We start from the raw sequence: 72,089 nt of genomic DNA, 5'->3' as shown, positions 1-72,089 counted from the left end.
GGCTCAGCTGCTCCCTGTCTCATTTGCATGTTTAATTGATCAAACCGCCGCCCTCGTTTGAATGTTTAATTGGACAAGCTGCCAAGGCAGGCTGCGCCGCCCATCTGGCAAGGTTGCGCGTTTGCACTCCCCGTCTCGTCGGCCTCCTTCCTCCGCTTTGCCGAGGCCCTCTCACGATGCGCTCGCTCCTCGTTTTGGCATCGGAGGATTAAAACTGCAAAAAATGTAGCACCCATCTTCCCCAGGCCTCTGCTGAAAACAGTGGGGGGGGGGGGGGGCGGGTGCCTGGTGATTATTTACAACTTGACAACGGTGGCAAAAATAAATAAAAAAAATCCCGTGGCAAGTGTGCCGAGACGTGTCAGCTATCAAGAGGCCCAGTGCGACAGAATGATGCCACGCAGAGCCACGTTGTTAAACGCTTCCAACGAACCACTCCCTCCAACGTGTTTTCAGGGGGTTGTGCTGGGAGGTTTTTCCAGCGACACGAAGTCAATTCGGTTCGCCTAGACGCGGCATCGTTGGATCGCCGAACTGTGAGGGATGGCTTCGTCAGGAGGAAGTTCCTCCTGAATCACGCAGCGAAACGTCGGACATCGTGCCATTCATACAGCGTGTGTGTGGTGCAACCAACCAGAAAACGCAGCACAGGCCAAGACAATCGAGGCAGGCGTTGATGTACCACTTTACAGCCGCGCAGAGATCGCTTTACTCGCTGCGTTGTGTTGAACTTGTGGGTGGAACGCGGTGCTCTCAGTTTGTTATGCACCCTGCCTTGCGGGGAACCAAATTGGATGACAATTGGGAATAGGCCTCTGCCATAATTTATGCAGTTGCCATCAATGTGTGGATGCCAAGCGTACAAGGGTCTACACGACTGCCTGCCATGGGCGGTACGATTTAAGCGAGCAAACCCTCAAATGCTTCATTGTGTGCAGTGACTTTGCGTTTTGGCTTTCAAAATGTAACGCTAAAAAAAATTACTCGATGTGATAACGACATTCTCAGTAGCAGACATTTGAGACAGAACTTCAGTTTGGTTATGTGCTTTATTCCATGCTTTTTCGAACTTTGCCCGCAAAGCAAAAAAAACAAAGCCGTTGTTATAGCTAAATCAAATAACAACGTTAATGGGGTTACAATATTCGTAAAGCGAAAAGATGCCTTGGCTGAGGTTGGAAATATAGATTCATTAATTAAATAAACGTCATTCATATCCACAACCGTGATCATAGAGAGAAGTATTGAAATAAACAATGGGGAAGGTGCATGCTGGGAGTCGGACAAAGTTAGGCACATCGTATTGAATGTTTAAAAACACGAGCACGCTTTGCCAGGACACAATGCTAGAAGGGTTGATTACTGATGGTCAAGACTCACAGCGGAATGACAGCCCAAGGAAAGAATACAGCCAAGAGGAAGACCACCATGGAGGTGGAGCAATGCGATCAGCTGATGTGCAGAAGCGAGGAAGATTATTCGATTGCCATATTGAGAGATGGAAACAACTTAGAGGCCCTTCATCCAGCAGTGGATATATCACGGCTGACTAAGCTCTTCATGACGATGCTAAGATTGCTGAGTGGTGATATATTTGTGTATGGCAGTAATACGTAGTCTTGTGCAGTGTCTGTAAATATTCATGACACAATTTTTAAGTGTATTTTAGGGGTGTTTAAAATTTCAATGAGTAAATCAACAGACATCGGAGTGAATGACCATACATTCTGCAATTCCAGGAGATGTGTAGCCGAATTTACGTCTTCCTTTTTAATGCCAGTACATGTTAAACGATTACTTCCGCTCATACTTTGCCAAACACGCCAGCAAATCATAAAATGAAGTGTGGCCATTTCTTACGAAAACCATTTCAAGACACATATCACTTTTGTGTGCTCAAGTACATAATCTAATTCAACTGTCAACAGCTGTGCATTGTAAGTGCCAATAATTTAAATGGCGCGGTGGCACTGGCCAAAGCACAACAATTAGACGAACAAACGTAACTATTGTAGGCACTTTGTTGGCAGGTGGCAGTAATATTATTCATGTCATGCAAATTCTACTTTGAAGCTCACACAATGTGCTTTAAAATGATAATAAAAAAGCTCTCCTAAATGTAATTAATATAGAAAACCTAGGGCCAATTTAAGCTAGTTTGAATTAAAGAAGGTCACCGTCGCAGAACTCAATGATATAGTTGTGGTATCCATTGGGTAGGTCGGTAGATATTGAGTAGCTTGGGAGGCATCAACCTACGCGTGACATGAACGTATGCATGTTGAACTTCTTTCACACCGTACGTAGCTAACCATGTTAATCGGAGGTGCGGGGGAAGGACAACAAAGCAGTACTATGTGAGTTTTAAATCTAGATTAAAAAGTGCACAGCTCCGGTGCCTTCCTAATATCGGATGGAAGAGTGTTCCAGACGGACGCAGAAGCTCATTTAAAAGCGCGCGATGCGGTGACCGCCTTTGTCCGATGGCCAACCAAAATCCGCTGCTGCTCCTTAACGAAATCAGCGAGCTATTGTGGTTTATTTGTGGCGTGTACTCTCTTTGGCTATGGGCCTCTGGCTGTGCGCACTGCCTGATGTTCACAGCAGCACGGCGTTCGGCACTGGGCAGCACAATCATTATTGCTTTGACCTCTCGTGTGCACACCGCTGCGTTTGCGTTTGTTTATTTACATTTTTTCAACCACTGTCTGCTCCATTTCCCTGGTCTGGATTGTCCTCACAGTATTTTCTCTTTTTTAACTGTCTGCGTGTACGCTATCGTAACACGGATGCACTCCTTACAGCATTTCTGTCTACTTGTTTTCCAGTAAAGCTTTACTATTCAAATCCTGTTCATCGTTCTATTTTGATCTTTTGTCGTATGTCCTCACTCTGACTCATTAAGTGGCCAAATTTGGTGCGTTATATCAACAAAGCACTTCATCATTACTCGACTCAATGTCAGAGCACTGAGTTTGTTCGAAGGGGAACCCGAGTTGTAATCCAGGCAGTCGCCTTTAATTAAACGGGGTTTTCAAGTGTCGTGAGTTGATGGTCTCCGCTCGCACCCCAACGACTGTACAATACTATGGCATTTGAAAATTTGTTCCGTGTTATATTTGGCAAAATGCCAGTTTTGAGAATAAAATATCAGTTTGACTGACATTTCGTGGGACATTGCACTGCCCCTGTTAGATACAAATGGGTTATTGGTTTTATGACATGACACAAAACTCAATCAAGACCACGAAACAACAACAAAAAACGTGCGTGTATCTATTTGCACCAGGACAGTCCACACTCCGCGCAGCTGCGGTGAGAGGTGTACGGAGCAGTGCTAACAGAAAGTGTGGTGAGCGGAGCATTTTTGCTTCTTGATGGATTTACAGCTGCTCTGTTGAGGCCCTCGGCATGGGCTGCAGACTGCTCAACAGTTGGAGCTCATCCCGACATCTGTAGCCATTCCAGATGAAATGCGGTGGAAATCCACTTAGGGGAGGGACGATGCATCGATTCGGGCATTAATATCAACGATCAAATTTTTACGGTATTACACACATCGAATGGCTTTGTTTAGAATGCATGTTTTTTTTTATTCAAACATGTACGTAGTAGGTACATATACACAAATATAGGTACGTATAATAATTTGGGTATGTATAATAATTTAGGTATGTATAATAATTTAGGTATGCAATCGGTTGACGTGATTCCTCCCGCCACCAGCGGCTGTTTGAATACACCACAATGTTAAACACACGAAAAATGTGTTTCGTGAAATGAATCGTTCATGCCAGGAATTGCGACAGTTCGCCAAATTGGGAAGGTGAGATCTTTCACACCCCTAATGTCCGCTGTTTAAACCATGTCAGGGAGCTTTCTGGTACAGCTTAACAAATTCGTGGATTCTAATTTGGTTACTGTGTTTTCTTTAGTATTCCAATGGCCATCAGTAATGGTGTTGCTTGATTTTAGTCGGGTTTATTTTTTGTATTTTATTTAACAGCAATGGTGTGAGACATTTTACAGAGGAACGAGAGCTTCAATGGGGGGAGGGGGGCATTTACAGTTATTGCTAGATAAACATTACACAAAAACCTGGTCTTCAATTATATAAATGTCTTCAAATGAAAGGGCAAAAGATGCTGAATGTACAACCTAGAACAAATAATAACACTTTCTTTAAAAATAGAACAACGGAATGCGAATTCCTATAATCCACAAAGAGTTTACTAACCAAATGGAAAGCATTAAAAATAAATATATTCAATGATAGCATGAAGATTAAAAAAAAACAGACATACCTTTGGACTGTAGTTTATTGCCTTGCGTGTGCCTCATCACAATAATGGTTCATGGGGAAATGCAACGTGGGTTTAGAGGCACGCTCGTGTCAGCGTGATATCGGTGTAACACGTTGCTGACCACTACTTCAACATGATGTACATTTTTCCGCTCGGCCCTTAGGGGCATCCCCCCCCTCCCCCCCCCCCGTGAAATATTGCAGTTTTGATGTTTTATGAAAGCGATACTGTAATGGTCAAGCAGTTTTTGATTTGCTTCGTTTTTTAAGCTGTCAAATCTGCTCCAAGGGTTTTTTTCCAGAGCTTAGTGCCCGTTTTGCTAGAAAATAAATAAATATATATAAAAGAACGAAAACCTTCTCATGCGATTTCTCAGTGTAGAAAAATGTTTCAGAATGCGTGAATACAAGTAACTTGTCACCAATAACTTTGGCTGTTGCGGGCCAAGTAAAACAAAATAATACTCGCCACTTTTCAAGCGAATTCCATTCTCTATCCTGTTTACGTCCACAGCTGCTTTAGTCAATCCATCCCTGGTTTAAGGCCCTCTGGATGCCTTTCCATCATAGGGACTGGTTTGACCATACTTCGCCGCACTCTGTCAGTGTGAGCCATGACCACGCTGGTCGGCGCGAACCGTGGCCGGTTAAAATATTACGAAGCATCGATTAAAGCCGGGTTCGCTGGATTCAAAGTGCAGTGAGCGGGATCACCGCCCTGCCACCGCACCGTCGTCTACAATTATGGAATCATATTCAAACTTCGATTTAAAGCTTTCGTGACTGCGGGGATTCATCTTCTTGGTTCTTTCGGTAAAGTCACGTAGAAGGGAAATAATAAAAGAATAAAATAATAGAGTGAGAATGATTTTATTACAGTATGTTTAATTTTTATTATTTTATCATTTCCCTTCTACGTGACTTTACCGAAAGAACCAAGAAGACATATTCAAACTATTGCTGTTTACAGCTGCAAGCATTACATGTGTACCTTGTGTTTAAAAAAATGCTTTCGAAAATATGTTAAATGGCGTGTGTTTATAAACGCATAAACACAATTTTGAGCACGCGTTGTCCTGCGTTGAAACACACAATGTATACATGCAGAGTACATCAAACCTCTCTCCTGTTTGTTTACGTAACATGTTACATTCGGCGTAAACATGAAGATATCACGTTTCCAGCCATTAGTATAAACTCTTACGGTGCCTAACAATGAATGCCCTCCCGGCGGCTCTAGAATCTGGTTAATAATACACGCTTTCACTTGAACCTGCCGAACAAACTCTCGATTTCAATCCTCATTCATACACATTAACGCTGACACCAATCCCCCCCACCCCCCCCCCAACCTCGAGCCCCAACCCCGACCGAAGCTGACATTAATAATGGTCAGGAAACAACATGAAGTGCTGCCAATCACAGCTATCTGCCTGGGATGAGCCCGCTCGAGTTAAAGGGGTCAGCCGGGGGCGTGTGTCGTGATATAATTGTTTTCCCGAAAGTCCCATAGTGCTTCCCGTAAAGCGGTCACGTATTAAGGATTCACGCGGGCGGGCTGGAGGGTCATTTGTGTTTGCGGAAACTGATTGACATCACTTACGAGCAGCTCAAAAGCACCACTGGGTCGATTATATTTCATGAATTTCCCATTGAGTGCATTTTAGTGGCTCCAGGAACGCCACTGACAATGCTTATAAAATGTTTACCAGCGAGGTAAAGTAGGTGATACTAACTTAAAATGGCATTAAGCGAGATTGTATGTTTTTTTTTTGGGAGTGATCTGATTCCTACGGAACAGCTCGGAACAATGATGTGTATAACTGGTCCGGAGTCCTCTCCGCAACCAGCCCTCCATAATACATGAAGGTAAACAACTGCCTCGCTCCAACGCTCTTAAAAGCTTTCAAATAAACCCAATTAGAGGTTTGTCTGAATTATTTAATGATGAGTAGGTAGGCGGGCAGCCGCGGAAAGTATACTTGGCCGAAAGAAGGCCGTAAAAATCGGCGGGTTTCGGTCAATGGCGATGCAAAATTAATGAGAGTGGATGGGAAGGGGGGCCGTTAAAAACTGATAGGTCAGGCTGGTGAATTATAAATCGCTATTGATTCTCGCTGCGCCGCTGACACGCACAGGTGATGTGGCCGTGCCGCGGGAAAAGTGCACTTTAGGGGGGGTCCGGCCGACGTCCCGGCCCTGAAATATACATGAGTCGGACGCATTTACAACACGTCGCGGTAGACCAGTTCTTCCAATAACACATTTAGCTATCACCGCGCCAAATGACTGGGTCAGATAGACGTGCATAAGAGTCAAGCTAAGGGAGAGCGCGTGCCCAAGTGTGCACGCGCCCACTCGCCCACTCGCCCGTGCGTGTATGGATCGCGTGCGCCCGTCTGAGCGACGGCGTGGAATGGGCGAGCACAGTGATTGTGGTGGTCGCAGGCATTGGGGGGGGGAGGGCCTTCTTCCATTGGGATTTGACGGAGATTGCAGGAGACCACACAGTTGGATTGCAGGCAGATGATCTCTCCCTTAGGTGTTTTGAACCCGGGCACTGAATCTCCCCGTGTCTCACCAGCCGAAATTTAAAATTAAGCGTAAGCAATTCACAACTTGTTGTCGTAACTCTCCAGCCTGTGACACGGTTACAAGGAATGTCACCTGATACCGTCCGAACTTAATAGCTAAGGAGGTATGAGCCTGGGTAATGCTTCTATGTGTGACCACCATGTAGTCAAACAGGTGTATTGGGCCATAGAGGACAATGTGGGTAAATTCATTGTTGTCCTGTACTCCCCCCCCCCCCCAAATTCACGAACCCAAACTGGCCAGCGTGGTGAAGTATGGTCAGAAAACCATCCACGGCCCGCACAAGGTGAGGGAAGGACCTGATCCAAAAGGGGATTGACGAATGGGCTGTACATGTCCGTGCATTCATCACCGGGCAGCTTGCAAGTCGGATCTGCGGTGTGAGTATTGCGGTCTGCAGCACATCGTGTTAAGAGTCATGTGGTCTGCCATGCAACGGCTGGCCCTCCTGTCATCACGCTCACACCACAATTATTCATGCGTTCATGCTCTTTACTTCAAAGCAAGTGAGAGCCCATAGAGACGAAAAGACTCCTTTTTCAAGTGTCACACCGAGTGTCCCGTACCTTGGGAGACCCGAGGTGAAAACAATTCAGCAGACGTGTGATAAAAGGACCGACAGCAAACCACGTTCAAAAAAGCTTAAATAATACAAAGAACATGAATCGGTTACAACAATTACACACTAACATTTTTGCTGCATTTTTATTGGACGGAGTGGTGGCCCAGTGGGTCGGATATGACATTATGAACCCGGAAACGTGAGTTTGATTTTCAGTCACGGCTAACATCGGTAGCAAAGTGATGCCTTCACTGACTGGCGCTGACCGGCCTGGTGAAGTATAGCCCAACAGCCCCCATGACCGACAGAATGTGTCTTTCATCCAGCAGAAAAATGGCAATTGGGCTTTAAACTACTATTACATTTTAAACTAGGAATAAGGCCTAGTTCAAATAGACTTACATTCATTTTGAGCAAGCAATGGGTTGGTAGAATTTCATATTGCAATCTGACTGGCGTGGTTTTTGATTGTACGAGGATTGCAGGAATGTGTCATATTCGAGCAGCACCAAGTTAGAGAGGACAGCTTCTAGATGTAGTAGTTATACTTGAGAGGCAACGTGATGATATTGAGGTACGTCTTGAATTTGAAAGGTTTAATTGTGGAATTAAACTTGGTGGTCAATCTCTTAATAGACGTCTTGCAGAGAAACTTATATCTATGCAATAAACAACGTAATCTCAAATCTTGCATAGACTGTCTCTCATTAAAATTATTTGTTCCACCGATGATGATGATGATGATCAATTAGTCGTTATTTGAAAAAGGGTCCTTCCCAATACATTGTCGCAAAGCACTTCACAAATAGAGGCAAAACGGCAATAAATAAATAAGCAATGAAAACAGTCAATAATTTCGCAGCGAAATGATTATGAAAGAGAAGTGGATTTCCGGGTTTTGAGAGCAAATGATTCACAAATGACTGCAATTATCTGCTGCTGCACCGTTAGTGAAGCACACACACACACGTGTTTATTTATCCGTCTGCACATTTACGTACAAGTGCATACGCGAATGTATTATTTTTTTCATATGTTGACATTTTCGTATAATGAATGCCCGACCAAAATTTTGCTTTTGGGAATTGGGTTGCGGTGTTTAACAGAAACAGGTTGTCGATTTATAAACAGGAAAAAAGTATTTTCCTGTAATGTGCAACAGGTCGGGGCGCAGTGATAGGAGTGACCTATGGAGGTTGTACCTTTCTCCGGGCAAGAGAAACCTCTAGAGGGGGTGTCATGTGATTGATTCCCCTGGAGTGAAAATACTGCTCAGAGTGAATATACATTTTATTGCCTCGTCTGCAACACGGCCCATGCTTATTGTCAACTGTCAGTATCTATGGCGGCATTCGCTGTCTGTGAAATTCAACCACACGGTGATGCAAACAAAGTTACGCTTTTGCCAGTACGTGATAGATTAGACAATTAAATGCAATTGAACGTAGTGTGCACCATTGCAAAAGCGTGCTGATGCAGAAATACTGCGAATTCGTTCAGATTAATGTACGCAAATAATAATTGCTTTAATTTACGTACAAGTGTATATATGTGTTTAATTTGCCGAGGCGCAGGCAGATGCGTACATCGCACACCAAACGTTATTATACGTTGAGCTGAGTTTAATTATAGCATGATTAGGGCAATTAATAATACACATATTAATCTGTCTCAATAGCACTGTCACATTGGAAAATTTGGTGACAGGGTGTTGAACTGAGACATTTCTTACTCGGAAGGGAGTATGCACTCTGGGGAACCACCTCTCTGGCAGTTTCACTGAAGACTCCCATTTCATCATATTCTAACGTTTATCCCGAGCGGATATTGTTCATGATGTGGCAAAATGTGCTCAGTGGTGGAGTGGTGGTGCAGCGCTTAGCATGCTGCGCTATGAAGCAGGTGACCCGTGTTCGATTCCTATGCCACAGATAACACCAGAAGCTTGTCTACCCAACCTCCTAGGGGGTGCTGAATTGACTCAGGCCAGCTTATAATTAAACCAAACTGGAAGGCACAGAAGAGGCTGGATTTTCATATCGTGGCAATCACCATCCCTTTCACCAACCCGCACTGACATTTTAGGCGAAGTATGGTCAAACAACCTCCATGACTGGCATGACACGAGGAGGCCTTCATCCATTGGTGTACTTAGAATGGCTGTAATCTATTTATTTTATGTATAAGGTGCTCAACAAGGTACGGACCAATTTATGCCACTGCTGCTACAGAACTGTTTGCATAAACCCTTTCCAACAAAGCCAGACAGCCCATATACATTTAGAGTTTTCCATCAGAATGTGTCCATGTTGATCCAGCTTAACAGAGTCTAACATGACTGTTTTTTTCAAGGTGCCAAATGATCTGGATCTTTTAACTCCCATAAATACAGTTTCAGGTTTTGTTTTGCGCGTGAGAAAAGACGATCAACATTCGCTTACGTTTGCTGACGCAAGAGAAGCGTTGTTGAATCGCAAGGCTCACTTTAAGGAAGGCTTTGCTTGGGGCGATGTTTTGGGATATCTTTGCTTCTTCAGAACAACAAGAGAACACAGCTGAGAATCCATACACGGGGGATTAACGTGAGCATTCAAGACTTCTATGTGCTTGCATCTTACATCGTTTTTTTTTCATTTGCTCACCGACTTAACGGTATCTTCAAATAAAACACTGTCAGATCAGCTCTAAAGTGAGAAGATGACTTTCCGTGGATAGCAGGTGGACTTGTCTTACGGTGTTACTGCTGCGTGGGTTTTCACGGTTGCTGCTGTAGAGTGCCGTTCGGCTTGTATTGCGTGTTCAACTCAGTTCCCCTTCCTGAACTCAGACGCGAAGAAGTTCCCAGCAGCGTTGAGCGAAACTTCAGACATCACGCCCGACAACACAGAGTGCAACCCAAACACATAGATCCCCCGTATATACTGTAGCCTTCACAGACTCATGGGGCAAAGTGCCATTAGCGAGCACCGACAAAGGCCGGCCCGGCACACGAGGGAGCGGGTGACCAAGCACCACGCCCGGCCGCCTTTGTCTCCCTAAGTGGCGATGCTTACTACACATGGCAACCGGTACTCATTTAAGGCTGAGTCGACCTAGGGGAGGCCGAGGACCGGTTGGAATATTCGCCACTTTTCTTGGTCGTGAGCGGGTATTGAACTCGGGTCGCTGGGTTCGCAGCGCTCCCCCAGAGTGCAACCCAAACACATACACACACACACGCCGCAGAGCCGTCTATGGCTCCGAGTTTTGATTGAGCTATGGCAGCAGGCACAGGAAGCGTTACGATCACTGACCCCAGCGTAATGATATCTTTTTAAGACAATATAGAGCTCCATTCCTCGACACCTCTAGCGATTGCCCTGTTGATCGTAGAGTAGCAGTTGTAGCCAACTTGGTTAATTGCTAATAATAGTAAAAACAAATCTTACCCCCCAGAACCCCAGCGCCATGTGGCAAAGCCAAAAAGCGTGTAAATAATCATGTCTTGCACGATGCAGGCAGCTGAGGGAGGCCACTGGAGAGAGACTGTTGCATATTTTCCAGCCTTGACTCTGGCCGGCTACGCTGCGCATACTTATAGGATTTGGATGAGCGTGAGAAGGCAAAGGCGAGTGGTTGCACTGTTTCAAAGGTGCACAGGCGTTGTGCTGGGGTTTTACTCGTCAACGACAAATGACTTTGACATTCTGACATCACGCCCATAATCCAACAACGTGGAATCGAGCCGGTGGATCATATGGAGTTTTGGTCCCTGTTGAAAAGCAGCGTGGCAAGTTGGGTTTTTACTTATCACAGCTGCTGACCGCCGGCCCGAAGGCCTATAATAAACACTACGTGGCCAGCAAGAGAGAAGATGCACGAATGCAGGTTAGAATACCTGGTAACACGAGTGGCAAAGGGTCAGGATAAAAAATATGTATTTTATTTTTGCTTTTTGTTCATATAGAAACACTCTGGTTTAGTTATGAAGACAGCCCTAAGACATGATGATTTCCTGACAGCTATGCTCAAAACGTCTCAACGATTTTTTTGTTTGTTTAATGCTGAATCGGATAAATGCACGACGCATTTTCTCTTTTGCTTCCACTGACGATAACATTTTGAGCCAACATGGCCATTCTATAAAACACACGCGGCTACAAAAAAAATCGGCGACAATCCCATTGAAGTAGCTTCGATTACGGGAGTCCTGCAATCGTATCCCAATAGCATTTAAGTTTTTTTTCTTTTCAGACCCACTCGACCGCAGAAACCTTTTTGTCATCGGACAGCTCAAATGCAAAACATCACTCATTTTCGACTCCGCAAAGCATAAGTAGACAATCGCACACACACACACACAAAATAACCTTTCTCTGCCTCGCATAAAATTGCAAACGACACACCGTGACATGCCGAACGGGGTGAGGTAGCCAGTCTGTCAACCGAATCTTGACTTTCCCCCAAAGGGCCCTTTTGACATTCTGGGTTCTCTGACGCATGGTGGCTTCTACAGGCTGCCCTTCCTGTCACGGAGCGGGGGGTGGGGGGGGGCTCCACTGCTTGACTGCCCCCTGACCCTGCCCCCTGCCCCATGTTTAGAGGTGCACGTCGGCCTTCGCTGAAGAGAATCATTTGCTCTCCCGTTTGAAAATGTCACAGGAGTCAAAATCTAAATACAGTACGTTTGGCACCTCATAATTCTGTGCAACCTTTTTAGTTTGTTTATTTCACGCATGTGCTCTAGGAAGCTCTCCAGTGCCAAGTCGCGTTGGTTTGCAACTCTTCGTATGCGGTGCTCATTTTGAAGAAATCTCTTTGCATGCTGTGTGTGTCTTTGTCTCCCGAGTGGGAGACAAAGGCGGCCGGGTGTGGTGTTTGCCCCCCCTCTCCCTGGTGTGCCATACCAGCCTTCATAGGTTTCTCATAAACAGCACTTGCACCAAGTCTTTTAAGGCTAAATGGGGGATATTCGTCTTTGTGTGTAGAGGAGCAGTGGCATAGTGGTTAGTGCACTGCCCAATGAACCCAGCGATCTCAGTTCGATACCCGACCACGGCTAACATAATTGGCGAGTGATATTTGAATCTGTCCTGGGCCTCTCCTAACTCAACTCAGCCTTACATGAGCACCTAGTATGGTGTCTAAACATCAGCACTGGAAAGACAAAGGTGGCCAGGCGTGGTGCTGGTCACACGACCCCCTAGCGTGCATTGTCAGCCACCACAGGCACTCGTGACTAGCACAAGCCGCAACAGTCTACATCGGCTATATTGGGAGATCTTTATTGTTTGTTTGGGTGTGTGCTTTCACTTAAACATTTCCACCCTCACCTATATTCTCCTTTGTGTTGTAACACTTAGATTTGTGGCCTGCTGTGGTGCTATCCATTTTATGTCACTGGGGGCATTCAGGAAATCCACTAATTCACCGACTGATTGTGCCTAATTGCCCTCAAGTTAAGCAGCCAAAATTCGCCCCCTTTCCCACCGCTCCAAAAACAACAGAATGTCCCACCAAGTAACGGCCAATATAACCCGTCTAACCCCTGCCAGCGTGCTTCGCGTTGGCGAGTACTGCCCCGCGCAACGTGGTCACATCTGCAGCAGGAAAGGCAGAATGTTGCGATGAACTCTTCCCTGGCCAGCAGCCTACTACCGCCTTCCCCGGAGCCATTGATAGGAGTTGGCCCCAGAAAAAAGAAGAGACAATATAACTGAACATTCGGCTTTTTGACCCATGAACACGTCCGCCACCTCGTTTAGCCTCGGAATGCACGCGTGTGTTGTCAGTCGATGAAAAATTATACACGAGTATGCAAATCACAATTTCATATTATATTTATCGGTCTAATGTGTCAATGAAGTATGTAAACATAACTCCGTGTCTCCACATACAAATACAATGACTTTCGTAAGTGGCCAGTTGGCCTTCCAGACCAAAATTTGTCTCACAGTATTTGTTCAAGCTTGCAAACTCTGGTCTGGTTTCGACCTTCTGGATCTCATCAGCAGATTCAGGTTTGTTGAACAAACGCTGCTGGGTTGCCAGATGTTATTTGCAAAATAAATACATCTCAACGACGGGGCCTTGTTCAGTGCAAAAAAAAACACTGTTGTATTCAAACTCATTATATCTGTTTTCTGTGAAGCAAGTCGGGTAAAAGTGTATTAAAAGCAAAACTCCGTTCTATCTCAGTACAGGGCGTTTCAATATTAATACTTAAACGAGCATATTCGTGACCCCAATCGTAAGTAGGTCATTGGAGAGGTAGTGGGTTATTTTTGCTTGTGTTGTTGGTGGCGAGGGAGACGGAATAGGGGCAGCAGTGTGGGTTGGCACAGATGTCAACGCGTGCCCCCCTCGGGATCAGGGACCTCCCTGTCAAAATGCCCGAGGCTTGGCATAGCCCACAAATATGTGGGGGGGGGGGCAATTGCAGTAAACCAAAAAAAAACCTCACGGGCTGATGTTTACCTTTGGAACCCCCCTGGCACTGTGATTCAAATCGGTTCCTTCTTCTTTACAGTCTTGACTCTTTACTCAATACTCAGGATATTGCAATGTTGTCACGGTTAGCACACCGGAATTTCAATCCAGAGGTTGCCAGTTCATTGAGATCTCCCAGCAAAGCAGTTGAAGCAAGAGGCAAATGTCTTAAATCCCCCTTCCTGCCTCAACTCTCCAAATTCTGTCCATCCACCAGTATAAATGGATACACCACAGTTAGTTTGTTTCTTTCTATGGTGAACTACTTCGCACAGTACGTAGGCAACTGTGGTAATCGGAGGTGTGGGGGAATGTTCAACAAACTAAGCACAAAAAGCAATTTTAAAGAAATTAGTTTTATAGCTCGGACAAGTCGCATGCGGTGGGATAAACTTTGTGTGGACACTCTCCCACTTCTGTCCAGATGACCGATCGGCAGGTTAACCGTTGTCCAAAATACCATCCAGAGTTGGCAAAAATACCATATCCACAGTTAACCAAAATGCCATCCGCAGTTGTCCAAAATTCCATCCAGTTAACCAAAATGCCATCCACAGTTGTCCAAAATGCCATCCAAAGTTGGCCAAAATGCCATTCGCAGTTGTCCAAAATTCCATCCAAAGTTGGCCAAAATGCCATCCGCAGTTGTCCAAAATGCCATCCAAAGTTGGCCAAAATGCCATCCACAGTTGTCCAAAATTCCATCCACAGTTGTCCAAAATGCCATCCAAAGTTGGCCAAAATGCCATCCACAGTTGTCCAAAATTCCATCCAAAGTTGGCCAAAATGCCATCCACAGTTGGCCAAAATGCCATCCACAGTTGTCCAAAATTCCATCCACAGTTGTCCAAAATGCCATCCGCAGTTTTCCAAAATTCCATCCAAAGTTGGCCAAAATGCCATCCACAGTTGTCCAAAATTCCATCCAAAGTTGGCCAAAATACCATCCACAGTTGTCGAAAATGCCATCCACAGTTGTCCAAAATGCCATCCGCAGTTGTCCAAAATTCCATCCAAAGTTGGCCAAAATGCCATCCACAGTTGTCCAAAATTCCATCCAAAGTTGGCCAAAATGCCATCCACAGTTGTCGAAAATGCCATCCAAAGTTGTCCAAAATGCCATCCGTAGTTGTCCAAAATTCCATCCAGTTAACCAAAATGCCATCCACAGTTGTCCAAAATGCCATCCAAAGTTGTCCAAAATTCCATCCACAGTTAACCAAAATTCCATCCACAGTTAACCAAAATGCCATCCACAGTTGTCGAAAATGCCATCCAAAGTTGTCCAAAATGCCATCCGCAGTTGTCCAAAATTCCATCCACAGTTAACCAAAATGCCATCCACAGTTGTCGAAAATGCCATCCAAAGTTGTCCAAAATGCCATCCGCAGTTGTCCAAAATTCCATCCAGTTAACCAAAATGCCATCCGCAGTTGTCCAAAATTCAATCCAGTTAACCAAAATGCCATCCACAGTTAACCAAAATTCCATCCACAGTTGTCCAAAATGCCATCCGCAGTTGTCCAAAATTCCATCTACAGCTCTGTCGAGTGGAGAGCCCCTTCCACCAGCAGCGGCGCGGATCAGACAATTGCAGACCTGCGCTTTTTCACCTTTTACCTCATCTGCTCTAAATGTTCCCCCACCCAGCCGGCAAGGAAGGGGCGTGCCCTGCCTGCAGCTTTGCCCCCCGCCATGCTCGGGGTAAACGAATCCGCGTGTAAATACTGCATTGGAACCCCATCGCCCGCGCATGCCACCGCAGTGGCGGAGGCGGCGGCGACGCGGGCAGCGAGCGAGTGGGCGCGTTGCCGCGCACGCGAGCAACTGCCAATAAGCATACGGCGTTGTAAAGCTAACCCGCCGGAGCTCTTTAGAGACCCCCGTATTTATTGCTAATCCATAGAGGTAGCTTTCAGGCCTGAGTGCCCATTGAGATCAATTGCCTTCCGGTTCTAAAACTCTGCTGTATTGCTGGACTGCAGTTATAAACATTGACAGCTGCAACTTTTGAATTATTTAGCAGAAAGCACGGCGTGGGAAGGGGAAAAATGTAAAAGGGACTTGACTTGTACACACAGATGCTGTGAATGCCAAATGGATCACTGTAACCTGGCGAGTAGCGTTTAAAGGCATTAGGAGGGCCAAAATTGTGGCGTACTGTTGGTCTTCGGCCCTGCTGTCTTGTTTTACCAGTAAAACGCATAAGACATGGGCTCTCTTTATTTTCACTGATTGCAATGCGGCTTTTATTGCGTGTACGAGTATTGTTTTTGCGGTTAAACTAAAATAAATCAGAGGCTAGTGAAATTACATCTGTGGTGTGAATACTGAAATCTTTGGTAGAACACTTGAGCTAAGTGGTCCCGTGTTTATTGAAATTGTCTCTGGCTGTGAAGTCAACGACGTAATCAGGACTTGGAGTGACATTTATCACTTGATTGATTACAACATGTGGTTTGTTAGTTGGCGTCTGTAACAACTCATTGATTCCTCAATTAATGTCCATGATTAAGCTCACAATTCACGGAATCAGATTTATGAGAATGGACCTTTTTTTCAAAGCCTATATGATGTATATAATGGGTTCATGTGACCATTGCAGTCACTAGAGGCCACTACATTCATACAAGAAACATCAAGGAATCAGTTTTTTTTTAATCAAATAATGTAATTCATACAAGAAACATCAAGGAATCTGTTTTTTTGTTTATCAAATAATGACCCTGAATCATCGCCATTCATCAAATCGCCAAAGAAGTGGCTCATTACACCTCTGTTTGCTCGGATAACAGGACATTTTTTAAAATTGAAATTCGTGTGAAGCATCCACGTAAATAAAATAAAAAGCCTCATCATCTGTGTACCTTTGGATGTGTTATTAGGAGAGTGGATTTGATGAAAGGAGAGGCACAGGTGAGAGGTTCAAGGAGAGAGAAATCAGAGCACCTCACCCCATGCAATATTGGAACGCTTGGCTTCAGAGTAAAGTTCAAGCCAAGCTTATTTGTATAACCAGGTGAGAACTCAAGAGACCAGGATAGTCCCATTTGCAAGAGGTAACCTGGGTCACCAAACTGACAAGGGCAAAACAAGTACAACAAAGTACAGCAATCAAGGAAATAGAAATCAGAGCACAAACAGCTGTCATTTGAGAAATCGAAACTATTGCACGAACATGATCAATTTTAAATGAAGAATAAGATCACCCTGTACCTTTGGGTATATATATATGATATAAACATCTCCCATTAGCACGGTTGGCTACGTGCAGTGCGAAAGAAGTTCAACATATATACAACATACATTATTCTGGTCGGCAATGTGCAGTCACTGCATGCATGGCAGTGTGCACACGGGCATGGCTCTGCGAAGAGACGCACGGAGAGCGTGGGGGAGATTTTGCCTCTCTCACTTGGCCGGTTCATCTCACCGGCGTATGAGGGCTGTGCACTTTCCCTCCTTGAGCATAAATCTAAGCTAAAAGCATTCAAGCCGCCACCTCTCGCATGCCTCTCAGCTACAAACTGTGATTAATTTCATTAATAGCGAGCCTATTGGCAAGCCGCTCGTGTTCTCGCTATGATTCAGTATTTCTTGACAGAGCAGGCCACGCTCAGCTTCATCATCTGCAAAAAAAAAATATCCACAGTATGCGAAATGAAGGATTCGGTGAAAGCTGCAAATAACAACAAAAAACATCTCGGTCACAACACCGGCTAGTGGTGTTAAGCAATGCACAATTACATGCAGCTGAAACTGTCTTGACATTTCTTTATGGACCTATGCTGCCATCTAAAGGGTAATGTCTGAAGCAAAGATGCCTTCACAGACTTTTGGTGCAAGTGCTGTTTGCGAGCACCTAATAAGGCCGGCACTGAACACGATATTGGGTGGTCTGGTCAGCCGCCTTTGTCTCTCCAATGTTAATATTTACGCACTGCACCAGGCACACGTTTAAGGCTGAGTCAACCTCAGAGAAAGGCCAGGACCGGTTCAGATGTTCATCACTGATGTTGGCCCGAAGCAGGAATGAAACTCGGTTCGCGGGGTCCGTAGCACAGTGCACTAACCACGATACCACTTGCTCCTCGTGCATTGGTTCTTTAGGCTCACGGTACATGAATAACATTGCTCGTTTAGGAACGATGTTTTTCTCAATTGGTATATGTCACCTAAATGCCTTTATAACTGCACAATTCTTGTAACTTGGGTTATCACAATTTGTTCTTGCATTGCTGAAGAAGAAAACACATTCATTAATAACACTGCGTTCAAAGTGAAACAAGATATTCGAGGCGATATTTTGGCCAACGGTCCTTCTTCCAATGAATGTATTGAGTGTTTTGCGTGATTTGTGCTTGTGCACCACTGCAAATGCAGTGTCGCCAAAATAATCGTGCATTGTAAGCTCTATTAAACAGTTCAGTCTTGGAGACACTATGAGACCGGGTGCATTCCAGGTAAAGGGTCAAAGGCCATCCAACCTACTCGTGGTATCTATTTAACAGAAGAAGGTAACAATGTTGAACACATCTATACCAACATAGAATAACGTGATAAAATGTCAAATCACAAGACATTTGGAAAAGTACTTAAAATATGAGGGTCTTCAAACTCTAACTTCATGCTGTCTGAATTTCCATAAATCCAGACCTGATTGTATTTTGGATGATGCAAAGAGTTTGCTTCAGAGAGTTTCTGTGAAACAAACTTTTTGGCATAACCTCTGTGTCTGTGGTCAAGTGCACATACTTTTGTTTGAAGTTGTTTAAATTCTCTATAGTTTCTTTGTCTCTCCCCCCCACCTCCACCCATGCCATAATATGTCAAAGGAGCGCTGTAAATGCAAAAACACACACGCGATATTTTTTTCTGCAGTTTCTGATCAGAGTGCTGTGATGTGTCCCTCGCGACAAGTTAGCAAAAGCAGTCCGGAGCAGCTATAATGCGTTTACCAAACGCTGCAGGCATGCATAGGGCATCGAACGGCATCCCGGCTAGCCACGTCACTTCGTATCTTTTTTGCATTCGAAACGGACAGACATCGAAACCGGCCGGTACGTTCCCCCGGCACTTTAGCACGCGCATACGCGGCGATCTGTACTTTTGAATCAAGCATGTGCAAAATACAACCCCCCTCTCCACCACCCCCACGCACACCCATGCATGCACGCGCGCACGGACACGCGCGCTGGCACACGCAGGCGCATTACGCGATCAATACACCCGTGGGGAGTTGTGTCCTCTCTTCTTCTCCGCGTGCACGTAATTGGCTTCTCGCTACACTAACGGCACCGCACCGCACGGCCCTCGCACCCAATACATCAGGGCAGCTCCCGTGCACGCTGTCAGCGATTTCCATCCCCACTATTTACGGGTAACAAGGCCATTTAGGGTAATAATTTCTAGCTAACAAGCCACCTAGGCCTGAATTGTTGCTCAGAAGATGGGGTTGCGACCCGTTCATATACCTCGATGCTTCCCTCCCCCCCCACCACCACCCTCACATTTGAGGCATGAACTACAGGTGCTCTTCTTTTTGATCTGGATAGGACGAAGTGCACCGCACGCATAATTTGAGTCTGACGGGCGCAAAGTTCAGGGCGTTTTCACATCTTTCGTATCATTCCTCCGCTCGCATCTGACCCATTTCACGCGAAGCCAAGTTTGTGGGGTTGAGGGTTTTTTTTTTTACCAGAACACGGTCGTGCAATTTTACAAATATTCGCCAAAAAGAGAGACTGGCGGAAAAAAAGAAAAGGCTGGTCGAGAATTCGAATTTTAAAAACAAACTCTGACACTTTGAATGGGGCGTTCTGTTATTCGCCGGCACTGGCTGAAGTTTTCATCGCTTGGTTATTGTATGTGTAAATAAGGACAGTGTATGTGCGTGTGTGTTTACATGGGTGGCTATCAGCTCTTGTTTGGGTGGAAGGTGGACAGTTGTATTGTGCAGATGTCTTTACGGCGGGCTCAGGACGGTAACTCCTGTCTCTCTATGGGCCTAATGAGGACAAGTGTGCCGCAGTGTGCATACAGAATGTGCGGAGCGCGATCGTCAGCAGTAGATTTACCTCGGCACGGTTGCTCGCCCCCCCCGCCCCCCCCAAAAAAAACCAAAGACATTGCCGAGCAGATATATGAACATAGTTTCTTACATTTTCTGTACACCGGCTGCAAACAGTTTGCGACATATGCTGAACCGGTTTTTAATTTTGCAACTCTTTTGCAAGTCACGTTTTTGTTGTTGTTGTAATTTCTACGTTTTGATTAATTCTGTACAAAAACATTGAAAGTGATTTTTATTTTATATTTCGATGTAAATTCATGCGTCGTGTCGAGGTGTGCGAGTGGGCACATCAACATTTTATGAGTTGCATAAATAATGTATTCGCTACTTATTTATATTAATTTAAGGAACCCAGCAGCAGTCTCTGTATTAGGTCAAGTGAAACAAATTGCCGTTTTAAATTTAAAGTTCCGTTGTGATTTTGGGAGAGATGGGATAACAGGAAGGAAAAAAAAAGGTTTTATCACTATACATAAAACATCGTTACGGTAACTTAAATGTTAGCAGTAACTGAATTTGCAGTCCTGGGTTAATTTATAATTTTTCTATTGATTTGGTGTCCCTCTGACTCCCCACTGGGTTTCTCATTGCATGCTTTTAGTCGTATATATATTAAATAATCATGAAATCTAACGCCGCGGGCATTGTACAGTTTCAGCGGCCGGAGAAAATATGAGCCGTATGAACACTGCTCCTCCATTTCCATTAGCTGCCCACCATTTCTGAGCGGGCCCCCTAATTTGCGCCCAGGCAGGGAAAGTAAATGGCTTTTAATAAGACATTAGCCGTAAATTTCATTAAGGGCCCATTTAGATTAGGATCGGGGATTGTGTTGCCTTGGCAACTGCGGGCTGACCAATCGTGATTCCTGGCGAACAACCATAACTCAAAATTATCACTTGACGCAACGTTAATTTACAAGTCTGTGGGTTGGGTCGAGAACAAATGTGCAGTTCGGATTGCTAAAGTATTTAAACACGATATGACTAACAGAATAATTTCACTGCACTTTCCGTTGTACGGCATGAAATGTTTGGTTGTTTGCTGGCCAAGGTTTAATGTTTTTTTTTAGTCCCGAAAGTAAATGGCTTATTACTCTAATTCATTTCACAATTTAGATGGACACTGAGAGGGTTTAGAGTGCATTTTTAGATATTCTCTTAGAACGTGCCAGGCGATGGTGGTGCGCGCCTGTGCAGCCGAGGATCGGTGGATCACACCAACGACAGAATATTGCGAGACTCACCATCGCCATCGAGGAGGTTGCAAAACCCTGGCTTGCCAGCACAAAGCAGTACAGCAAGATGTGGGCTGACATCATCTGTCCCTTCTGTATTCGGATGGAGCATTCCCCCACCACCCCCCCTCGCATGTGTGAGTTGTCTCCCGGAGCTCCGGTTTCCTCCCACATGTGTAATATAAACACTTATTGGCTGAAACCATCTTAATATATAAAGAACTGCAGAGCAAAATATTTTGGTAGCGCCGGCTCACTGCCTCACAGCTCTCAGGAGAGTCTGTGATTCCTCCTCAGCGATTGAGAGATGCAATTTTGCGTGAACGATGTTTTCTAAAATTAATCATTCGATTACACATTTTTTTTTATGGAATAATAATTGGCAGAGGTGTGGACTCGAGTCATGCGACTTGGACTCGAGTCAGACTCGAGTCATGATTTTGATGACTTCAGACTCGACTTGGACTTGCCTCATCTTTGACTCGACTTGACTCGGGACTCGAGAGCAAAGACTTGATACTTACTTGTGACTTGCATAACAATGACTTTGTCCCACCTCTGATCATTGGCATATGGTTTGGAGAGGTGGCGCAGTGGTTATCGCACTGTGATCTACACCTATCTACCAGAGTTCGAATTCCCAGGCGTGGCGAGTGAAATCTGAACCGGTCCTTGCACCCCCAATCACCAAGCCACACTGACCAGCAGGGTCAAGGATGGTCAAACAACCTGCAACAGCATGGGGATGCCTTCAACAGTGGATTGACAAAGCACCGACTGAAACGTAGTAGTAGTAGTAGTATGATTATCATAATTTTAAATAGTCCAAAAAAATACACGAGTAAAAATATGTACATATCTCTCATAAATACTTTAATGGTAACAAATTTGATGGAATATGGGGATTTGTGGGAATTGTTTTTAGAGCGCCCCTGAGTAAACGAGAGCACGATCACTGTTCAGCATAATTACGCCGCCGCTCTCACTGAGTGGCAACGGGATTGGCACCCGAGACGCAGACGAGGGAAGATTGGTGTTTCCAAATTGCCCTGAAGGCAAATTTATTTAGCATCAGGATAATTAATGAATGAATATGGGAATGAAGCTGTTGGAGAACGTGTCTCTCTCTCTCTCCGCGTTAATGACGGGCGGCCTCAGCGATTTGCTGTTCCGATTAATTCTGACCGAGCCTGCTCCTGTAGGCAACACGCGACCCCCGTCACTATTGCTGCTTGGATGCAACAATGGGTGTTAAATGACGCAAATTAATGGGCCTGTCCGTACAAGTCAATGGGTCCCCTGGCTCACGTTATCACGTAAGTCCTTCACCCGCGTCGCTACCAGCCTCCGTTTCCTCTGTGCCTCCTCCAAGACCTTACTGTGTGCAGGCCAAGGCCTGTGCCGAACACAGTGCAAGATCCGATTATGTGGCTTTAGCTGTCATGATTTCATATTAGTTTCGCATTACGTCAAAATCCTCGCAGGGACAGTTCAACAGTTCTGACCGTTTGAGTTGGCAGTGTCAGAATTGCACCCAAAAAAATCCTCACGTCAAGCTTTGAGGGATTCCAAAACTATCGTATAAAAATGGCATTTCTCAAACGAATACAATTCTGTGATTTCTCGAGCTCGCACAGTGGATGATGGTCATATCTTATGTCACACACACACCCGCTTTACACTTCCCCACCCACAACCTGATCAACAGCCATATCGCTCTGTTCCGTACATCACGAATCCATATGCCTCGTTCATAAAATATAATATTCTCCCTCCTAGTCTTGTATTCGTATGCCCTTTAGTGCAATTGTACAGCTTCAAATCCTTGTGCATCCTCCTGTCCCACTGTAATATTATCCTCTCCAAGAAGCCATGTCAACCCCATCTCATTGGACACGGTGGTTCGGATGTCTTGTAACCCCTATTTAATTCTCTAAAACTTAATATTTGGTAAGCAAGGTTTATTTGAAACAGAAATTAATATTAAAAGGAAAACAATGCTAGGTATCAATTAATTGGGGGGGGGGGGGGGATACAAGACATCTAGAACACCATCTACAAACGCTTCATAACTGTATTGAAACCATTAAATATAGTGTCTCACTCCCTACGCCTTACATTGAAATGATAATCAAATGCGCGACTTTCACTCCCGTGCCACCTCTTTACTGCCTCTTAACTGTAAATGAAAATGTCTGTCTTCGGGGGTATGTTACCACACCTATCCGCGCGTTCTTTGAGTCACACGTATTACCTCTTTGAATAACAAATGCCTTAGTTACCCCCCCACACACACACTCCGTGCATAGAAAAATAATAAATAACGCAACGTGTAAAGGGCCCATATTGTGCTGCGCAAACTCCAAGCAATATCTCCACAGTGGTGGCCTTCACTAATCTGCAGATGCAACGGTTTAATATTACAAGGGGCTCTTTTGTTCACGTCCTCTTACCTACAATTACCGTAAATAGCCGATGAGGTGAAGCTTGGACTCGCCCAGTTGTGTGCGTATTACAAAGCTATATACAATAACAAATTACTGCGAAGTGCTGTCGCTAATTCATCCGTTTCAGTGGCGACTATATGACACATTACAGAGGGGTTTACTACGGCGGGGGATCGAGATCATTATATTGGGAGGACGAACTCATAACCACGTCCTCCGTGTAGGGGTCAGGGGTCAAAATTGCTGTGCGACCTGGAAAAGTAAAGACAGCGGTGGCAAGGTGCGGTGGCTTCGACGGCACTGGCAATGATGACCTCCTAAACATGAACTCGAGTTCCCCTTCGCCCACATCGAGGAGCTGTCTCTGAGTTGAAGGCAAATGCGCTCCCAGGGCCAACCGACAGAATGACCACCGGCCACATTCTTAGCTCTGCCCTCCAGCGTCATTCGGTTAATTTTTTGTTATTTGAAGCGGTGGTGAAACTGTGCACTCGCTCCGCGGACGTAAAGTAGCCCCGATTAGCAAGTGGGCATGTAATTGTGTGCCCCTTTACAGGAGTGCTGGTTAACTTCCAGTGTGCCCAGCAGGGGATTTGTGGTGAGTGTGCCACGGCTATTAATGGCCCTTTTTGTTTGCCCCTAGATTGAGACCACGTGTGGGTTCCGCAAGCGAGCAAACAGGCGAGTCGGAGCTCAGCCAGCTAAATCCATGAAGGTCAAACGCGGCGCTATCCACTGCGGGGTGCTCTGCTAACTTTGCCGTGGCACGACCGTGGAACAACTATAAACAACGTCGTTAGCCTTCATCTAAAGGGCCCCCATAAGATATGCAGAATTATCAGACATAAAAAAACAGAAAAGCTGCGCTCGCTTTTTAACTTCACATCTATAGTGCAAATTCCTTGTGCGTGTCCAAAAAGAGTCAAAGTCAAAGTGATTTCCTGCAAAAAAAAAAGCGCAGAATGAGTGTTCATCTCCAGTTTACAGCCCTGAGCCAGCGGTAGAAGTTCCACACTCCGTTGGCAGAGGGAGAGTCTGTCCGTAGGACAACCACTGCGTCAAAACGGATGTTTCATAATGGCGCCTTGCACAATTTGGAAGTGTGCACAACACGTGTTCTCAGATTCTCAGTCCCGGACAATTTTCAAGTTTACACTCGCCGTCTTACAAGAGCCTCTGCGGGCTTGTTCCTGCCTACATTTCCTCTCTCGACTTGCTCTACCACCCTTCAGGTGCCCTCGGCTCTAGTGACCATAAAGGTCTTCTGCCAAAAGCCTCAGTCAACCTTTGCTTTACGAGAGTGGCACACTTTCTGTAAATCCTCCCCATAGTTCACTACAGTGATTTTGCTGTGGCTGTTCCACCTGATGACGGAAGCTTGTGTTGCCTCCGAAACGTCGTGATTTAATTTAGTTATTTTCATTTTGTTATTTTTGTTATAATTTTTATTTTTCATCTACGTTACTTTACCGAAAGAACCAAAGAGTATGGATCGTTGCAGTCACGAAAACTTCAAATCTAGAACCTCTCCATAGTCTCGAATTCCTTTGCTCTGACCCTCTCTACACAGCTGATACCCTTCCCTGTGTGAGTCTTGACTGAAGATGTCCCTCTACTCATCTGCACATGACTATCCCCTATGAAGTGTCTTCATATGCAATTCCGCCATAACGTTCGATCAGCTCCCTCTCGTGCTCTTAAAAACAAAAAAATCCTCACACATCTTTCTCCTAATTGTACGGCGTCTTGCGATGCAATCACATAACGACGTTTTATATAGAATTGTTCTATTTGTGCAGTTGAAAATTGCGCTTTTACATATATTAAATGCCCATGCACATGTGAATTGAAGTATCAATGACCAATCATAATTACTGGTGGCAGAGCGTGACCAACAGGCAAGAGGGTTAATTGTCAGCACAGCCGCAATCTCGCAAAGGTGATAGCAGCTGTAGGGGTGTTACACATTGTTCTGGAGCCCCTGTATCACTAGCAAGTCATCAGTAGCTCTAACTTTGTAAAATAACACCATGTATTTTTAGAGTAATGCGAAAATTAAGCAATTAAAACTCTACACGTTTAATTTTCACGCTAAAGTCCACTGAACAATTGTTAATCACTCCGGACGTTATTCTTGGTTATTTGTTTGTGGTTGGTTGTCTTTTTCCAGTTGCTAAAGCCAATTATCATATGATATTTGAGCAACTAATCATTTGTCTTACAAATTATTCTACTTTTATTTCATTGAGATGTTACATTTTACAATTGGTTATCGTGTGACTACTGTACAATCTCAGCACAATGTTTATGATCCATATTAAACTAATGATGTACAGCCCTTTGTCAATCCACTGCTGGATGAAAGCCTTACCATTCAATGTCTTGACAAAGACGGTCCCAGCATCATGCGCTTTCAGATGCGCTTCTGCGGCCGTCTGGAACGCTCTTCCTTTTGATATTAGGAAGCCACTGGCGTGTTGCACTTTTAAATGTAGATTGAAACTAATTTATTTTTGAAAAATTTTTTTAGTTCGTTGTCGTTCCCCCGCACCTCTGATAAGCATGGTTGGCTACGTATAATGCGAAAGAAGTTCTACATACATACATGGAGGCTTTGGCCATAATTTACCATGCTGGTTGTGAAGGGCAGGGCAACAGAACCATAATGTTCCGTATAATTCTTCCTTAAATGCAGAATATTTGAGTTTACACTTTAAAAAATGCATAACCATCGATATTGGTCCCCGTTCATACAAAACCTATAACGGCTTTGATCATTGCCATCATCAGTCGAGGGCCGCCATCTGCTGGTTAAAACTAGATATACATTTGCTATTAAATGTAGTGCTTGTAAATGTCTAAGACAAATACATACATATTTATTCATAAGGTTCATGGCACATTCACAGAATCGCATGTATGAATCAACGTTTCTTTTCAATGTAATAAAATCATATTGGTATATTTAGGCAATATAGTGAACAAAACTGTAAATCGGATCGAACAGATATACCAATGAGATGGCAAAAAATGTACAATAATTCTTTAATTGAATCGTAGGTGTGAATCAACGATTCACCAAATTGCCAAGATGGTTGTCACATCCCAAGCATCTGCAGGAATTTCGGGGAAATGTTTTATGCCACCGACTTATATTTCCATTCAGTAGATAAGCGGAGTCTTCGTTTTACAAAAATGTACTTTGGCAGGTGCGGCGTTGTGCTGAAAGTTGCACATCCCCAAAATATCAACATTCCAGACAGGCGAGAGCAGTGTTCTTCACTAATTTGCAGAGGGGAGCCACTGTCGCCGATAAGACATCATCTGTATGAGAGCTGCCACACATTCGAAACCATTGGGATTTCACGGCAATCATGGGGAGGTTTTGTCACATTGGTGTATTGTCGGGGGCCGCACTAAAGGCCACCAGGGACTGCCAGTAGCCCGCGGGCCTTGCAATGAATAAGTGGGCTAGGGTAATTATTAAACAATGATAATAGGTTATACAATAAGATAATCGACAATGCGGATAATCTGTAGGTCTGGATAACGCCTCCTAGATCATCAAAAGGTATCTTAGGATCGTTAGTTTGTAAAGGTCAAATTTGTAAAACATACAGGATATATTTTTTCCTTTCACCCAAAATGTTTTGCTGTGGATTACTGGCCTTGACACTGCTTGTCCACTTGAGCATTTATAATAGTCCAGAACTTGAGCTCTGCGTGTGTGGTCAGGGGGAGCCATTGAATCTCAACTGGCTCCACGAGCAGTCATACTCTTAGTTCTTTCGGTAAAGTCACGTAGGTAAAAAATGAAATTAAAATTAATAAAAATAAACAATAAAAAAATCACGACGTTTCGGAGGCAACACAAGTCTCCGTCATCAGGTGGGACCGTCACAGCCACATTTGCTGCATCACGAGCAGTGTTAGCTATTCCTGTTGTTTTCTGAAATTACAATCAAGGGGTCAATTCGGATATGTCGAACGACAAATATGAAGTCAGTAACCACACAAAAATAAACATTTTATTAACATTTCAAGCTTTTTTTCACAATTCAGCGTTTGCATAAACGAGTTACACCAGGAACAATTGAATACAATTAGAAAACGTTCCAACTTCACACCGATGGAAACGTTGAAACTTTAGAAAAATTATATCTACAGTATGTACTTTTTCAAACTTACGGGGTCAAACCAATATTCATTACAAAAGTCATAACCATACCCAGCATCATGATGCAGATTATAGGTTACAATTACGATTTGGTTGTACGCAGGGTCAAATTCAGAGGGTTCTTCCTCCTCAAACACGCAAACTAATAAATCAGAACATTTATGAAGGCACATGTGGAAAAAAAGCCCCCGTCTCTCAGGTTAAAGTAACTATTGTGCATTTTATAATTTGGTTACAATATATTTTGCTTGAGTACACAGTACCAACTAACATTTTAATGATTGGAAAGTACAATGTCGCATATTCATCTATCACGTAGCCACCCTGTGCACCACCCTATGCAGTATGTCCACACTTTAACTGTCATTCTCTATAGATGTTCAACAAATCTTGACCTTTTCATATATACAGGAATTAATTCTTAACCTTGCCTACCTACCTTTGCGTACGTCTAGAGTATAGATAGGAAAGCATTTCCCCATGTTCAGACAATTTTCACTTTTTTGTCCAGTAACCTATTTGCGTATATTGTAAAGTGCTATTTTCTGGAGATGTTCATCAAATTCAACCTTTTCACAAAGCTGCCGAGACCTCAGGCCCCCGCGAGTGGGGTACATGTGATGCTGCCATGTACTGTTACTGTTTCTGTTGTGTGTGTACGAGTGATGAAGACAATGTTTGGGTTCAATGGCATTCACCGAAAATGAAAATATCCCATGATGGCGGTGGCCATTTCTGAATGATTTGAGAACGAATTAATGCTCTAGGGCAGGGGTCTGCAACCTTTAAGACATAAAGAGCCACTTGGACCCGTTTCCGAAGGAAAAAATAAACTGGGAGCCGCAAAACCATTGCAACATTTAAAACAAATATAACACTGCATATATTGTTTCTTACCTTATTGCTATATACAGGATCGTACAGTCAGCTGTCAATCTGAATAAAAAAAGGACTTTTTCACTTAACAATGTAAAATATATTTTTGCAAATTAATAGCTAAATTACCTGGTTAATGGGATTTTTGCTCCTGAACCTCAGTGCACAGTGTCTGCACATCAGGGCTGTAAGACGTCACCTTCATTTTCACACAGGCTTGCAAGCTGTCATCTGTGAGGCGTGATCGATGTTTGTTTTTAATATAGTTCATGTTGGAGAAGACCTGCTCACATACATATGTGGAGCCGAAGATCGACAGGACTCCAAATGCATACTTTTTCATGTTTATATAAGTGTTGGGGATGGCATTCCATGTTTCGAATACAAGTTTGTCCTGTTTGGGAAGGTTTTCAATATCACTCCATTTATGATTCTGAGCCAGAATGGCCTTCTGACGGGCAACATCCTCAAGAGTAGCGGTCAAGCATTTGAACTTGGACACCCATATATCTTTGTCGGCTATATCGGCCAGTTCCATCTCAAGATCAGGTTGACTTACACCTGCAAATGCAGTCATATTCAATAGGGATGGATCGATCGCCAGGGGAGTGACAGGGAAGGATAATGTCGTTTTTTCCTCTCTGAACTCACAGAATCGTTTCCCAAACGAACTTTGCATTGTGGTGATTGCAGACTTGAAATATTCCAAATTTATCGTATCATGACTTTGTTTGAACTCTCTCAAAGAGGGAAAGTGAGACAGTGTACCTCTCTGTAAATCTTTGACAAACACTGTCAACTTGCTCTCGAATGCCAAAACCTCCTCCAGCATGTGCAGGGCTGTGCCTCCTTTCCCCTGAAGGGTTTTATTTAGCGTGTTTAGATGTGCTGTCATGTCTACCATAAAATGTAATTTTTCCAGCCACTCTGGCTGTTCCAGCTCAGCAAAGGTGAGCTCTTTGCTGCCCAGGAAGGTTTTTACTTCTTCCAAACATGTGACAAAGCAACGGCAACGTTATTGCCTGTCACCGGGCGGGCAGTGTGGAGCGGAGCGGCGACCTGTCAGCAGCGGCAACGCCAGAGCAGGTGTCACAGTGCGCCTCCTCCCCTCGCTAGCATCCGCCCCGGAGCCGCGGTCAAGGTTCAAAAGAGCCGCATGCGGCTCCGGAGCCGCAGGTTGCCGACCCCTGCTCTAGGGAATGACGGTTGCCACAATAATGTCTTAATGAATCAATAAAAAGTTACACATCATTGTCAGCTGAACACTATAACCAACTTAAAAAAAATTAGTCCATGTTTGCGAGCCAAAAAAACAATCGCGATGGTGGATTGCACTATCTACACAACGATGCATATTTGATCATCTCTGTACCACGCTGAAATTGTTCACATTGATAAAATAAAAAATATATAACAGCTCTATGTTAATCCACTTGTAGATGAAGGCCTCTCCACACAATGTCACGTGGGTTCTTGACCTAACTTCACCACACTGGTCCGTGTAGGTTTGTAGGGTGGGACCAGGAACAGTTCTGATATCACCCACCACCGAGCCGTGTCTGTGAATCTCAAGTCAGTGGGTTATTTATTTATTTAAAATATTTAACCTGGAAAGTCCCGCGAGATGTAACATCTCATTTGCGAGGGTGACAAGTGACACATTACACAGCGAGGGGCGAAGGGTCCCTTGTAGGATCACGAGCAGGACTGGGCAGGTTAGTAGTGTAGTATGCTAACTACTGTGCCACTGCTCCATCTCCACCTTGTGATACCACTAAAGCTATTTATCAGCATGGCGAGTAGCAGCAAGCCTTCTTGGATATTTTGTTTGTGAATCTACCAACATCATGCTCCCCACAAGCAATGCAACAACCCGTTCAGAATGGCCCCAATTGTGTGTAAAGCAGAACATTTAGTTGGCAAAGGGTGGCGGCCTTTTCAAACAAGTTTTCTGTATCCCCGTTTCACGCGTTTTGGTGAATTCCTGCCGGAAATTATAACAAGACAATGTGGTAGGCTAGTATTGATTGTGTGAGGCTGTGTTGATCCAGCATGCAGAACGCTTCTATTGTCTATATCCACGTGTGTTTTATTGTGTTTGAAGTCCTCATTGAGAAAGTATCTGCTGGAATATTCACATTGCATCTCCATTAGGCTGGGGGGCATCTGGTGGGGGTCTGAGCCCAGCATCATGTTCTGCCGTGTCGACGTTGTCGCTGCTCTCCTCTGCCCCGAGTTTGCGGTGGCACATGGGGCAAGTGTCCTGCACATAGAACCACTTGCGCAGGCAACTGGGGTGGTACATGTGGCCGCAAGGAGTCAATACCGCCACCTTCATGTCCTGAAGATAAAACAAAATTTAAAACAATAGTTAAGCATGGCGTAGTATGACATTTTTTTTTATTATAAAAAAAGCAATTAACACCTATCTGAATATTTTTTGTGCGAACGCTAACATTTTAATTTAACAACACAAAATTAAGTGGTTAAAAATAAAACAGGAGACAAATGTTGTTGCACCACACAATGTGAGCCATGTATCGTACAAACATTTTCTAAAATGTACAACACCCATCTCACAAACCTTGAACATTAAAATTAATCTCATATGGCATATATAGATTCTGAGCCTTGGACATAAAACAGATTCTAATAGTCACTGTAATGGAACTACAAATTGTCTTGCTTTCGCCAGCTCAGTCTCGGTTTACAAAAGCTATCCTGGTATCCATAAGAATCTGTTAAAATCGGGATTTTGTCCCATTATAACATTTTCTGGCATCGTGCATGATCATGAAATGAACCAAATGTGGGGCTACCGGAGTAGCAGAGGTCGCAATCGGGTACCCTATACCCGTACCCTACCCGATACCCGGCTACCCGTACCCGGCCGGGTACGGGTACGGATACCCGTTTGCGACCCTGGTGCGGCCGGGTACGGGTACGGGTAGGCCGTGAGTCACTGGTGAGTCACCGTTTGTCACTCATTTCCCAACGTCTTGTCTCTTCTCACAATTCAAGTTCCTAGAATCAACCCACCCGCGCCTGCAACATGGCTTCATCCCAGAGGTCGCAATCGGGTACCCGATACCCGTACCCTACCCGATACCCGGCTACCCGTACCCAGCCAGGTACGGGTACCCGTTTGCGACCCTGGTGCGGCCGGGTACGGGTAAGGAATCAAAACCCGTTTGCGACCTCTGCAGAGTAGTGGACAGTGTTGGTAGAGGAGGTAGGCCTGTGAGCAGTAGGTGGGTCAACATTAAACATTTCCAAGGCCTCTCACTGTGGCCAGGGCTAGTGATTGAGTCGGCGTGACTTTGTAAAAGTGGGCAGGGCTGAAGAAGGGAGGTGCTACCCTAGTTTACCACGTGTCCTGGCTGAGCCATCTCAACGTTTGGCAGCTTTAAACGTCTCACAGCTCAAAGGAGTGGAATGAAAACTTGAGGTGACCCCTGTACATTTTACTTGGCTCGTTTCCAATGTTACGTATGCACGCACCTGGTAACAGACTGGGCACACGTCTCCATGTTGCGCCAACAGTTGCGGCGAGGCCCTCTGCATGGCAGCCACGCGGGATCCAGCCATGCGCCGTAGCTTCAGGCTGCGCCAGCCGGCACGTGCGCGCTGCCACAGGTTGTAGTAGGCGTAGGCGAGCACCACAGTCACGCCGGACCAGCTCCATCCACCGCCCGTCCACTCGAGCAGGCTGAACACCACGAGCCCCAGAGATGCCAAAAACTCCAGGCCGCGGCAAAACCCCTGAAGGCATAGGTGATGACAGCTAAGGTCAAGAGATCGTCATCACGGCTGTTGCCATTGATGCGGCTACACCTCACCATCACTCCCTTCCTCCCATTAGATCTTGTAGTTTGTTGTAATGTTGACACTTGGCATTTAAGGACTGCTCTTACAGTATCTCATCATCTGGCTATGTCTTTGCCTTGGTTTCTGAACTCTGGGTGCCCATTATAATGCATGTCATTGAACCTGCTTTCATCTATCCTACACATTTGTCTCATACAATGTGACCTTTTTTTCTCCAGATTATATCTAACAACAATCTGTTTGTTTGTTCAATTAAGAACTTTCAAGGTGCTTACCCTATCAATGAAATTGACAATACTCACACATTGGTGCCAGCCTGTTATGTAAAACACAGCATATATATTCTTACATTGTTTTAATGCATTCCTGCCATTGTCTTAACAGTTAACATGTACTATTATACAAAACCTATGTAAAATATTGAAAAGTACTGTGGGCATGTGTGCAAATGTATCTTTAATATTTAAACTGTACACTTAAAATATTCAAACGTGCGGACAATTCAGTAAGCTCTTTGAGATTTCAATCTAATTCAATGCTAGAACTCAAGTCATAATATATGTGATAATTAAGAAAAACTTATCATCCTCACCTGCAGGTAATAGACAACATCATCCATGAATTCGGGAGGCCAGTCACGCTGCTCTTCGAAGGCGAAGAGTAAGTAGATAACGATACTGCTCATTGCCTGTAAACAGAAAACACAAAGCTGTCACACTCCCCCCTTAAGAATGGACACCACAACCCGCTGTTTTGTAAGCAACTCGTGTAATTGTGCTTAAACAAGTGTCCAATAGCGGCCTAAAATACATTTCTGCTTAAGGTTGATGAAACTGTGGAATCCAAATTATAATGCGCAAGTTTGTCAAGGGCACAACTAAAGCGTGCGTTGTTTGGTGCGTATCCATGCCTGGAGCGCCGTTAACACAGTGCTTGATATAAGGATGAGCCAGGAGTCCATTGGGAGAAGCAGGTTGATCCTCCACATCAGGAACATCGGGAAGAGGCACAGGAACAAGCACATGCTCAACGCACGGAAGTGTTTCCACCTATTCCTGCCAGATCACAAAAGATCAGATTATAAGTGCAGTGCTATGCTGTTTGAATTTGCACTTTAGGTTAATATACAACAGCGTTGAAAAATAACGAATAGTAACATCTCACCAGTATTCAAACATAAGACAAAACAATCTAAATATATACAGACACCGTCAACTATCTTGAGAATCTAGTTAAATTAGAAAGCTTCCTGGGTTCAATCGCAGGACCTCAGCAATGCCAGCCCAGTGCTCTGACGTCTGAGCCACCCAGCAACCTCTAACAATCGATTTGAATCATTGAATTGATGCATCAATATCTTCCTATAACACACCTTATATTTTATTATTAAAAAACACGTCTGTTTTCACAACCACCAAAACGCACAACCAATTTGAATCACCAAAACAATAATTAACATGGTCAGTAATTATCGTGCTTTGATAACGACTGAAGTTTAAATTACTTATCACGTGCAGCAGCCAAGTTGAGCAGAACAGGTTCAGAGATTTCGAGCGCAGATTGCAGGGTGGAGGCCAGCACGACGAAGAGGATGATGCTGAGGAGGAAGGCTCGATACACGAGCTGCAGCTCCAGTAGCCCCGTACACATCGCCATCATCAGAAACATCACGCCTTCCGAAATCCCCCTGCATGAAGCACATAAAGAGACAGCATTCTTGAAGTGGCTGGGTGGTTCACTGGTCAAGAGCTATTAAAAAGAGAAAATCTTTGTTTAAACCAGGTGAGAGCCCACTGGGACTACAAGTCTATTTTTTTCAAGGCCTCTTCGAAACCGAGGCCTGGGGAAAACCACCCCAACCGCCTCCACAGTCTCTATGGCAGTGTTATTCTTTTCAAGACCCGCAGGCCATTGGCGAGCCCTGGTGGCCTTTAGTGCGGCCCCTGACGTGCAGCCCCCGACAATACATAAATGTGAAAACACCCCATCATGCTGTCAAACCAAACAGTTTCAAATGTGTGGCGGCCCTCACACCGATGTCTTATCGGCGAAAGCGGCCCCCTCCAAAAACTATAGGCCCCGAGGACCGGTTCAGATGTCACTCGCCAATGGTGTTAACCATGGACGGGAATAAAACTCTGGTTGCTAGGTTTCATAGTGTGGTGCAATAACCACTGTATCACCTCTACAGGAGACATTTCATTTACATCAACTTCTAATTACAAAAAGCTCAATGTGTTCATCACTAACACTGGCTTTAAAGGAGAAATACATAATATGCGATTTTTTTTTATCAATGACCCTTCTTCATAGTACATAAAATAATTTAACATGCGATGATAAAGGGCCATGCAATTATTTTATGTGCTATGAAGAAGGGCTATTGCCCAAAACGTCACTTCTTATATTTTTATATAGATGTTCTTTTTACAGCAGTGTTATTGATGAACATGTTGCGCTTTTTGTTATTTGAGCTTGTGCATCACTGTCAATGCAGTATGACCAAATGTTTTTGTTATGACACAATATGTTCAATAACTAAATGACAACAAAGTTTTGCCAATTTGGAATGAGTATGTCACGTGTTCAGTGCAGGTAAAAGCATCTCACCGGTAAACTGCGTCTTGCTGTAGAAGCACAGAGAAACCGTGCAGGTAAAGTCTGCATAGGGACAGCAAAGACTGGGCTACGTGGGATACCACAGATGTCAGGCCCAGCAGGAGGTATGGACTACCGCAGCACTTGGCTACACTGCAATATTAAACATACAACAAACAACAACGAATGAAGAGTCACTGATAATAATACAATATGTGGAAGAATATGAGGGTTAAGTAAAAACGTATTGCTCTACTTGCCACAAGAATAACGCTCTAATAACAATTTAGGGATAATCATTCCAGGTTGTGGACTCATGGTTGATAAATACACAGTACATGCCTCAATAATTATAATATTTAATAGCCCTTTGACAATCCACTGCTGGAAGAAGGCGGCCCCAAGCTTTGTTGCTCATGGGAGCTGTTTTCTTGTTGGTCAGTACAGGTTGGTGAATGGCGGGGATGCCCAGATTTAGCCGTGATATCACTCCCTACCATTGTTAACAAGAGCTGTGAATCAAATTCGGGGCGTCAGGTTCATAGCACAATGCACAAACCACTGAGCCACCATGGATGAAACTAGTCAAAGGAGGACAATTTGCTTCTTGAAATTGAAGATAGCGGATTCTGCAATGCACTACGTCAAATATATAATGGACATATCGAATGTAAGAAAACCAATATTGGATGCCCTCCGCTTTGTGAGTTCACCTGGTGAGTATAAGCACCAAGTTGTCCTCCTTAGAGTCCAGTGGTGGCAGCGAAGTCTGAGTCATGAACTGGACCAGCCAGAAAGTCAGAAAAAGTGAGGGTACGGACAGCTGCTGCCACATGAAGATCAGTAGTGTGACAATGCCTTCAGCAGCCATCAACTACATGCACAGAAAATGTGGGAAAGACAGAACAACCATTCAATTGAATATCATATGAATAATATAATATATACAATGATATCTATTGTTTGTTAAAAAAGTGGTATATGCTGCATAAGATGATCTTTGACCATTACTCTTTACTGTGCATGTTTATCGTGATGTGGAAGGACCTTGTACTTTGTTATTTTCCCTCAACAAACATTACAACTGACTGCATGAATGTGTCCAAGTGCCAAATGTCATAGTTGTGCAAAAGCCATATCTGACTTTACGCACAAAAACTTTTTTACGTGATCTTTTTTTCATCATTTTGTCCAATTGTGCCAAGAGCTTCATGCCATTAAATCAAGAATACACATGTAAATCTCACAGAGCAGTGCTCCTGGTGAATCAGAGAATGTCCCTCAGAAGAAATTTTCAAGAACAGCTCAAAAATACTTCAAGTAAGATATTTTTTTTCTTTATACAGTAGGAAGCATACTTTCCCAAAAAGCTCTGCTGTGATATAGTCAGATGACAAATTCATATTTTAGTTTTCATTCTCAGAGATATAATTTAGATAAACCACGTGCTGTCATTTTGTGACCAGGCTGAGGCCATCAACGCGATACACTTGTGAACCTCGTGTTTAAACTGCTGGACTTAGGGTAGTAAAAAAATTATCAAGACTAACCTGGCGTCCCTCTGCCCACGCTTGCCGCAGCAGGTAGTAAGGCAGGTAGATGTTTGATAATGCGGCATACATCACTTGAGTAACACTGAGGGTGATTGCAAACCGCTGTAGCAGAGGAAGAACAGAGCTAGGAAGGCCACAGAGGACCCCAATAAGGGGAAGGGAGGGGCCCATGAAACGCCAAACTTTCCGGGTCTTGAGGCAGCAGGCACAAAGCACTTCCACCAAAACCTGGGCTGAAAAAAACACACATTGCTCAATTAACTGGAGAAAAGAGCACATTAGAATGTGCACACAATGTACATTATTTGGAATATTTTGCAGGAACTACTTCTTACCTAATACAGCTCCAATTAGATGAATGAATAAATTGTGGTTGGAATAAACAGACTCTTCTGATGTAAGTGAAAAGTCAATATAACTTCTGGAGGGAAACAAAACACAGAAAGAAAGCAAATCATTTAAATTACATTTTAGTTTTTCTTATCAGACAAGTATTTATCAATGTTAAATTTCTCTCAACGTCAAGATAAATACTCCAATGTCAAAATATGTATGTGTGTCTTACCTTGAAATAATGTGTGTGCTGGCCAGTAGAAAGCCAGCCATAAGGTGCAGGTAGAGCGATATGAGCCTCCCAATGGGCAAAAACAGCACCGCAAACCCAAGAATATGGCCTGTGATCACATGTAAATTATTTACAATAGCATGGGAATTGATAAACAGAATTGTCAAGGCTCTAGATTAGTCTATACAGGATATTATCTGATAGCTCTGTCGGTGTGCATTCTGGTATAGCAGCTCAAAACTAAAGCGTGCGTGACCATTTCTATTTTTTACATCCAAACCAAAGCATGAGATCAATGTAATGATTGTAGTTTATAGTAACTATCTGTCATGCCACTTAAAATTTTACAGTGATTATTGGCCATGTAGAATAAAACACCTTACGAGAACGTTGGTCACGTAGTGTGTGTGGGTGAGGAGCGGTGGCGCAGCCGTTTGCGCACTGCACTGAATACGGCAACCTGAGCTTGATTGCTGGCCATAGGTAACACCAGTTGCAAGTGATGGTGATATCTGAACTGGTCCTGGGACGTCTTCCTCATACACCAACCCCACGCTGACCAGCTCTGACCAGCGTGAAACGTAAAACTACAATGACTGATACAGCACGGTTGACTACGTATGGTGTGAAAAAGAAGTCCAACATACAGTACATACATTATCCAGCATTGAATTGACAAAATGTTGAACATTTTTTTAAATCAATGTCTCATTAAAACGTTACACTGAGCTGTGTAAATGACAAAGTGCGTGCTCGCACCGAGGAAGAATGCATTCCATGCTGCAAACTTGTACTTGAAGAGCATGCCGTCACTGTTGGTGTGTAGCCGGGACACCAGCGTGCTCACGTCCCACGTGTAGAGCGCATCCAGGAGGACCAGGGCGGGCACTCGGAGGGCGACGTTGACGGCCGCTTCCAAGCGATCAGACCAGGCCATACCAGCCTCTTATGGCGACCACAAATACTGAGAAAAGTTGAGAGTAAGGCGGTGGGGGGAAAAAAAAACATTACCAGTCATTATGACGACCACAACATTGAGGATAGGTGGAGGTGGGTGACAGGGGGATATGCCACACCGGTCCTGATGGAAACCACAACACTGGGGATAGGTGGAGGTAGGTGGGGAGGGGGCACATATGCAAGTGAAGATATCAGTGTACAATATTATGCTTGTGCTGAACGGGCCCTTTTCTTCGCGGTGTGCTCTTTGCCTAAAGCGTTTGGCAAACCAGCGGCATTTACTTAACAGGGTACACACTACCTATGAGACATACACACACACAGTCAAAACCGGTCAATAGTTTGCTTAAACTCACGTCGAAAAGCAATGGCATGAAAGGCGTCAAGAATCATTGACTCGAAACATGATTGACATGTGGAGATGACATTTTCTTTCATGCTGTACTTACTCTATATTAACAGCAGTCGAACAATTAGAAACGCAGCTTGTTTGTATTGTCATTTAAAGACATTCATGATCCTGTATAAATATTTCTAGTGCGAAAATTAGGCTTGAGCTGACTCTACGTTAAAGCAAAGTGCCGTCCTTAAAAGTGCAAATCCCGTATCTGATTATACGTTAGGATGGCTACAAATGTTACCCATGTGCATGTTGCAGAACACACATGACGCAGCATGCAATTATTCATAAAACACTCGATAGTGTTTAAGAGTCTGGTAATTTCACTTGCCGTGTGACCCTGGTTAAGAATGCAACCACAGTACGATTACTGCAATCGGGTTGCATAGTAGGCCTCTAAATAATGCCCACTTTGCTTAGCAGTAATCCGTTAATAATGTGCTATTATTAACATATCCATGATCCTTCCCCACACCCCCCACTCCCCAAATTGCTATTTTAAAAACGCAGCGTTCTACACATGGCAACGAACCTCGCGGAGTTTATAAACAAAACAAACAAAAAAACCTCACCGTAAACAGGGGCCCAGCTGTGTGACGAGGCCGCTTTTAAAAGATCCGCACGGACGGGTTCACGATCGCGCTGCTGTGCCGCACTGCCAACCCCTGGAGGTGGTCGTGGGGGGGTCGTGGGGGGGCAGCTCCTGCCGTGCACCGAGAGCGATCGTGTGATCCACGCATCGCCTTCGTTACGAGAGCGGCCCGTGGTTTAATGTTGATTTTTTTTTTTTACGCGCACTGCAAATACGTGTCGGTGTTGTTTACTCCTGAAAGAGGAAGAAAAAAAACTACCGTTACAACAACAATAATAATAAAAGTCCGAAGCGGAAGGTTTTTAAAAAAAAAACGAGACACGTATCGACAACGACGACGACGCTACCGCTTCCCGACTGTGCTCTCGTTTCTTCTTCCGAGTTCGAGCCCTGACGTCAACGGAGGAGGGAGGTCACCGATAATAATAATACTAAAGTGTCAACAACAGCCGATCGATTCTCACCCCCCACCACCACCACCATCGTGAATGCGATCTCGCAACGTCGGCGATGGCTGCGTACGGTGCGAAAGAAGTTCACCCGCGCAGTGTTTGACGTGTTCACGGTGTACGTGGCGAGGTTTTTTTTTATTTCGCGTTATCTTTGACGTTCTCTTTGTGCCGCGTTGACTTGTCGCTAAACTGCTGTATCCACCTTCGGTATTAATCACTGCAGATGCATAGCCGTCAACCCGTACGGTTGTTTCAATGCGGGCAAACTAAAATGTGTCTATTTGTTTGTGTTTCTCCCTTGTGATGGAACTTTGTAGGATGAACGTTGAGATTTATAAGGAGCACGGGGTGGCCGATTAGGTCTGAATTGGTGTGATATAAGGTAGGCACTGGTAAGGAATTGATAGGGATTCAAGTGAGCCTGTTACTTTTTTTACCCATTATTGTTTTTCTATGTTTTAGATTGCAGCGTACTCCCATGCCATTGTTTTACATTGCAGTACTTGGAAATTGAGTTTGAGTAAAAAAAAACTCAAGTGTTTTTCTCAATCACTAAAGGATAACACAGTGCAGTAACACACTTTGACCATACTTCACCACCCTGGTCATCGTTACAGCAAATGCGGGTAGCGATATGCGCTGGGGACGTAATGGTAGAGGGCAGTGAATTTTTTTGTACTGCCCTCTGCTGGCCACCATCACGTGGCACAGCCGCGGGCTTTCGTGACTGCAAGGATTCATACCATTTTTTCGGTAAAGTCACGTAGGTAAAAAAATAATAGAAATAAAATAATAATAAATGAAAATAAATCAATCGATTATAATATCTATTGATTTTTTTTCATTTATTATCTAATCTTGATTTATTTTCATTTATTATCTATTGATTTATTTTCTATTGATTTATTTTCTTATTGGTTCTTTCAGTAAAATCACGTAGAAGGGAAATAATAAAATAAAACATAAAATAAAATTCTCACGACGTTTCGGCCACAACGCAAGCAGCCGTCCTCAGGTGAAGAACAGGGCCGTCGGAAAGACAGTGTCCGAATGAACACCAAGCTTGGCAGCGTATATTTAAGCTGGGTTAAAGGAGGAGAGCGCTTTGACAAAGGAATTTACATATCAACAGAGGAATTTAGCATATTTATGGAAAATGCAGATATGGGATTAGTCACTACTTGTGGAATGTGTAGGTGGTGGGGTGGTCTCAAAGTCATATTATGCTTCGTGTATTATGTAGGATTAGCAGTCATAAAGGGAGGAAGTAGGATTAGCAGTAATAAAGGGAGGGAAATTTTTATAGTAAGGAGCTGCATTTATGTTAATTTATTATTATAATCAATTGATTTATTTTCATTTATTATAATTTTATTTCTATTATTTTTTTACCTACGTGACTTTACCGAAAAACCTAAGAGTACAGACGCGGGACTTAAAGCTTTCGTGACTGCAGGAATTCATTTTCTTTGGGTGTTTCGGTAAAGTCACGTAGATGGGTTCAAAGAATATAAAAACAACTATCACGTTATCCTGATGATGACCGCTTGTGTTGCGATCGAAACGTCTTAGTGTTTTTATTATTTTCTTTGAACCTATCTACGTGACTTTACCGAAAGACCCAAAGAATACCTATAGAACTTGTTGTGATGTTGTGCATAGCGGTCACCCAATTCAATCATTAGGCTCAATCCTGCTTGGTTGACACACCGTGATTTAATCATCAGTTTTAATTTTATTGCCCAAATCATCGTCACGATCCATGGGCAGATAGCCCGCGTAGGTGTCCACTGCATATTTCGTTATTTGTCTTGTGCCAATATGCTCAAGTAGTGCCACATCCTTCTGGTACCAATTTCATGTTGTAGTCAAGCCATTCTCTGTTGTGTTTTCCTCATTCCGGTTCATTGCCTAAATACTCTTAAGGTTATTTTACTCAACACTGGATGCTTAATGCATTTCTCCTACTCCCGTATATGATCGTGTATAATTCCAGTTATTTACCCAGAGAAGGCCCAATAAGTCTCGAGGTTATTTTTTAGGTTGTTGCATTGGGGTGTTTTGGCGTGTGGGAGAAAACATACCAAGAGAAAACCCATACATGCGAGGTGACACTCAACACTTCCCATCTCTTGGTCACATCCCAGTCCCACACCCACATAGCGAGCCCTGGTGATCACCCATCCACGTATTGCAATAGCCAGAATCGATGCTGCTTAGCTTCCAAGATCTAACGTGATTGGGTGCATTTAGAGATTGTTGTCAGCAAATGTGGTGAACTTCTACCTTGATACACCAGAGGATTTCGGCCATGTAAACATGATTCATTACCGAGGGTTTAAGTGTTTTATTTTAAATGTGCAAAATAAGTTCTGCTGCGCATTAATCAGCTTCAATAATGAAATCCCTGCCCACTTTAACCACATTAAAAATTACTGATGTAAAAAAGGAATCAGCAGTTGGCTCCAGAAACGCAATTACACTCACATGACCAAATTATTTTTTTGTGTATCACATCAAACGCTGTTATAATGAAGGGGACGTTAAATTACCAAGCCAATAAAGGGTACAGTATCAAACCAATACCACCATCAGGAAAAGCCATTTGGTTAAAATGTGTTAACTATATTGTTTTATGCAGCTGCGTTAGCAGTGATGCACAAGCAACTCAACACGTTCAATAGCACCGCGTGCCCTTAAAATCAGAAACATATAAAAATATATTAATGTGCTATGATGAAGGGTCATTTCACGAAACGTTGCCAATTGTCATGTTTTTTCCCCCTTTTAAACACTCGCGTCGTTATTGAGGACTGTGTTGGGCGTTGTTGTTAAGCCACTTTGTTGAACTTTCATTTGTGGCTTCTGAAAAATAAGCGAATACCTTAGTGGGCTTTTCCTGGTAGTATACAAAAAAAAAATCTATGGTTTTATTTGTATATACATTTAGTTATTTATCGTGTTTTTGTATTGTTTGTTGCAACGTTCTGATCTCCACCCCCTGTGCCCCTTGTGGACATCTGAAAAAGAGCTTTACAGCTCATCGGATTCCTCCTGCTGATTCAGGGCTGGCAATGAGCAAGCCACGAGGAGGGCCCATGATCGAGCGAATCGATTCCCCACAATGTTAAAACCTCGCGCCGCTGATTGGTTCGTACTGCGCACGTGACGTGTTATTGGCGCCACTCGACCAATCGTGTGCGAGCATTTGGCAGCAGCTGCCCCCCCCCTTCGCACTCACCTCCCCCATGAAAAATGTTAACAGGCTCCTAAATCGACGGGTAACGATTAAGAACATTTAGATTCTTCTACATTGCGATTCGTAAGTCGTATCGTGTAGAAATGGTTTATTTATTAACGATATACATTGCAGTCTATATATAAGGACTTGCTTGTTTATTTGCCGATTGGTGAATATAAATAGGGTAGATGAATAGAACGAATTAGACAAAAACTAACGAAATAAAATATAGATTCTGTAATCGATTGCAAATCGCATTCCGATAAATCACCGTTGGCGGGAGCGACTCATTACATGCCTGCAAAACACGTCGCGGAGAAAAATACAAGTGGGTTACATCCATCGAATCAAATGACACAATTTTATTTTTTTCGTAGTCATTTACTATTTTAGCATTAACATTTGTCCGTCGGGAACTGAAAAAAAACACATTTTAAAAAAAATCGTACTGAACGGTCGCCCTGCCAGGCAGGCAGGCGGTGTGGATGGGGGTCTTTCAGACCGTGGCGCGCAGGACAGCCCCATGGCGGACTTCGTTGCCGCGAGGGTGACGAGTGGAGCGCAAAACGCGCAGATGCAGGGAGACGCGGCCTCGTCTGGGCCCGGCGACGACGCCGCGGGCAGGGCAGGCGTCGGTGGCAACGCAGCGCCCGGGTGAGCGACGGGGAGGAGGTGGAGAAGGATTCGTGAGCGTAGGACGTGAGGAGAGCAAATGGGGTCGTGGCAGCGTGAGTGGTGGGAGGGAGCGGTGGGGTAGTGGTTAGCGCACTGCGAACCATGCGGGCCGAGTTCGGTTCCCGCTCACGGTGACCCAACACCGGTGACGAGTCGCTGAGCCGGTCCTGTGTCTCCCCTACCCCCTTCCCCTACCCTCGGTCGACACGGCAATTCAAAACGAGTGCCTGGCGCGGTGCGTAGTAAACATCGCCTCTGGGGAGACAAAGGCGGTCGGGCGTGGTTGTTGTCCACCCACACAACCCCCACTTCGCGTGCCGTGCCGGACTTCATAAGGTGCTCGCTAACAGCACTTGCCACAGCAGTCTTGTTAACAGGCTACGCGGGGCATCTTTGTCTTGGAGGGAGTGCGGGGTGGGTGGTGTGTGGGGTGGTCGTTCCCATTGATCGAGGATGAGTTGGATGGTGGACGAAAGGATTTGTCTGGGGGTGGGGGAGGAGGGTGCACGCAAACGAAAGTAGAGGGGGAAATGCGATTGGGTTTTAGTGTGTTTGTTTGTTGAGGGGGTGGAAATAGATGGCGAGTTGTTGGATGGGCAAGATGGACGATTTGAGGGTTGTAATGGGTTTGGAGAGGCATTGATTGTGGAAGGTGAGGTCGGGTGAGGTTGGATGGGATGAGAGTGAGAAGGTTGTATTGGGGGGTTGGAAGGGAATACGAATGGTGTTAAGAAGATGGGCAACGGAATGTTTAATTGGGGGAAGGGGAAGTTGGATACATGGAAATTGGAAAAGGAATGTTTGGTGGTACGTGCCAAGGGGAGATTAGGGGAATGGAGGAGGGTTGGTCATGGAGCGGTTATCGCGATGCACCACGAAGCCGGGGACCCGAGTTTGATTCCCGCTGACGGTGAAAACCAAACAGGATTAACTGAACCCTTCCTGGACCTCCCCATAGGTAGACTCCGCGTCAAATGAGTACCTGGTGCGGTGTGTAAACATCGCCACTAGGGAGACAAAGGCAGCCGGGGATGGGTGGTGCTGCCCGTGCCGGACAGTTTGTTAATGCTGTACGGGGATGTTTGTCTTTTTGGAGTAGGGTTGGAGAGTTGTAGGATAAGGAGGCCTGGGAGGTTATGGGTGATAATAATAAGTTTAATTATATAGTGACAAAAGGCGCGCTTTTGTTTAGTCTATTCCCTTTTGTTATGGCTTCTGTATCCGTGTTGTTCAGTTTGGTAGCCTTGTTATTATTCGTGCGAGGAGGAAAGGTACTCTGGGTTTTTGAGTGCGAATTGGTTGTGGTGTCTAAGGGCAGTTGGGTTATGGTATCCGGGTGCTACATCACGGGTTTCTTGGGATTCATCAATGAATGGTACGGTATTGTCAGTCATCCCCTTTGTTTATTTGCCACGTGATGGCCCTTTGAGGGTTTTTGATTAATTGAGACAGTTCACCAAGTAAAGCATTTGGGGGGGGGCGGTGGGTTGTTTAGGCCATAATTCAAACAGTTGAGAAAAGTGGGCTTCGTCAGGGATGGTGGCCGATGTTCAATAAAAATTACCGAGTGGAAAATCCGTATTCTTGTACAGAGAAACTGAGTTTTCAGGTCCATACGGCGTACAGCCTTTTCAATACAGGCAAAAAATATATATTTGTGTTTCGCCCTCGTGATGGCCCTTTGTAGGATGAACGTTGAGATTTGTAAGGGTCCGGGGTGACCAATAAGGTCTGAATTTATCTGTAATAAGGTGGGCACTGATAAGGGGTTTACAGGTGTGGAGTGGCGTACGAGAGGACACGTCGCACTTGGAGATGGAGCAATGAAATCAGCTTTGGTACAGGCGCATGGTAGATCACGAGAGATGGCGGCGGCCTTCATCCGGACTTGGATGAACCCAATGGGTGGTGGTGATGAAAGCAATGGAAAGGCGACGATTTCCAACCGTGCGTTCAGTCGAGAGAATATGGAGGCGTATGTTAGTCAATGTGATTATTCACGTACTCGCCTCACTCCTTCGTAACGGTGAATTACTATAGTATTCATTAATTTTTTTGGTTTGTACTGCACGTATGTTGCATTTTTAAAGTAGCGCTGTTGCCAAATGGTAGCCCTAACTATTGCTTGCGCCATTATTGTACGTCCACTTGTTTACATAGCTGGTTTTGCCTTGCCCATTATCCAGCGTGCAGCTCAGAAAAGCATTCTTTTTTTGTGCCACAATTTTTTGCAATGAAAATCCTAGGGGATAGTGAAATAGTAATTATAGAAAGAGAACGTAAGAGGGGGCAACAGTTTCAAAGGTCAGTTGCACAAGTATATTTGGAAGTATTAAAAATTATTTTGTTAAGCAAGGTGAAAACTCGAGTCACCAGTATTGTCTCATTTGCAAGTGACCAGGGTCAACAAAATGTCAAAACAAATAGAGGGCAACAATGAAACAAATAGAAAGCAGAGCAAAACCAGCTCTTGTCACCTGAGATATCAATAATATTGAACAAAAATATATATTTACTATCGTAAAAGTTGACTCAGATTATTTTAGACTGATTATAGTACAATTGCTGACATATACGGCAGATACATATATTCTGAAAAAAGGGACTGCAGTAGAAGCAGCAGAAATAGGCTTTCAAACAGTATTGTGGGATAAACTATAAGAAACTAAGTGAAATATTTTTTTACGAAAATGTTGGCTATTGAGGACATTGTATTACATGTCCGGAGGCCAAGATTTAAATGGTATGGACGCATGAAAAGAGGCTACTAAAAAAATTATAAAATGGCATACAATGGTACGGGGTCTGTCCAATGAGAAGATGAAGTGAAACTGGAAGATTGTTGTGAGGACTGAGAATTGTGGAGTGAGACAAGAAAAAAAATTGTGGAGATGCTGTGTACAATACATTGATCAACTCAGCGACACCCTGGAGTGGAGGAAGGATAACGATGATTATTATTTAGAGCAGCAGTATATGAATAACATTTTCAATTCCTTATGATCCTTACCACGGCTAACATCAGTTGCAAGTGAGATTTGAACCGGTCCTGGTTCTCCCCTTCCAACCTGCACTTACCAGCATGGTGAAGTGTATGGTGAAGCAACCTCCATGACCGACACGTCACGGGGATGCTTGAATCGGTTGTTTGAAAATGGCTGCACTTTACATTAAGTTTTAATATCTGGTGTTTTTTTTTTTCATGCAGAGTTTCAAACGCCGGTCCCAGGATGTTGCAGCCTCCACGGTTCCCATCAGTGCCCCCACCTGGTGGACCTCCACCCAGCGGCCTCCCACCCGGAGGCCCACCTCTAAGTGGCCCCCCAGGGGCAGGGATAAGAAGTGGGCCCCCACCACCACTGCTGCAGGGACCCCCGCCTCCCTTCGGCATGGTGCGCGGCATGCATCCATTTGCGCGGTCGCCTTTCGACCCGAACATGCCGCCAATGACGCCACCTGGAGGGATGCACCCTCCTCACATGCCACCACCGCCACCTCATCTGCAGGCAAGTATATTTGTCATCATTAGTGCCGAAGCAATTTATGGAAGAAAACAAATGAGTTTTTCATAACCTTTCTAAAATTATTTGGTTACTTATTGTGTTATTAAATGGTGGGCAGCATTGGACGGTGCAGAAAAACATTTAATTGCATTGTATTTTCATTGTTTCCCACCTTCAACCTGCATTGACCAGAGTGGTGAATTATTGTCAAATAACTCCATAACCTACATAGCCTGGGGAGGCCCTCATCAAGCAGTGGATTGGCAAAAAGGCTGTACATGTACACTTATATTTTGATGTATATCAGATTTCTGCTTTCATTTTAAGTAATCTTCAGAAGTGTCAATGTGCTGATCGAACTCAAAATTCCACAGAGACCACCGTTTATGGGACATCCGGGAATGGCGGTGCCCCCTGGAATGTTGTTCCCACCTGGAGTGATACCTGGTGGCGCTCGTGTACCAACGCCCTTGGCAGCTGCTAACCAAACTCAAACGTCGACGCAGCCGCAAACTCAGCCCCAGAACGTGGTCACACAGGCCCCAGGAACGACCACATCTGTCGGCCAAACTTCCACGCCATCCCACGCTCCTGGGCTGGTGGCGACTTCGGCAATGGTTCTCAATGCCACAGTGGAGGAGATATGGGTTGAAAATAAGACTCCTGATGGGAAGGTATGGCTCTAAAAAAATATACGCACTTTCATTTAGGAAATGCAAACGTAGAGTAATGTAGATCTTTTTTTCCCAAATAATGTCTTGTAGAATAACAGCATTTGTTTAACAGGCAAGACTGCTGGTGAGACCCAGAAGGTTGAAACCAGTCCAGAGTTTGCCTGATTAAATAAATACCACCTGTAAAACCTTTTGTTTGAAGGGCCAGTAGGCTGATGGACTTTTATATTTCTTTGTGGAGAAATTGACTTTTGTATCTAAGTGTGCAAACATTTCCTCTCATTGCATGTTTTAGTTTTTCACAACCAAACATTGGATTTAATGCACGTCTGATTAACTCGTTATTTCCAGGCTTACTTCTATAATGCACGGACAAGGGAATCCCGCTGGACGAAGCCAGATGGAGTTAAGGTTGTGCAACAGTCGGAGCTTCCGATGGTCATGGAAGCACTGGCGAGTCAAGTGGCGGCTGCAGGACAAGTCTCGGCAGTGAATCGTGCAACAGCCGCTGGTCAGGAGCAGTCAGGAGTCCAACAGAACCAGGCTCTCCATCATCAACCCGCGAGCACGGCCGCTAATACAGCAAGCCCAAGTATGTCACGCCCAGCCGTAGGAACCAGCAGTAGCCATGTTCCATCTGCGTTGCTGCCCACCCCTGCCACACCTGCCCAGCAAGGCCTTCTTCCCACTCCTTCAGGGAATGCCCCACCTGGTCTGCTGCCAACTCCAAACTCGTCTCCTACCGCCTCTGCAGCTGGAAGTAACACTGCACGGGCATCTTCTGTACAGACCACAGCAAGTAAGCTCTCATACACTTTAAAAGTGTGCAGGGACAACTTTACATTTTAAGTATGTTATGGCTAACGGTGTTCTCTCGGCCATTTCCGTTGAAAGAAGCCTTTGTACAATAAGCTGACGCCCATACGCAAATTATTTTTGTATTTTAATAAATGTTGTGGGTCTTATGTCATTTTTATGGTGAATGTGGTTAGGCCAAACAGGCAGCCAGACGGGCATTGCCATTACCCACACTGTTTCTGGGTTATCAGCTCAGACAGGAGCTCCAACACGGGCCACGATCTCAGTGGTGGCACCTCCCATGCCAACCTTCCCTCCAGGATTGGTGCCTCCTTTCAGAATTCCCATCCCAGGAATGCATCTCCCACTTCCTGGTAAGCGGCTTACATGCGCACATGAACAATTCATTTTAATTTGTATGAAAATTACTGCATGTTCTTTGCTAGTAAAAAATAGCCATTGCTTGAAATGTTACCTGTGATATATTTTTTCCTCTTTAAGCAGTGTTATTGAAAATGTAGTGCTGTTATCACAGGTTTTTTTGTTTAATACCATGTACACAACTTGTATTAATTATTCATGGTAATCGATTCGTGTTGGAACATTGTAGTACAATTACACAGTCTTTTACAACCCTGTTGGTGGTATAGGTCTGATTGCAGGCATGCCACCACCACTAGTGCCCATGATGCCGCCGCCAGTGGCCGTGGCAGTGGCCATTTCCACGCCGCAAGGCCTCGTGCTGCCCCAGCCATCGGCTGAGTGGACAGAGCACAAAACGGCCGATGGGCGCACGTACTACTACAACATCCGTACGCTCGAGTCCACCTGGGAGAAGCCTGCCGAGCTCAGGGAGAAGGAGAAGAAGGGTGAGCCTCTGCCCAAGATACATCTCAATCACCACGTTCCATAATTTCGGGTGAGCAACACTGTTTGTGCTCCGAGAACGTGATCCTCTGAAGTGCTGCTGGCACAACTTGTCAAAAACAAAATCAGTAGTGGCGTGCTATGTTCGAAGCGATGCATTTGTTGGTCAGATAAATCTAGGTGGCAGCGTACTGACTCGTTATTAACGCGTGCATCTATGGGGGCAGCAGGACGTGGCGGTGGCATTAAATGTTGCTGTATTATGCATAGGTGGGTAGTGTCTATTCCACTTTCTTGACGATGTTAAAACATGTTTCAGTTTAAACAGGAACATCCATTAGTAATTAGGTTTAACATTGAATGACCACCTCTTTTGTGCTGTAACATTCGTAGTGCCTTTTTCTTCTAAAAATATGACTTTGACATAACCGGAATGATGGGGCTGCCTTTGTGGGCAGCAGAGGGCAGTGCAGCAAAATATATACAGTAAAACCTTGGATTGCGAGCATAATTCGTTCCGGAAACGTATTTGTAATCCAAAGCACTCGTATATCAAAGCACTCGTATATTTGTTGTGATCACGTGACGCTCGGCAGACAAAGCGTATATGTACTACTCGTATTGCAAGACCTCGCTCGTTTATTAAATTAATATTTATTTAGCATTCTTGCTCGATTTGCAAAACACTCGCAGACCAAGTTACTCGCAATCCAAGGTTTTACTGTATATTGTTGTGCTCTACATCTTTTTTCTCACATGTGCACCCCACCTTCACCCCGCACTGACCAGCATGGTGAAGTATGGTCATTTAATCCCCACGCCCCACACGGTGTGGGGAGGCCCTCATCCAGTAGTGACTCGACAAAATTAGCTGTCTTATTTGCATATACAATTGGGAACTTTATCACAGGTACAAGTCACGGTAGTAGCTATTATGTCGCTTCACTTTTGTTACGTTATGTGTATAATGTGAAAAAAAAACTAAGAGTTGAAGAGGTATTGCCTTGGGTGTTGTGTGTTGCATATTCGGAGCATGTGGGGGTTTCCTGTGTACTCATTGACTATTTGTTTCAGCACAAGAGAAGGATGCGGAGAAGAAAGAGCAGTCGCCAAAGGAAAAGGATGGAGAAGACATGGAGGTGGACGGTGAGAAGACAGAAAAACTCGAGGTGAAGCAGGTGAGGTGGCCAGTCTTGCATCGTCGCACTTTTCTCTTTTTACGAATTCTGTCTTGGTTTATTTAGATTGAATTTCGATTTAAAGCTTTCGTGACTGCAGGGATTCATCTTCTTGGTTCTTTCGGTAAAGTCACGTAGAATGGAAATAATAAAATAATAAAAATAGAACATAATAAAATAATTCTCACGACGTTTCGGCCACAACGCAAGCAGCCGTCCTCAGGTGGAGAACAGGTCAGTCTGGGGTGTGTCATTCAGACTTTGTGTCATTCAGACTCTGTCTTCTCGACAGACCTGTTCTCCACCTGAGGACGGCTGCTTGCGTTGTGGCCGAAACGTCGTGAGAATTATTTTATTATGTTTTATTTTTATTATTTTATTATTTCCATTCTACATAACTTTACCGAAAGAACCAAGAAGATATTTGGATTGCTTTGTGCATGCCGGTTTTTGTATTACAAAAAATATAAACATACACGTGCTTGTTTGAGTTTGTCATCTAGAGACTGATGATTTGAAACAAGGAATTAATTTACGTATTTGATCTAATGCACTTGTTTAATTCACATGTTTCAAAATAATTTTCATCATCATCAACAACAACTTTAAACCAGGTGAGACCTGTTTCACAAAGCAATTGTAAACTAACATTTGAAACAACATCACAAAACTCGGAACAAAAGAAAAATTAAACAATGAACAACAATAGCCCACTGCTCTAGAAAATTAATAACCCAAATATAGTTTCCGGCTACGGCTAACATCAGTGGTAAGAGATATCTGTATCCTGGCTTCCCTTTGCCATCCCTTATTGTCCAGAAATAGTGAAGTATGGTCTAAGTTTCCCCATAACTGACACGCCATGGTGTTAATGGCTTCCTTGCAGCAGTGGATGGACATGAAGTTGTGATTTTTGTTTAAAAAAAAAATATTCCAACGAGAATGCATTTAGTTCCGTGGAGTATAGTGTCTGTATCCCCTTGCATTAATGTCCTCGTGTTTATGTTGAAAGCCGGAGCCCCAGCAGGAGGAACTGACAGAAGAGGAGAGAGCGGCACAAAAAGCCAAACCCATAGCTACGACTGCGGTTCCGGGCACCCCATGGTATAACGAGCTCGCTTTCCGTCACCCACCTCCCATGGTATAACTCTATTTCCCTCAAACTTTATATTCTGATATATCGTAGTAATTATTTTTTTTTGCCTGGTGATGTGAAAACAAGTTTCCCTTAATCAGTAAAGTCTCTCTCATCGGAAGCGGCCTCTTTGAAATAAAGCGATTAGAACGGGTTGATTAATGAATCCTTTTTCTATCGCTTTGTTTCATTAAGGCTGACTTCTTTTCTGGTAAGTCGTTCAACTGGTGAAAATGGTGTTTTCACATCACAGACTTAGATGTTGCTTGTACATAGGAAATGAAGAAAAGACTACATTTTGGCATGGGTGTGCCTTGCGGCTTGCTTAATTTCATAAGAAATTGCGGTGCAAAATTGCAGAATCTGGAGCGGTATTTATGGTTGTTTCCTGTACAGTAATATACATTGTCTGGAATTGTTATCAATGTAGTTTAATATGCACATTTTGATCATTGCATTTATGTGTGGTGAACCAACCAAAAATCTGTCTGGTTGTAACCATCAATTTTAGAGGGGGTTAACATTTTAAGAGAGTTGGACCTCGTTATTTATTTATATTCTACGTTTAAGAATCTTTATTTACTGACAAAATGTAACATGACAAGTATCGGGTAACATACCTGTTGACACGTTGTTGTCACGCACATAAATGAGAGAATAGAAAACCTGTCGCGTCGGTGTACTTGCCTACGAGTTAGTAGTGTGTGTGGTGGTGTTGACTGAAATACAATCACACCATGACGGTGAGGCTGTTGGTGCCCTGCAGGTGTGTGGTGTGGACAGGTGACGAGCGAGTCTTCTTCTTTAACCCGACGACACGCCTCTCCATGTGGGAGCGCCCCGAGGAGCTCGTGGAAAGAGCGGACGTGGACAGGATCATCCAGAGTCCCCCGCACAAACAGGGCAGGGAGCCCGAAAAGCCACCAGGTGAACTACCCACACGCCGCTTGTAATCCAGCGCTTGGGAGACCAGGGTTGATAAATACATAGTTTTGTGACTCCCCCAACCCACTGGACTTGAATAAGAAGATGGCAGTACAGCAAATGGGTTCCTGACCTTTATGTATGGACCATTTTAGTGCTAGAATCTTGTATGCATGGGTGTGTGTATTTTTGTAGTCTGCAGTTTTTCCACATTCAAAACTTGTATAGTTTATGGTGGCAGAACATCTCAATGTTGAACCCGAATAGAAAATAGCCTTAAGACTTGATGCTTTTCTCACTAAATCAGGAATGCATTTTATGAATGTTTGACTTTCTGTCAGTGTTATGTAACAACCTAATAATACCAGTCATATATATGTTGTAACGGAAGACAAAAATAAGAGGTTGATGTTAAAATAGTAACTTGTTACCTTGGATTATTTTCCTTGCAGGAGAGATGTGGTTACTTGGGGAGGCATTCATCTATCTGTTGGATGGATCATGTCTGATGATAATGTTACCTTTATAAACGTTGTTCATATCCTGCAACATATTAATTTCTTCCTGCTATGAATGCTTGTTTGTTTAACTTTTTTGCAGAGAAAGAAGAAAAGCCAAAGGTTGAAGAACCAAAGCCTTTGGAGGAAGAAAATAAGGCGAAAAAGAGAAAGTGAGTGATTGTGGCAGCCTCGTTTTGGTATGTCGCAAGTAAACGTAGGACTTGTGTTATACCAGGTGAGATGTTAACTAACTCACCTGGTATGCAGGAGGTCATAGGTTCGATCCCGACGCCTGACTTCTGATGTATATTTAGAGTTTGCATGTTTTCCCCGTGGTCACGTGGATTTTTCTCCAGATCCTCCAGTTTTTCCTTCTACATTTCTAAACGTGTGTTTAGAATAGTTGGCTGCTATAAATTTCCACATGGTAAGCCACTTCGTCGAGTTCTCATTTGTGGCCAGGTCGCTTCTGAAAAAGAGCTACATAGCTCAGTGGGGCTTTACATGTTAAAATGAAAATAACTTTAGTTTTGTGTGAGAGCAAAAGGTACACCTCTTGATGTTTGTGGCCACACAGGCTGGAGGAGCCGGAGCCGGAGAAGGAGGCGTCCATGGAAGCGGAGATCCGTGCGGCAAGGGAGAGGGCCACGCTACCGCAGGAGACACGAAGTCAGCAGTTCAGTGAGATGCTGTTGCAGAGAGGGGTAAGCGAGGGAGTGATTGTGCAACTGGCCAGTATTGCATTCACATTCTCTTCTCCTTCCACTTGGAGTCATGACTGGAATGTTCACCATTGTGCTAGCATTCGTATTTTTTTTTGGTAATTTAATGACAAGACGTTTTTTTACTTGGCATCTTTTTTCTATCCATATAAACACGTTAGTGTTTTGATACTTTTGATTTTCAGATTTACAAAAATGTCAGCACGTTTCAGTGTATTTGGGTATTAAACATCCTAGAATAAAAAAAAAACACTTTTTATGTGTGTAGGTTTCTGCTTTCTCTACTTGGGAAAAAGAACTCCACAAAGTGGTGTTCGACCCACGCTACCTTCTTTTGAATCCAAAAGAGCGCAAGCAGGTAAGTGATTGTGATACTATGTTTTAATATATTACACAACTACTATGGTTGTTGATCTATTCATTTACTTTCAAGCTAACAAGCTAGATCTCGATGTGCTCTCGTTTCAGGCATTTGACGAGTTTGTAAAAGTGCGAGCAGAGGAGGAGAGGAAGGAACGAAAGAACAAAATGATGCAGATCAAAGACGACTTCAAGAAGTTACTCGAAGATACCAAGGTGACATCCAGGTGCGTAATTTTTCTTTTGAGCTTTGGAAAGGACGTAACTATGTTTTTAATTATGACATTTCTAAATATACAACACAATTTGAACACATATTCTTAGGTTTTTTCGGTAAAGTCACGTAGGTAAAACATCAAAATTAATGAAAATAACCTAATTAATGAAAATAACCTAAGAATATGATGCCTTGCAGTCACGAAAGCTTCAAATCTAGAATTTGAACACAGTTTGCGCCTATATTTCCATATGTTTAACAGATTGTGCATGTATGTGTCAGTGTGTTTTAGTATTGTGAGTTTTCTATGTTTCTGCAGATGGTACCTTTGATATGCAATGATGTTCACCATGCTCTATACGTGTGGTTTTTGTACATGATCTAACGCAATGCAAAAAAAAACAAACGCTGCAGGTCGAACTTTAGTGAGTTCGCCACCAAGTTTGGGAAGGAGTCGCGGTTCAAGGCGGTGGAGAAGATGAAGGATCGCGAAGCTTTGTTCGTCGAATATGTCACAGCCTTGAAGAAAAAGGAGAAGGAAAGTGCCAAGTCCAAAATGGAGAAAGTAGGATCCTTTACAATTATTTATAATGCTCTATGGGAACCTCATTTGCCAGTAAAAATATAATTGGTTCTTTACCCTTCTATCTGGCAACAAAACTGACACCTTTTTTTACAAGGAGTCATATTTGCATAGACCGCAATACCTGCAGCCATAATACAAACAAAAGAACATAACTCTGATAATGTGCACTGTCCTTAAAGTTGATTGATCCACACCCGAGACAGCTTTCCTGTCTCGGGTGTGGCGTCATCTGGTCCAACCCATATGAGACTAAGGAAAGCTGTCTCGGGTGTGGATCAATCAACTTTAAGGACAGTGCACATTATCAGAGTTATGTTCTTTTGTTTCTATTATGACTGCAGGTATTGCGGTCTATGCAAACATGACTCCTTGTAAAAAAGGTGTCAGTTTTGTTGCCAGATAGAAGGGTAAAGAACCAATTATCATATTTATAATGCTGTTTTTGTTCCACGAATGTGGTTCCGTTACTCTTTTTATGACGGTAGTCTTACCGCAAACGTAGTTAAATAGAGTAACTATGGTGCAGCATTGGTCACGGATATTCTTTGTATTCAATATATTGTTTATAATGTTTAATTCGTTTTGTCTTTTATATGTCCTTTTTGTAATAATTTGTTTATCGTAACTTATCAACAAACAGCAAAGCCCTGTGGATTACACCGACGATGGTCCAATGTTTTGCCATGCACATTGATGTAAGTGCGGCGATTTGGTGCTCCCTAAAGTAATTTTTAACATGATTGTGTATAATGATGTTTGCGTTACGATTTTAAAGAATTTCTATGCAAAATAACTTGATAACCGTTTTGTGTTATTCTGTCCCATGGCTGAAGAGATCTTTGCAGTCATGTGCTGTGCGGCCTGTCACTCGGTTAAAGTCTGACCGCAGTCACTGAGCGAGCGCAAGCAGTTTGTGGATTTCCCTAGTGAGGAGCGCACGTTGTCTGTGTGGTGAATGTAGCCACCCACAACACTGGTACTACACTCTCTTTTCTATTCAGTGTATTGGACACGTTTTTTTTATATTTTGCTATTATCCTTCTCTGAAATTGATATGACTTTATAACAAATACACGTTTGTTAAATATTTTAAATGTTAAATATTGTTTTTACTCCGATAATCTTTTGTGTGCTTGCTAAAACAAAAATGTCCACAAACAGTCGGTCCATGGCCAGGTTAAATCCATAACTGCAAAAAACATACATTGGTCTGTGGACACATTTCCATCATTCGAACGTATTTTCATTTGTTAAAAGTGAACAGCAGAGGAACACAAGATTAACTTGGAATGTGTGTTTGCATGTTTTTGTAAAGAGATTTGGCTGGGTGGATGTTTCATAATGCACAGTAAAGCAATTTCTGCATGCACTGACCCCTGTACGTCTTGTGTTTGTTTTTATTTTGGCGGCGCACCGGATAGGTACGCGGTGACTATTTCGGCCTGCTGATGGAGCAGCATCTGGATGGGCAGTCACGCTGGACCAAGGCGAGGGAAAGGATGGAGGGTGACACGCGATTCCAGGCCGTCGAGAGCTCTGGCCAGCGCGAGGAGTGGTTTCGACAGCATGTCGAAAAACTGGCAAAGGTAGCATGCGATAGTCACTTTTAGTGCCCAAGTTGTGCTCTTAATGTTCTGCGTTGGTTATTGAGCAGCGAAGTTTCATTTGACAACGACTAACAACCTATATATTAATAAATGAGACTACCGCAAAATAATCATAGTCTCCATCAGACTATAATCCCTTTTCTGTAGTTGAAACATCTCATGAAAATATAAGCTGGTTTTCCCCAACTAATCTACAGTAAGAGAATTGGAGTCTTCAGTCATTATCTCCTTTATGTAACGTTCTAATCGGCTCGATTGTTAATTTATATGCTGGTGCACTCCAAATATTTCCATGAGTATTTATGGTAGTCCCAACTTGCCTCACTTGTGTTCAGAGTTTCACGTGTTTGCATAAGTTTTTGACGAAACGTCCAAGTCCGCCCATTGCAGTTTTCGTACGCGAGAGCGCCACTCACGACTTTGGGGGGGATGTGTTTTCCCGGCACAGGCCGGGGACTCTGAGCGTGAGCGGGAGCTGGAGCGGCAGGCGCGCACGGAGGCAAGCCTGCGTGAGCGAGAGCGCGAGGTACAGAAGGCGCGATCGGAGCAGACGCGCGAGATCGACCGCGAGCGGGAGCAGCACAAGCGCGAGGAAGCCATCCAGCACTTCAAGGCTCTCCTGTCCGACATGGTGAAATGACTCATTCCCATCGCCGAGGCTCGATTGACGGCCAATTTGTGCCTTTCCTTACGTGCGGCTTGAAAGGGAATGATAACGTAACGCCACATACATGTTTTTGTTTAATGTCAAAACAAACTTCATGCATTGCCCTGTGGAAAGTTTTCATTTTTAAGCTGAGAAGGCAATGTGACCAAAAAAATGTATATGCATGTATGTATGTATGAGACACAGATCTATATAGTAGAACATTACATATACCCCAGAGAACGTATAATTTTGGGATTAAGAGTAGGAAATTACAGATGGCACAATTGAATGAGCAGCCATTGCCCTTGGCGGTATGAAAATTGGAAAAGTCCTAAAATAGATTAAATAACTGTATGAACGTCATTAAAAAAAAATCAGGAACAAATTAACCGGCACCTTTACAAATTTTTTCATATAGAAATGGAATACCGCAATCGTAAATTGATGCTTCAATTATTATATTCACAAAAAATAAGACAAAACTGAATTTATGGATTACAGACCCTGTCATGTACATTAATTTTTCTCGAGAATCATAGAAACCGCACAATGGTGGGATTAAAGGTCAATCAGCCAAGCGATTGAACTAGATTTCCATGCGCCACATATATACTATCAATGAGATATGAATGCCAAATAGACTATGAAAAGGAATTTGATGAAGTGGAAATAGATGAATCGTTCAAGGTCTCAAAAACCAAAACATTATACAAATTGTGTAGATGTTATTAAAACCGTTTATAAAGGTAGAACATCTACACTGAGATTACATTAACGCAGTAACAATATAAATCACAAGATGAGTTTGATAGCGAGATAACCTTTAACAAGGTCTTTTATTAAAGTATTTTTTCCTAAAATCAGACTGGATACATTTATACATTAACATAAATGGATATGTTAATCACATTTTATTACCAATGGAAATAAACTACAGGGTATGATTAAAGAACTTAAAAGTGAAGGCTTCAAAGTCACACACAAAATAATCTAGAAAAGCAAGTCACGTTCAACCAGCTCGCGAAATAATATTCTGTAGAGATGCTAATGGGAAATACAACAGAATACTTATGCCTATAGCAGATATATAAAGCGTATCAATATCAAACTTATAAAATAAAGAAGCCGATGAGAGAAGTTATTGAGCTTTTGGCAAATCTAATGTGATAACCAAAAGCAAGAATTGAATCTTGATTTGAAGCTTTCTTGACTGCTGAGGCATTAACATCATGCTAATCTCTCACATTAACATAGCCACTTCCGTGCCCTCTTAATTTCTCACATTAACATCATGCTATTCTCTCACATTAACATAGCCACTTCCGTGCCCTCGAATTTCTCACATTAACATCATGCTAATCTCTCACATTAACATAGCCACTTCCGTGCCCTCTAATTTCTCACATTAACATCACTAGCCCCGGCCACTTCTTTGACCCTTGGGCTACACCCCTTTCAAACCTTTTAAAACAGTCTGCCTCAGCAGCAGACCATGCTTTCCTACCTGATGACGGACGCTTGTGGTGCGCCCGAAACGTGATTTATTTTATTTTTTACCTACGTGACTTTACCGAAAGAACCAAAGAGCAAGAATTTAATATGTACTCGATGACCCAGCTTTGTAGGCTTGAAGTGCTAAGTGTACCTCGTAATATAAATTATTTCAAAATGTAGCGTAAACATTGCATCTTATTTGCTATTGAAGGTGCGCTCTTCAGAGGTCAATTGGGATGACACGCGGCGATCGCTACGCAAAGACCACCGCTGGGAGCTGGCCTCGTTACTGGACCGTAGCGAGAAGGAGAAATTGTTCAAGGAGCACGTTGATGCCTTGTCCAAGCGCAAGAAGGAGCAGTTCAAGCAGCTCTTGGATGAGACTTCGGAGGTGAGTAAACATTCACGTCACGTGCAGCATATTGCCACATTCAAGAATGAAAAATGTAAGCTTATTAAGACTGCCAGTGGCTCCACATCCAATCCAGAATCAACTTTAAGATCACACCATCTTTATTCTAGGAGAGTCGGTCTATGGTTTTGTTCCCAAAAAACCCATTGACGGTGTAAATTGAATAGGTAATGTTTGCGTGATTTAATGAAAATGAAAACATCTAAACACTCATACATTTTGAAAGAATTGATTTGAATGTTTCATTAACATGGTTAGCGACTAACAGTGAGTATGTGTGTGTGTGTGATTGATGCAGATAACGTTGACGTCCACATGGCGTGAAGTCCGCAAGCTGATAAAGGAGGACCCACGGTGTTCAAAATTTTCGTCCAGTGACCGGGTGAGCAAACCTTCAATTTGAACTCTTTTCCACTTTTTGCTCAAATTGTGTACATGATCATTGTTCTTGGACTTCATTGTGTCATAATGTATCACACACTCTAAGGCCCGCTGCTGTTTCTCCCGTATTTGTTTTACCCGTACAGAAAAAGGAACGTGAATTTGACGAATACATTAAAGAAAAAATGGTTGCAGCCAAAGCCGAGTTCCGAAATCTGCTGAAGGAGACCAAATTCATCACTTACAGGTAGGTCCAATGTCTCTTCACACCGTGCTGGTTTAACGGGTTCAACTTTTCTTATGGGTCTTGCCTATCATTCCTGCTTTTGGAGTTTTATATTTTGCATGTATTTCTTGCTTGTACATTTTGAGAGGAGAAATAATAACCACCAACGTGATCGTAGATATGTTTATAGAGTTCAAATTGTTTTTACGGATAAACAGTGCCATTGCTATGTATATACTGCACACATTTGTGGAACGTAATAATTTAGTAGCGTTAACGTAGGGTTAGTATAATTGTTTTTTTTACCCTTCTATCTGGCAACAAAACTGACACCTTTTACAAGGAGTCATGTTTGCATAGACCGCAATACCTATGCAAACATGACTCCTTGTAAAAAGGTGTCAGTTTTGTTGCCAGATAGAAGGGTAAAAAAAACAATTATCATATTTTTACTGGCAAATGAGGTTCCCATAGTGTAGGGTTAGTAATAAATAAGCTTTGCCAATTGCGCTTGTTTGAACAATCAGATTTGGTAACATGTAATATTTTGAAGTTTGCGAACAAAGAATTATAAAACTTCACTCTTTATTTCAGTGGCTAGAACATACCAGCCCAGAAAATGGGTTTCATGAACACAAATTATGTGCACCTTTGAGTGTTTTCCAGTTGTATATATAAATGGTTCTCTCTGGGGACTCCAGGAATCTTCCACGCAAAATGTTATTGAAAAAATAATTTGCTAAACATCTCAATGCAGGACCCTTCCACAAAGATTTTGACACTCGGGTGTGAGGCTTTGCTTCATAAATAAGTAACAATATATATATCCGTGGCGTGCACGTCTGCCGTTTTCAGGTCACGCAGGATGATTGAGGACACGGAGCATTTGCGGGACATCGAGAAGGTCCTGCAGAATGACAAGCGCTACCTGGTGCTGGAGTGCGCGTCTGAAGATCGGCGCAAGATGATCTTGTCCTACGTGGAAGACCTGGACCGACGCGGGCCACCACCGCCCCCAACCGCCTCCGAGCCCACACGCCGCTCCAACAAATAAAGCACTCGCATGTTCTCTGTAAGGCCCGGCCGTTCTCCCACCCCCCCGCCCCGCTAACTGTTTTCGTGTCCCATTTCCATCACAGCCATCGTCCAAAAACAAACTGCCTATATCTGTGAAATTGGAGCAACCCTCGGCTTGAATTTAAAACGTGTTTTTTTAATTTAAAAACTGAAGAGTCTCTAAGCCCACACTGGTGTACAAGTTGTAGTTATTTTGTTTTTAGCAGTTGAAAAAAAAACCTTATAACACAAACTCATTGACAATGTGCTCCATTTTTTTGTCATCTCCCGTGTGTCAGAGGCAATGTTTGAGTTTTACAAGAATTTTTGTATATCTGCCATTAACATTAATGATCATATTAACATCACACAACACAGCTTAAATTCAGTTATGGATGTCCCAGTGTGCTGTTACATCAGTTTTAAATCTTTACAAAGGAAAACTATATCCAGAATTGTGATGAGGCATGTACATTCATTCATTGTTTGGCTTTTAGTACTTGCTTTGGAGAGAGGTTTATATTGATGCATAGCATAAGACGTCTTTGTTGCTTCTGACACCTTTAAAATGCAAGCACATATTTGTGACTAATATGTGGAAGACAAATGTGTTTACTTAACTACGCGCATTAAGATTTCACAGATTAAGTTAAATTGTTTCTATCAATGGGTCTAAAATACACAGCATAATAACATGGAGTGGCTGCTGTTGAAGTTAATGTTTGTGTTCACAATATCACAAGGTGATTATTGTTGAGGGGTTGTGTTGAACCATTGCTGGTGTACCATGACTGCAGATGTTGAAAATTAAAACTTTTTCGTATGTAATAAAAAGGTGTCATTTGATTTATTTATTATTGCAACTGGCCACAATAGTAATTTTAATCTGAGCTGTAATTGAAAATAAGTTGTACATTTTCATACCAAACTAAAGTCCTGTTTTCCTTCCTACAAGAAGAAGTATCGGTCAAGCATGATTTTACTGGTAGGAACCTCCTGGTTACACCAGCCCACAGGGGATTATTGTGTCCGTCTGTCGTGCATCAAAAAAATGGGAGGGGTGGGGCTGGGTGGAGAGGGTGAGGCCTGGAGGGGAGGGTGGGGCTGGTCAGCCCGTGGTGCCCTGATAAAACTCAACGTTTAACCTACTCACGCCGGCTTGTGCACGCCCTCACAGTCGGGCATATTTGCGGAATACACCACGCCGCCGTTGACCCTGGCCATTGACCGAGCAACCCAAAGTTCCTACCAGCTCCCTCCGCAGGAATGTGTTAACTTCCCATTTGACAACTTTTCCCACGAGATTGCAAGTGTATTTAAATATGGGAATATATTTTTTTATGGAAATGTTAATTCATAGCTGCATGTGAACATGCGGAGGCGAAAGGTACTCTAGAAAAAGACGTATGTCATTTTCATCTTAAGTGTTCCACGGTACAACGAAAATTGTATTTGTACAAATGCTGAATACTACACAAAGTATTTAATAAGCGGTAAAGCACATTCGTTGCTGAGCCACGTTTTATTGAATTAGTAATTTGAAAGAATATATTACGAATGTGGTATTTTGTGAATGTTCACAACTGCAAAGAATGTGATGGATGATCTGATCACTTGGCTCTGCCCTGAGCTTGTCCACTATAATTTACATTGGGTAGGCGTGCCGTTGAAGGGTTTGTGGGGAAATACATCTCAAAGGGATTCCCATTTTATTGCATAAACGGATGATTGAGTGTGTTTGAGCAGTCCATGATAAAGGGTCATTTGAGTCCGATCCGATCCCTCTGGTTGTGTATAAATAGTTCAGATTGTTATAGGCCATAGATTTGCAGCCTAAAATAGTACGATTTTCATATTGAATTTTTTTTTTAATACACTGCCAAAACATTGGTTATGCAACATTTCTCAGGAAAATGCGGTTGGGATTGAAAAGTAGTCTTGAAATGGACATGTTTTGACCGGCGTTGCCACTTACATTTATATATTTCTCCTTACTGAAAACGTACAATTGGAAACAAGGTCGAAAATTATTTAGATATGTTTACAATATTGACAATCATGCATGTTATTAAATCTTACAATAAACAAGTTAACATTGCCTAAATTGTAAATGTTAAAAACATGACGATGTATTTTATTTCGGAGGATACAAAGTTATGTTGAATTGACTGAATATATTTCCAAACAATTTGACATTACAAGTCAAGACTTCACATACATTACAATATGCAGAATACATCCTGCATATAATCCTAAGCAGACTGGACCAGAGTCACTTGCTTCTAAGCCGAGTTGTCCTTTTCCAAAATTGTATCCCCATTGTGCTCTCATCACACCGCGGGGCAAATTGTGCACTTGTTAGAGAATTGCCTTTGGAAGTGGAGACGACAGAGCTACCTCCGATTCCTTTTCGTGACCTCTGGTTTACACAATAGGGGGGAAGCACATCAACCGCCCTGCCACATAGCTAATGTCAATCACTTAACAGTCAAACTGGTATCTATATTCCTTACAAATGGAATTCGGCTAAATTAATTTCAGAATAAAATATATTGGTATTCTTGGTTCTTTCGGTAAAGTCGCGTAGAAGGGAAATAAAAATATAAAACAATAAAAATTATCACGACGTTTTGACTGCAACACAAGCAATCATCATCAGGTGTGAAATCCACAGCAAGAAAATTTTTAAAAAGTGGCGGTTTTTCCGAACGTCGGATTTCACACCTGATGATTGCTTGTGTTGCAGTCGAAACGTCGTGAGAATTTTTATTGTTTGATATTTTTTATAATTTCCCTTCTACGTGACTTTACCGAAAGAACCAAGAATATGAATCCCTGCAGTCACGAAAGCTTTAAATCAAAAAATATATTGGTGTTGGGTTTTTGTTATCATGCAGTCATTGGTGACCGGGCTGAGACCAACACGCGGCACAAGTTTAACCACGAGGCTTGTATCAACACTGGACCCGGTCACCTCAGCCAGATTCAAAACCGTTGAAAAACGACCTTGACAATTTATTACATTCATGGCAATGGAGCTATTCGCATGTTTTTTTTTGTTGTGGCAAAAATTCGGACTAAAAGAAAATCATTCGGCAGTGTACATGAATCAGGCACCTATATTGGTCTTCAAACTTTTCTCAATGTCTGTATTTGAAGCTTTCGTGACTGCAGGAATCCATGCTCTTTGGTTCTTTCGGTAAAGTCACGTAGGTAGAATTTTTTTATCACGACGTTTCGATCGGAACACAAGCGACCGTCATCAGGGGAGACAATCACAGCAGGGAAACTGCTGAATCAGGTGCCTGTTTATCGACGTGACTTTACCGAAAGAACCAAAAGAGTATTTATTCAATGTCTAAATACAATAACGGACTATTCACTGCATACTTTTTCGTCCTCGTGATATCAAGCTACGCGATGTGTTTACCGGTCCCAAGTTAGGACTCAAGCTCCCAAAGATACAGCACCGTGAAGCTAAACATCGGTCATCATATCGAACAAACAAGACCCGATTACAACCGCCCACCCCCGCATCGGAGAGCTAATCACGCCATTCAATCTAGTCAGCCTTCCTACGCAGCTCACTCAACTAAACACACTTTCATCTTCTTGGTTCTTTCGGTAAAGTCACGTAGAAGGGAAATAATAAAATAATAAAAGTAAAACATAATAAAATTCTCACGACGTTTCGGCCCCAACGCAAGCAGCCGTCCTCAGGTGAAGAACAGGGCGGTCCTCCTCTAACCCAGCTTAAATTTAAGCTGCCAAGCTTGGTGGTATTCATTCAGACGCTGTCTTTCCGACAGCCCTGTTCTTCACCTGAGGACGGTTGCTTGCGTTGTGGCCGAAACGTCGTGAGAATTGTATTTTATAATGTTTTATTTGTATTATTTTATTATTTCCCTTCTACGTGACTTTACCGAAAGAACCAAGAAGACGAATCCCTGCAGTCACGAAAGTTTTAAATCGAAAATTAAACACACTTTGTTAAGCCACTTGAAGGCGTACGAAAAAAGTGCAGCTTCAAACGACCGAGCGAACCTCGTGCTGTATTGCAATACCCCGCGTCCTGAGTGTTTTAAAGCAGGCCGAGGGGCTCTCAGTACATGAGGACTTCGGTGTTTGTGGCGGGACTTGTGGCTTTGGTGGCGGCCTGCCTCTCCTCCAGATGCACGTTGTGGTAGGCGTACGTGATGGCCATGGACACCGCGCAGCTGAGCAGAGCGCCCAACAGTAGCCAGTACGGCGTTCCGTAGGTGTAGCCGCTGATGCTTTCCTCCGGGATCAAATCCAGGAATACCTCCGTCATGCCAGACGTCTGTGCCGCCACGGGGAATATGATGAGCGCCAGCAGGCAGCAGCCACCTGCACGGGGGAGGGCGAAGGGGAAATGCCACGTGGAGCGAAAATGACATGAAACCCACTCTGTGTCGCTTCTTCTTGGTTTTTTCGGTAAAGTCACGTAGAAGGGAAATAATAAAATAATAAAAATAAAACATTATAAAATACAATTATCACGACGTTTCGGCCACAACGCAAGCAGCCGTCCTCCGGTGAAGAACAGGTCTGTCGGAAAAACAGCGTTCTTCACCTGAGGACGGTTGCTTGCGTTGTGGCCGAAACGTCGTGAGAATTGTATTTTATAATGTTTTATTTTTATTATTTTATTATTTCCCTTCTACGTGACTTTACTGAAAAAGCCAAGAAGATGAATCCCTGCAGTCACGAAAGCTTTAAATCGAAATCTGTGTGGCTTGTCACGGTTTTAACCCCCCCCATAAAATAAAACAACTGGCGCGGTTGCTCCACTCCGGTTGTGACACTGTCGCGTGTTTATTTATGCTGGATTTCAACTGAGTGTGGTGGGGAGCGGTGTGTGTGTGTTTAAGTGCGCTGAGCCTTGTGGATGAGTTTGTAAGATTCCCTGCCACAGCGAACTAACATCGCGCGGTTGTGGCAGAACGGCACATTCGCTTTTCCTGCATGGGTGAGCAACGCGCATAAAAATCAGCTTAACGCGTAGTAAGGATTTCGCGACCAGTATCATCCATAATACAGGCTTTTTTGGGTTAGATCGCGTAAGGGGCCGTCCATAAATTACGTAACGCCGATTTTTGACCCCCCCTCGTCACATGGAGTCATAAGGCGTCACAAAAAGTCAGACCCCCCTCAAATATGACGTCACAAAGCTCTGCCCCCCCCTAACCATATTTCCATTTTGAAAATTAAACGTGCTTCAAATCACTTTAAACTGTTGTCATTGTAGTGCGTATTTAATGTGGCGCTGCACTCTGATGTTGTAGGAGAAAACATTTATTAAAATGGAGGCGTTGGGAAGCTGAAATTTAGCATACAACTCACTTGAAAATATTAAACGTCTAACTAAAACTGCAGATGTTTATAATATATTGAAATTCTCTTATAATTATAAAATATAAAAAGTTATTATAACTATAAAAAAAATACTTGAAACTTTGTAATAGAACGAAGTAAAATGGAGAGTACAATTATAAAAATCACATATTCATTCCACAGAATGAAAAGCCCTGGTAGAATCATTAGAATCAAAATGTTTAATAACAATCATTCAAAAAATTTCAAAATGTATGCTTCTCCATTCTCCCAATGAGAAGCAAAATGCTCCTTCATGAAATAAATAAAAGGTGACCTTAGTAATTTAAATAATCAAATAGTTAATAATGGAAATTTATCAAAATTTGTGTTGTTATAACAATGTTATTGTTTATATTAATTTAAAGTTGCGCATTTTGATGTTACGTCACATTTCTCAACCCCCCCCCCCTCGTCACACGTCGTCACAAATGTCTGACCCCCCCTAGGTGTGTGACGTCATTTATGGACGGCCCCTAAATATCAAAATGTGTCGTTAAACCCACCACCACCAGACACAGCCAACAAGTAAGGGTTGTCACGTAAACAGAACGTGCCAATTCGTCACTAGTACAGCACATCGGTGTGTTGGAGAGCCAAGCCACAACATTTACAATCTGAGTACGACGTTTCGCCAGTAATTACAACTAGCTTCATCGGGCGACAGCCAGATTTGTGGAGAAATCCTCCTGTATTATGAACTCGCATAATTGGCGAAAATATTGGCCGCATACAGATACAGCTCAGCGTTCACGACGTTTTGAATGTGTTGGGATCTGCATTCGCACCAGCGAGGTGTCGGGGTTATAGTAAGCAGGTCATCGTACCGCACACAGAGATCCAGATGTAGAGCCCCCGGGGGCCCTGGATGTTGTGGTATGGGTTGGTGAGGCCGTTGATGAACGCGAAGAGACACTTGATGACCGCGAAGAGCACTCCCACGACGAGGAACAACATCTGGAAGGCGTAGGCTACCTGGCTCGTGCCCTTTTCTCCGTCCGTATTGAACAGTTGATCGATGACTGTCAAACAAACAACCCGCCACAGCAAAGGCAGGGTTCGTTTTGTGAACGGAGATATATGCGAACAAACATGTTTAATTCGTGCATGGGTTTCTCTTGTCGCAGACAATTCATGGAAGTGTTAGTCAAACGTACCGAATATTTTCACTGTATCAGCAGCAACACCGGTGCCGTTCGAGAGAGTGATCTCACAACATTTAAATGGAACGCGACATTTCGGTGGTGATTACATCCATCCATCATCATCATGTCATTAGCAAGCGCTCGGATCTCGAGTGAAGGCACCTCCTGACATCAGCGGCACAGTCATGCACGTGATGTAGTTTAATCATTATTAGTGTCGATTGGTTGTGATTGGCAAGTTAGGTTCGTCTAATAAGGAGAGTCGATTTCGCTGTTGGTGAAAATATCCTTTCCGAAATCATGTTATGTGTCCAGTAATGCGTTGGTCATGAAACTGAGCATTAATATATTAAATTAATGTTATGGGGATTCGCAAAACATATATGTACTGTAACATGAATGTTTTGAGTGGGAGAAGATCAAACATGACGACGATTATGATACCCATCAACGCATAACTAACTGGCGAGACGACACCATTGGAACCTCCTTTGAAAGTAGCAAAATATGATAATTGGTTTTTGTACCCTTTTATCTGGCAACAAAACGTACAACTTTTTTTTACAAGGAGTCATGTTTGCATTGACCACAATACCTGCGGTCGGAATGCAAACAAAAAAATATAACTCTGATAATGTATGCACTGTCCTTGAAATTGATTGGTCCACACCCAAGACAGCTTTTCTTAGAGCCTAGTCTCACATGGTGTTGGACCAGATGACGCCAAAAGGCGAACTCGACAATCTAAATCGGTGCAGGCATCTTTGTTGCAGGCAGAAACAAAACGCTGCTGGAAAGGTCCACGTTTCGATGGTCCGACATTTTACTTTTACAATACAGGGTAGAATAGATCCATATCAATTAATAGTTTCACTGTAATCGAGGTAGCATTATAAACATCTGAGCTGCCATTTGTAAAATACTCAAGCGTGTGTGGTTTTCTTTTTATAGAAACTTCATAAAGCAAACACTTTGGAGTACAATCCATCACTATGGGATGTGAGGTCTAAGCTGTAATCCTTCAGAATGAAATTAACAAAACTGATGGTGCTTGTGCTTTAACCTGCTCAAAAACACACACACATGTGCCACTTGAATTTAATATCAACGGGAACATGTAACAAATGCTGAATATGATAAGTACAATTATTGAGAAACACTCAATTGTAATATATAGCAGCGGGGTGTTCCTGAGTAAACGAGCGTAATCATCACATGAAGCACGGTGAACTATTTATCTGCTCAAGGACAGGTCCCTCAATCCCAAATGATCGCCTGCCCAACCTCTTTACCTTGCGACACCACACGCCATACTCGGGACTTTTTGTGTCAGAAGTAGACATAAGGGCAGTCGAGGTGGTTGCACTTTTCTTTGCTCAAGAAATACACTCTCGTGGAATCGATGCCCTGTAAAATCAAACGGAGGTGAATCCTTACCTTGAAAATCCGTATCCACCATACCTATTCCTCTGTTGACGATGTATTTTCCAGAGAACATTCCGTAGTAGCTGGTGGCATGGAACGCGGTGGCATTGGCGGTATTGTTCGGATGGAACGTCACTTTGACGGAAACCCATCTTGTGGAGCCCAGCGAAATGCCAAGCATGACGATCGTGCCAATGCTGACGAATCCCGCTGGAAGAAAATATGCCTTTTTCCGAGCAGACACCATGATGGCAAGCGAAACGAGGTTTTTTTTATTTCAGCCTCACTCAAATGGAGGACGCAATGCTAAGGCGATGCGAGAACGTCCCTTGTCCACGACGCTTTATTGCCCCGGTGAACTCACGACGGCAGAAACGCCCAGGAACTTTGGACCTTGTTGCTCACAGGCCCGGGGTACAGTCCAATTTATAAGCACCACCGATAACGTGTGAGTGACACACGGTCATGCATTGGTAGTGTAATGTTTAGCTGCTATTGCTTCCGAAAGTAAAATCTGCCCGCTGTACATCCTCTATGTTGACATCGATCAGTTATATGCATAAACCATCATCACGCGAACTCCGGTCATCGTCGCAGTGGCTTTTGTCTATCCATAAAACAGACGGTCACTGCATCGCGTGCTTTCAGGTGCGCTTCTGCGGCCGTCTGGAACGCTCGTGGTGTAGGCCAATCAGTTTCAAAGACAATGCATACATTATTATAGCATGTTTGTTTGCATGTTCACCACGAGTACTGGGTGTGGTTAATGCAGACATGATTCCTTGAAAAAGGTTCATATTTGGTGTTTGAACATCTTAACACCTGTTTTATTACCAGAAAGGGTAAACACATATTCTTTTTTTTAGTGTTGTCTTTGCTTTGCGCTCCGTCTTAAATCCACGTGTTCCCATTTTACACAGTGTAATTCCCAGCATGATTCTGTCCCGTTTTTTTATTGTGTATATACTCATAAGTTAATGTGTGAAACATTGTACAGACAGAGCGTCAATGATAACACAGGAGCCAATGTGCGTGCGTCTGTGTACACACAGTCCATGCCACGTTTCCACCACAATAGGAATTAGACCCGAGCCGTGCCCAGGCCGTTCCGGGGCGGGTTCGGCATGCCTCCGTGAGCTCGGTCGGCCTTCTCCGTTCTCACTCACAAAGGAAAGGCATGATCATTTTTTGGGTCAGACTATTCCACTGAAAGTTGATATCAAAATGTTATTGATGATTTTCATTTTTAAAATAAAGCAATGGCCCTTGAGCGGACCTAAACGAGACACAACGTTGACGACACGCGCCTCGTGACCCCGTGAAGTCACGATTGTTTACGAGGGTGGCCTGGCTGAAACGTGGGTAGCCCATGCGTGTGCCTAGCCCTACCACGTGAACAAGCATATCGATTAAAGCGAACAACTCGGCCACATATAAGTGGTTCTAGATTTGAAGCTTTCGTGACTGCAATGATTCATATTCTTATGTTTTTTTGGTAAAGTCACGTAGGTAAAAAATTCAAATTAAAATTAATAAAAGTAAAATAAAATACAAATGAAATAAAAATAACGACGTTTCGGAGGCAACACAAGCTTCCGTCTTCAGGTGGAACCGTCACAGCACGCCGTGATTTTTATTTTATTGTTATTTTATTTTACTTTTATTAATTTTAATTTTTTACCTACGTGACTTTACCGAAAAAACCTAACAATAAGTATAAGTGGGTCGCGCGGCCCACTTTGCAGCTCGCTTGGCATGATAAGGCTGCCATTGATATAAATGAGTCAAGAATGTCTGTTTGTGTGTAACGCGCGTGACGTCACTCCACATGCCGCACCCCCTCATTAATATTCATGAGCGGGTGGATTTTTACACTCACGCAGAAGGTCGAGCGGAAATACTTTTTTGTTGTTGCAAATTCGCTTTAAGTTTGACGTTTCTTTATTGAAAGTGAATCTAATAAATAATTATACGCAGCAACCAAGTGGATTTGGTGTATATAGTTATGTATGTCTTCAGCACTTGAGACAAAAGGTAAGTCTAATTTATGCTTCTACTTTATAGTAAAATAGACATTTATCGGTGTTTTTCCAGATATTGTATAGAATTCCAATTTATATCAACCCCAGCGACCGAAAGCAGAAGAGAATAAAGTATCAGAGCAGTGAATTTGAACAAATTGAAGGTCACTTATATACAGTGCTACAGTGACATGAAGTGAGGTGTTTTATGACTTCGTTTTGTGCCAGATTCACTGCCATTACATTTACACAAGATACAATTAATTATACTCTGCTCAATTTTTCCGTAAATATTACAGCTTCCGTCCTAGGACGGGCAAACAAGCGAGTTGATATCTGAGCTCAGAACACTTTTAGCAACATCAGCACCGAACGGGCTCCACCAATCCACCACCTCTTTAACAAGCACGGAAATTAACGGAAGCGCGGTTATTCATTAACGCCGTCCGTTAAGTGCACAGCTGACTCACACCGCTATTCTTTATCTTGGTGGCTCGCGGTGGTGTGAGAATTTGCACTTGATATTCAGTACCTAATTTGCATATTGTGTCTGTACGTTGCCCCAACGAAGGCGCAGAGACGAGTGTCATCATCAGCCACGGCTGATCCGCCTGCAGCTGGCATCTCTTCACGATCCCGAAATATTATCAAACATTGAGCAACTTCACACATCGCTCCATCCTCTCCGACTCGTTCCAATCCTTGGCTATCACTCCATCATTACTCCTGACCACCGGCCTTCTTCCATACTTGCCAAGTCTCCTGCCTAAGCAGGCAAGGCAACAACATGTATGGGGCCCTACTAGTTAAACCCTATTTTGAACAGGGCGTGTAGGCTAATGATCTATGTTGAAAACTCATTTCATTGGAACTTATTTTTGTGTTTATTTTGTAGTCACCCCCGCCGCACCTCAGAATAGTACTGTTGGCTACGTACGGTGCGAAAGAAGTTCACATACATACACACATCATTATTTTCATGCCCATTGATTTTAATCTCAGCCGTTGTTCTAAAAATATTTCCCCCTGTTGATCGGGTAGGGAGTAGGGAGGGCAGGAGGGGAGGGGATCTCTGGGATAGAGGCCTCAGACATTTTCCACGATAAATTAACACCTGGTAATGCCAGAGAATGATTAATCTATTTCGACAACCCAATCGAGTTTGGAAAATAAATAAACTGTCTTGGTTTCACCTAATCATCTGACTAGAGTT

General features: G+C 43.4%; 3 protein-coding genes across 12 annotated transcripts; 1 reads left to right on the top strand and 2 right to left on the bottom strand.

Moving 5' to 3' along the window:
• Nucleotides 1-27,700: 27,700 nt before the first annotated feature.
• On the bottom strand, nt 27,701-39,608 carry LOC144931500 (RING finger protein 145-like). 3 transcript variants are annotated; one of them, XM_078855401.1, is made up of 12 exons: nt 39,215-39,608; nt 38,042-38,246; nt 37,283-37,391; nt 37,053-37,138; nt 36,715-36,950; nt 35,878-36,038; nt 35,177-35,317; nt 34,071-34,253; nt 33,477-33,621; nt 33,159-33,254; nt 32,240-32,500; nt 27,701-31,079 (listed from the first exon to the last, which is right to left on the bottom strand). In XM_078855401.1, exons 2-12 carry the CDS (start codon nt 38,217-38,219, stop codon nt 30,873-30,875), a joined length of 1,803 nt encoding a protein of 600 aa, XP_078711527.1. In that variant the 5' UTR covers nt 38,220-38,246; nt 39,215-39,608; the 3' UTR covers nt 27,701-30,872. The 3 variants fall into 3 exon arrangements, with proteins under 3 accessions (XP_078711527.1, XP_078711529.1, XP_078711528.1); XM_078855403.1 differs by having other exon boundaries at nt 33,477-33,546; XM_078855402.1 differs by having other exon boundaries at nt 37,053-37,135.
• On the top strand, nt 39,300-61,705 carry LOC144931499 (transcription elongation regulator 1-like). 8 transcript variants are annotated; one of them, XM_078855397.1, is made up of 21 exons: nt 39,300-39,313; nt 40,004-40,068; nt 46,811-47,108; nt 47,480-47,779; nt 48,131-48,578; nt 48,772-48,951; nt 49,201-49,446; nt 50,519-50,622; nt 51,635-51,726; nt 52,524-52,684; nt 53,282-53,351; nt 53,759-53,885; nt 54,172-54,261; nt 54,372-54,490; nt 54,895-55,045; nt 56,488-56,652; nt 57,122-57,304; nt 59,028-59,207; nt 59,527-59,610; nt 59,756-59,856; nt 60,691-61,705. In XM_078855397.1, exons 3-21 carry the CDS (start codon nt 46,833-46,835, stop codon nt 60,887-60,889), a joined length of 3,276 nt encoding a protein of 1,091 aa, XP_078711523.1. In that variant the 5' UTR covers nt 39,300-39,313; nt 40,004-40,068; nt 46,811-46,832; the 3' UTR covers nt 60,890-61,705. The 8 variants fall into 8 exon arrangements, with proteins under 8 accessions (XP_078711523.1, XP_078711521.1, XP_078711522.1 ...); XM_078855395.1 differs by lacking the exon at nt 39,300-39,313 and adding an exon at nt 39,643-39,757; XM_078855396.1 differs by lacking the exon at nt 39,300-39,313 and adding an exon at nt 39,643-39,757 and having other exon boundaries at nt 40,004-40,078.
• Nucleotides 61,706-64,990: 3,285 nt separating this feature from the next.
• CLRN3 (clarin 3) lies at nt 64,991-69,102 on the bottom strand. The gene is made up of 3 exons (XM_078855063.1): nt 68,868-69,102; nt 67,113-67,307; nt 64,991-65,259 (listed from the first exon to the last, which is right to left on the bottom strand). The coding sequence occupies exons 1-3, from the start codon at nt 69,100-69,102 to the stop codon at nt 64,994-64,996; spliced, it is 696 nt and encodes a 231-aa protein (XP_078711189.1). The 3' UTR covers nt 64,991-64,993.
• Nucleotides 69,103-72,089: the final 2,987 nt, after the last annotated feature.

Source organism: Lampetra fluviatilis, chromosome 4 (assembly GCF_964198595.1).
Source record: "Lampetra fluviatilis chromosome 4, kcLamFluv1.1, whole genome shotgun sequence".
Classification (NCBI taxonomy): domain Eukaryota; kingdom Metazoa; phylum Chordata; class Hyperoartia; order Petromyzontiformes; family Petromyzontidae; genus Lampetra; species Lampetra fluviatilis.
This window is presented reverse-complemented; position numbering and strand designations above follow the sequence as displayed.

Coding starts and splice junctions, on each gene's coding strand:
- CLRN3 (XM_078855063.1), bottom strand. CDS start 69,102: ATGGTGTCTGCTCGGAAAAAGGCATATTTTCTTCCAGCGGGATTCGTC. Junction 67,308..68,867: donor GGTGGATACGGATTTTCAAG/GTAAGGATTCAC, acceptor TTTGTTTGACAG/TCATCGATCAACTGTTCAAT. Junction 65,260..67,112: donor CATCTGGATCTCTGTGTGCG/GTACGATGACCT, acceptor TCCCCCGTGCAG/GTGGCTGCTGCCTGCTGGCG.
- LOC144931500 (XM_078855401.1), bottom strand. CDS start 38,219: ATGGCCTGGTCTGATCGCTTGGAAGCGGCCGTCAACGTCGCCCTCCGA. Junction 34,254..35,176: donor CAGCAAGACGCAGTTTACCG/GTGAGATGCTTT, acceptor TGCTTCATGCAG/GGGGATTTCGGAAGGCGTGA. Junction 32,501..33,158: donor ATGTTGTCTATTACCTGCAG/GTGAGGATGATA, acceptor CTATGCCTTCAG/GGGTTTTGCCGCGGCCTGGA.
- LOC144931499 (XM_078855393.1), top strand. CDS start 42,811: ATGTTAAAACCTCGCGCCGCTGATTG. Junction 47,109..47,479: donor CACCGCCACCTCATCTGCAG/GCAAGTATATTT, acceptor AAAATTCCACAG/AGACCACCGTTTATGGGACA. Junction 59,611..59,755: donor AATTTTCGTCCAGTGACCGG/GTGAGCAAACCT, acceptor TTACCCGTACAG/AAAAAGGAACGTGAATTTGA.